This window comes from Solanum pennellii, chromosome 4, assembly GCF_001406875.1.
Source record: "Solanum pennellii chromosome 4, SPENNV200".
In the NCBI taxonomy this organism is placed as follows: Eukaryota; Viridiplantae; Streptophyta; class Magnoliopsida; order Solanales; family Solanaceae; genus Solanum; species Solanum pennellii.
The window spans coordinates 57,319,260-57,391,348 of NC_028640.1; the positions used below are offsets into that span (position 1 = coordinate 57,319,260).

A 72,089-nucleotide genomic window follows, 5' to 3' on the forward strand; every position below is an offset into this window, starting at 1 on the left:
ATGGGTGGGCATAAATTGGAAGAGAATGAACAAAAATCGACATAGCTGAAATTTTCAGTTTCACAGTTGATATTTTTATACTTAGGTTCTTCAGTTCGGTGTTCAGTTTCAAGGGTGCCGTTTCTCGATTAACCAAAGAACCAAAGTTTTTTAAAAAAGATTTTAAGCCACTCCGTCCCTCAGCCAGTAACCCATAGCATAGCCTTAGCACAACTAACTATCATTTTCCTCTCCTTACATTTTAGCTTATAGAATCATGCATTATTGTGTTATATAATTTTCCTCTGCTTACATATTAGCTTATACAACCATGAAAGTGGTTCCGTTCCAGTTACCAAAATCAACAAATAGAAAACCAAAAAGCTGAATGAGACTTCTACGAAACTAAACCAAGCCGACTGATGCCAACCCCTAATCAAAAGGTTGATCTAATGAGAAAAAAAAACATATTTTCCGATTACAAGAAAAAATGATTTTACCTGTAATGACAGCATAACATTTACAGCATCATACAGACGGTCTGCCTTCAATGGTTCACCAACAATTTCCAAAGGTAGATTAGAAAGTAAAAGACATGCCTGATAGACATGGCATAGAGAGATTAGATTACTACAAATGACAATGCCTCAACGAGTCATGAAGGTTTCACAAAAGTGGCTACTTTAAGTCCCTCCGCAGTACAATCTGAAATAGGCCAGCCATGATCTGCAGTAGAGAAAGGCCAGGCCCTTTTGAAATATGCCGATACCAGAAATCAAGATTGCCTGGGCAATCATCTAACACCTTTATGCAAAAGAAAGAATCTAGCAATTAAAACCAACGGCGGAGATGAAAATAAAGATAAATAAGGAAAAAGTTGCCACATATATGCTAAACAACAAAGGCATTACCTGTGAGTCTTTCATGAACTTATGTGCTTTTCGCAAAGTTGGACCATATTCTTCAACAAGGTTTATTGAAATGATTGCTTGAATAGCAAAAGAAGTATCCCATGATTGACTTCCATTATATCCCTGAAATTTGGCATTCGCATCATCTTTAGACTACTAGAAATAAGGCAAAAAATGTTAACACAATTAAAATCAGAGCGATTATAGTGGGAACTGAGGAAATTCTGACAATGCAGGACAGTACTACTTTCGGAGAACAACAAATTAGAAGTTAGAGACATGAATATTATGAAGTGAAGTTACTAGACCTGCATCTTCATTCCATCTTCAGCAATCCATAGATAATCATATAATCGTGGAAGATGCAACTTAAAAGCTTCCGAATCAGGATATTCAACCCAGCAACATAGCATATTTAAGACTTATACATGAGGGATATTCAATTTACGAAAAAAGGGAAGGGAAGCATATAAGATGTATACCTATCTCTTACTAAGAAGATAAGACTAGAGAAAAGTTATATATGATCAATTTTATGGATCTTCGCTGACCATGTTAGATCATATAAATTAATCTCAGACAAATATTATATAAAATAAAAGCAAAAGAAGAAGAAATTCTATATATTTTCTGAAAAGAAAAACAACACTTTGAAGGCGTAAGACGTGAAAAAAAAAGTGCTAACATGACTCCATCATGTGCTTTCTCTAACAAAAGATTAATACCTTGTTCATGGACCCTATGCATATATAATGAATATTTTCATCTTCATAATGTATGTGGTCCATTACAGTGCTGAGAGCTTTTCCCCAGGCCAATGCATAAACATAGGTTCGATGAGCTTGTCAAGAAATGCCCAAAGGATATCCTGTACTAGAGGATGAGGGTTATGGAGGTCTTCCTGTGGAAACATTATGTATAAGGGAGTAGAAACACAAACACGTGACGTAGAATTTCAATATTTACTGTTCAAACCAACCTTTGCACATTCATTGCGTGCTTTATTCCAGTTTATTTCATCATAAGGGACTGTGAAGAGCTCATTTCTCAAAGGCGAAACTGTTTGTGATTGGTCCAACAAACGTTTTACCGTATAAGTAGGACATTGGTAGATCAACCATCCGACAATGACTCCACATCCTTCCTAAAAGAGTGAACAAACTAAGTTACTTCATTTTCATGAAGAATATAGGAAGAAAATCAAACGTTGTATTTTATCTTTTGCCAGACACTTTAGATCCTCCTTATAAGTATATATACAATGGTCAAGTAATAAAACCACAGACTAACCTGGATGAAATGGAAGGAAATAAGGAAGAAGCCATATCTCGGGAAGAAGTGGATTGTTTCCAGACCAATGAAACACTCCAAGCACCTAATAAATCAGTAGAGAAAGAAAATTAATAATTATCAAGACTGCAAAGATGTAAAAGTTAAGCTTACTTAACTGAGAGCCACATTTTCCCCCATGAGGTTATTGAAGTGGCGCTACCATGGTCCAAAATCCATTTGCGCCCTGTTCCACCATTAGCTCCTTCACCAAGCAACCTCAGAGTAACATAGCTCAACAACTGAACCAAACATGGTACTGTGGCTTGTTGGGCTTTGTGGAGGCTTGTGAGCCGGCCCGACCCATTACTGAAACCCTAGGTTAACCATTTGGCTTTCCTATAAATATGATCCTTGTATTTGTAATTCTAGAGTAGCACAAGTGAAATAAAATCCTCCTGTTACAGTCGTGGAGTAGGGAAACCGAACCACGTTAAATTCTTGTGTGTCCCGTTTGTGTTCCGTTTCTCTTTTCTCTAGATTATTTGTGTGTGTTGTGTGTTTAATTCCCAACAATTGGTATCAGAGCGAGGTTTCAACAACATTGTAACACAAACTGTGAGAAATTGTCACCTAGGGTTCTTGTGTGAAGAACTGTGTGCAGGGAGGAGTAGCCGCCGTTACCGTGTGGGTAACCTCAAGCAGCAGCCGGCTAGGAGAACCGCGCAGGGTGCGAACAGCCGTCGTCCGTGTGCTGTCCGTCGCGCCGTTCCAGTGGCCGCCGCGTCGAGGAGCCTCAGATCCAGCCGCGAGCGTCCAGATCGTGAGCATCGTCCAAATCGCCGCCCGCTGTCTGTAGACGCCGTTAAGGGAATTGCCGAAGTCCTTTGAGATGGCAGAAGATGGGAAGTTCCGAATTGAGAAGTTCGATGGTACAGATTTCAGTTGGTGGAAGATGCAGATTGAAGATTTGCTGGTTCAGAAAGATTTGGACGTAGTGTTGGGTGACAAGCAAGGAAAATTGTCTGATGCAGAGTGGGCAGTTTTGGATCGGAAAGCTATGTCAGTTATCCGACTCTCGTTGACCAAGAATGTTGCGTTCAACATTCTTAAGGAGAAGACAGCGAAAGGCATCTTGGAAGCCTTGTCTAACATGTACGAGAAGCCATCTGCAGCAAACAAAATTTTTCTGATTAGAGAGTTGGTGAACACAAAGATGAAGGAAGGCAGTTCAGTTACCGAGCACATCAACTCATTGAATTCGATCTTAGCCAGACTTTTGTCAGTTGGCATTAAGTTCGATGATGAAGTTCAAGCTTTACTACTGTTATCATCATTGCCTGACAGTTGGTCCGGAACGGTTACAGCAGTTGCCAGTTCAGTGGGACCTAATGGATTCACCTTTGAGAAGATTCGTGATCTCGTTCTTGGCGAGGATGTCAGAAGAAGGAGTTCTGGAGAATCATCAGGTGATATGCTAAACGTCGTCAGAGGCAGAGGAAATAACAGAGGTAGTGGGAGCAGGAACCGAAGAAGGAGTCAGTCAAAGGCTCGGGATGGCTCAGGTGTAACATGTTGGAACTGCAAGGAGGTGGGGCATTTCAGGAATCAATGCCAGAAAGACAAACAAGTCAACATTGCAGAAGACAGCGTCAACGAGGATTTGTTTATCTGTTGCGCGGAGAGCAATGTGGATTCCTGGGTCATGGATTCTGGTGCTTCTTTTCACGCTACCCACAGCAGTGAAGCATTGCAGAATCTGGTTATTGGAGACTTTGGAAAGGTAAGGCTTGCAGACGATAGAGCTCTTGATGTTACGGGCATGGGTGACATGGTGCTGAAGACGCCAGTCGGTTTCTGGACCTTGAAGGATGTCAGAGTTGTTCCAAGCTTGACGAAAAGTTTGATTTCTGTTAGGCAGTTGGATGAACAGGGACATCATGTGAAGTTCGGAAATGGGCAGTGGAAGGTCGTGAGGGGCAATCTTGTCATGGCTCGTGGAACAAAAAGAGGATCGTTGTATATTGTCGGATTACCGTCTGAGGGAGTGACCGTCCCAGTTCAGAAGAAAAACAAAGTCCGGTTCACAGAATCTCGTGGGCAGAAGAAGGTTGTCTTTGCAAGAAAGAAACCCAGAGCCACAGGTCAGATTCAGGATGAACGAGCAAGGAAAGGTTCAGGAAGACCAGTCAGAGGCGTTCGTGGCAGTGGGAGCACCGGCCGTGCTTCAGCCAAGGCTCCTAGAAGACAGTGGGTCAAGAGAACCAGTATTCCAGCTGTTGATACGTCTCCAGAAAATTTCTTGCTGAGTATGGAGAGTGTTTGTTCTCAGGGAGTTCTAGGATCCGGCAGTTCGTGTCTCAAGTGGGAGCCGGTAGAGACCGAGGACGAGTCAAGGGCAGTTTCAGCCGTGACTGATGTGTTGAAGCTTCGGGGAGCTTCAACGGGCCTTTCAGTTGACTGATGAGAAGGCCGCTGTAGCAGGAGAGAGTTGAAAAAGATTACTAGACATACAAGTGTTCTAAGTGGATGACAGTTGAAATTCTTCAAGCCTCCAAGTGGGAGATTGTTGGGCTTTGTGGAGGCTTGTGAGCCGGCCCGACCCATTACTGAAACCCTAGGTTAACCATTTGGCTTTCCTATAAATATGATCCTTGTATTTGTAATTCTAGAGTAGCACAAGTGAAATAAAATCCTCCTGTTACAGTCGTGGAGTAGGGAAACCGAACCACGTTAAATTCTTGTGTGTCCCGTTTGTGTTCCGTTTCTCTTTTCTCTAAATTATTTGTGTGTGTTGTGTGTTTAATTCCCAACATGGCTTTCAATATGCAAACCCCACCCACCATCACAGTTCTGTCATTTTAATGTTTAAAATAAACGATAGAACACTTGTAATTTATAAGATGAAATGTACATGTACATGCCTGATGATTGTAGAGATAACTTACATATCTCTCGTTTATGCTCTTTGGATAGCACAGCATTCAGTGCCCCAGTAACAGATAAGACAATAACCTATACTATTAAAGGAATGAAGAAAGTGAAGACCTAATATCTTCTAAAGATTTTTAATTAGATGAACGAACCAACCGCAAGAAAAGAAATTACCAAACCAGGCACTAGAAACGTCATTGGTCCTCCATAATCTCCTGCCCAATGACCATCATTATTTGGATACCTTTTAGAGCCCAATTGTTAGAATTATTATTTGGGTTATTGACACATGTGAACTTCTACACCTTTGTTGAGCTTGTAGAAATCTTGTACTTCCGTGTTGTATGTGCTTGTAGTAATCAAAATTAGAGATGGGTTGAATTATTCATTGATTAATCTTAATGATAAAAAAGGGAATAATCAAAAAGGCAATGCGATAGTAATTGTTGTGTAGTATATTGTGAATGACATGAGTGGTAATATTGGCCCTTTGGTTAATTGGTCCTTTATTGATGAAATACTATGATTTTGTTGTGATCTGTGAATTGTTATGAGAATTGACATCTCCTCATTATTGTGTGAACATACCTATTTTCATTGATTTTGAGACACTTTGATGAGATCAATTGTGATGATGTCGATGGGAAATGATTTTGGCAATGCCGATGGAAATGACTTCGGCGATGTCGATAGAAAATGGTTTCATTGAGAGATAATTATGTCGATAGGAAATGGTTCTGACAGATAAATGGACCTTTTGCATAATGAATTTTGTTATGAGATTCATTGGATGTGTACCGTAGGACAAACTTTACTTGACATATCATTGCATTGAGCATCATGCCACTTGTGAAATTGCGATCATTTTTATGAGACTTTTTATTGATGTAATTGATACTTTACTATGAGTGGTATGTACTTGTTGAGATGTTACTATTGAACTATGTGTTTCGTGAATTGCGGACCATTAGGTTGGACTAATTTCTGTGCAAGTTGTAGTTTGTGGAAGTTCAGTTGGAAAAAAGGCGATCGCTTTCTTCTTTGTTTTATTTAGTGTTTAATGATTTACTTGTTGAGTAATGTGTTGTTGGTACTCACTCCATGATTCTACACTGTGTAGGTTACGAGTCCGAATATGCACGATTATCCTTCTTCTCCACTTCGACCGAGGCTTTTTCATGAAGACTTGAGATATAGTTGCTTGCCATCTCTGTGGCCCTCTTGTACCTCTATTATGTTCTTGTTCTACTCTAGAAATTGTGACACTTGAAACTTGTAGTTTTTTCAATTCAGATGTCATACATTATGAGTTTTTACACGTGACAATCAAGTTTTGAGGATATTTATGAGTTTTACCAAGTTATCCGCATTTATGTTATTAGTATTTTAATATCCACATTTATGTTTTTAGTATTTTAATATCCACATTTTTATCATTATTTTTTAATTTTAGGTTGACTTTTCTTGATGGGATAAGTGTTGAATCCATCCCATTTTTTGGTCAACTTTAGCTATTCAATTGGTACAAGCAATTGTTAAAAAGGAATAGTAATTGGAGTTGAAAATAAAAGATTTGGTAGTTGGCAAATTGGTAAGATTTGCAACCATTCTTGACTTTGCTATGTTTACATATGTCATTAGTGACATAGACATGGTTTTATCCTTCTATAAATAGAGCATTCTTGCTCATTTGTAGAACACACCAAGTTAGAGAGAAAAACCATTTTGAGAGCAAAGTGAGGTATTCCATAGACTATACAAGAAAATAGTCTGTGAAGAAAAATAGAGTGTGAGCGATATTTAAGTAAGACGGAAACCAAAAGAGTGTTGTTCCTTTTGAGTGTGTAGTAGTCACTTTGAGTATTGTATTCGTGACTACACAGTGTAAAATTCCTTACTATAGTAATATCAATTGCTCCTCTTAGTCCGTGGTTTTTTCCCTTATTCAGAAGGGTTTCCACGTAAAATTCTTGGTGTCGTTATTTTCCCATTTTATTTCCATTACTTTTACCATATATATTTTTGTGCTTGTCCGCGTTTTCCCAACAATAAGATGGTGTCATCATGTTATTTTGGATCGTGATAAAAAATGATATGATTAAAATAAAAAAAGAAGTAGGTTATCTCTAATCGAAAATATTAGATATCTGACCAATTGTACTTGAGGATATTGCATTTGCAATAGCGGTACTAATTAGTAGGTACAATTAATGTTGTGATATCAAATTAAATATACATTAAAATATTGTTCTTTTTTACAACATTTTTAAATTGTAGCTGCTTTCAGTAAATAAGTAACAATTTTTCACTAATTACATAACTTTTACAAAAAACATTGGGGCGTACTCCCCTTCAAAAAGACTCATGTTAAGAAAGAAGAATAATGAGTAGAATCCACGTGAATGAGGGGAAGAAAAGGCTGAACAAACTTATGTAAGTTTAATTTAAATATATATTTTGATGCTATCTTTTACTTTTAAAATGCAGAGAGAGTATGAAAGACACTTGAGATGAGTCGAATTGAATAATTCCTGAACAATCAGATTCATCTTAATCACTCAAATTTGAAATGAAAAAGTGCTAGGGGAACACGTAAGGGCAGAATCTATGGGATGAGCTCTTGGAAAAATGTAATATGCCTCCAATTAGATCGAGAAGGTATTGGATCATCACGCCAAGCAGAGACATTTGACGATGTTAAGATAGATGTTATGTTGCAGCAAATTACACAATATACATGTTGCAGCAAATTACACAATATACTTGTGCATTAACTGTAACACCTCCAAATTTTTTGAGCTAAAACTTGAGCCATTCTTCGTTGTGAGTAAGATTTTATCGAGGAATTTAAATTTTCCTAGGTGTCAAGGTCAGTAGATGTAGCACCTCGAGTTCCAAAAAGAACTAAAGAGAAATTCATTCAAGTCATTCGTAAATTCTTTTAAGTTTTGGGTAAACTTCAAATGACCATAGATTTTAGCACATAATGAATAAGGTGGCCCATGAGGTGTTAAATCGAAGATCTTTTAGTGTTATTTTCAACACCACCAAGTTTGCTAAAATTCGAGTTCGTATGAGAGAGATATAATCGTTTTAGTGCAGCCTCTCTAAGCCTTTCCCATACTAACTAAGAAGGGGTACTTTGGTCTTTTCCTTACCCCCACTTAGTCTAAGCATGAATTACACCCAGTTTAGGGTCTAAATTATTGATTCGAATCAGTTTCATTGTCCATGCGTGTTCCCAGGCCTGGCATGAGGCGCAACAGAGTGCCAGAAACCAGTCCCGGTAAGAGGAGGCCTGGTGCGGCGCGCCACCCCTGCGTCACAAAGTGTGACGCCACTTTTCTTCTTCATTTTGTCCTGCACTTGTTCCTTTAAGTTGAACTTTCATTCCTTTCTTAATTCTAACTATTTAAATCTTCATGAATCATCGAGAGATCCTATATATCTTATGTTGGGTTATGGGCCTTTTTCCCTTCCTATGTGGATAAATAAAAGCCCAATTTGGACCAACCCATTTTTGCCCATAGGCCCATTCTTATGAGGCAAATATAAGCCTATTTAGGTCTTATTTTCAGACACAGAGAGTTTTTCAGCAGCCAAAAAGAGAGAAAGAGAGCAGATTTTCGCAGTCAAAAATTCAGCCCTAACAGCCAACTTCAAATTGCGATTCCCGCTTCGTTTCTTGTCCGATTGAGCTGATTTTTGGACAGCATATTATATTCATCTCAATCTTTGATTAGGAACTGACAGAGTTGGATTTGGTGGCCTGCAGCTTTAGTTTTGCTGTCGTGAACAGTAGCTGCGAAATTGGTGATTTTGCTCCTTTAATTCTCTAGATTTGGTGCAATCTTATTTTGTTGTTGCTCGTTGTTTGGCACTTGTTTTGTGGCCAATTTTGGAGAACAATATTGTAACTCTTGGTGATTATAGTGGAGCTTTTGGTCCCGTGGTTTTTTACTCTTCACATCGAAGGGTTTTCCACGTAAATCTTGGTGTCTTGTGTGATTTGTTTATTATTGCCTTGTTATATTTGTTTGGTTGAATTACTTGCTGCCTTACTATCATATTGCTTGTGGTTGTTTGTCTTCTCTTGGTTCAAATCGAGAAGGGAAAGTATAGACTTGGGTATTCTTCCGCTGTTATCCTGTCAGGCATTCTTTGTTAGTGCCTTGTCTTTCCCAACAAAGTGGTATCAGAGCATTGGTTATTGTTGATTGTCGTTTTGAATGATGGAGGCAAATATGAGCAAAATGGTGTGTTTAACTGGTAGTAACTATCATATTTGGAAAGGCAAGATGAAAGATCTTCTATTTGTCAAGAAGATGCATTTACCTGTGTTTGCTTCTAATAAGCCTCAGTCTTTGAATGATGAAGAATGGGAATTTGAGCATCTGCAGGTTTGTGGCTATATTAGACAATGGGTTGAAGATAATGTTAGAAATCATATTGTGAATGAGACACATGCCAAAAGTTTGTGGGACAAGCTCGAGACACTTTATGCTTCGAAGACTGGCAACAACAAGTTGTTCCTATTGAAACAATTAATGAATATCAGGTATAAAGAGGGCACTCCTATTTCTGATCATATTAATGATTTTCAGGGTGTTCTTGACCAGCTGTCCGGAATGGGTGTAAAGTTTGATGATGAGATACAGGGACTTTGGCTTCTTAATACTCTGCCAGACTCTTGGGAAACTCTTCGAGTTTCTTTGACTAATTCTGCTCCCAGTGGTGTTGTAACCATGGAATATACTAAGAGTGGTGTCTTGAATGAAGAAATGAGAAGAAGATCTCAAGCCTCATCTTCTTCAGCTTCACACTCCGATGTTTTGGTTACTGAAGATAGGGGGAGAAACAAGTCCAGAGGTCAGAATGATAGAGGTAAAAGTAGAAGCAAGTCAAAGTCTAAATACAAGAATATTACATGTGACTATTGCCACAAGAATGGGCATATCATGAAATATTGTTACAAGCACAAGAGAGATATGAGACAACAAAAGAGAGAAGGCGATAATGAAAATCGTGTTGCTGTTGTTGCTAATGATGATCTTCTTGTTTCTTGTGATGCAAATGCCATTAATCTTGTTCGTGATGAGTCTAGCTGGTTTGTGGATTCTGGTGCTACTTCTCATGTCACGCCAAAGAAGGAATTATTTTCTTCTTATACTCCAGGTAATTTTGGAACGTTGAAAATGGGCAATAATCATGAAGTTGAAGTTATTGGTATTGGGACAGTTTGTTTGGAAAGTAACAATGGTTCCAAACTAGTTCTCAATAATGTCAAGCATGCTCCAGATGTTCGCTTGAATTTGATTTCTGTGGGATATCTTGATGATGAGGGTTATGTTAATACACTTGGTGTTGGCCAGTGGAAGCTTACTAGAGGTTTGATGGTTGTGGCCCGTGGTGACAAGTTGTCTAACTTGTATGTATTTCAGGGCTCCATGTCCAGAGACTCAGTAAATTTGGTGGAGAATGATACTTCATCAGAGTTATGGCATAGAAGGCTGAGTCATATGAGCGAGAAGGGGATTGATAGTTTGGCTAAGAAAAATTTGCTTTCTGGAGTGAAACAAGCAAAGTTGAAGAAATGTGTTCATTGCTTAGCCGGTAAACAGAAAAGAGTTTCTTTTCAGAGTCATCCGCCTTCAAGAAAGCTTGATTTGCTGGAGTTGGTACATTCTGATTTGTGTGGTCCTTTTAAGGTAAGATCTCATGGTGGTGCACTTTACTTTGTGACTTTTATTGATGATCATTCTCGCAAACTCTGGGTATTTCCTTTGAAGTCCAAGGATCAAGTACTTGATGTGTTCAAGAGTTTTCAGGCCTTGGTTGAAAGACAAACAGGGAAGACATTGAAATGCATCCGCTCAGATAATGGTGGTGAGTATATTGGTCCTTTTGATAGATATTGCAGAGAGCAGGGTATTAGGCATCAGAAAACTCCTCCAAAGACTCCTCAGTTAAATGGTTTAGCAGAGAGGATGAACAGAACTCTAGTTGAGAGGGTTAGATGTATGCTTTCAGATGCTAAGCTGTCAGATTCCTTTTGGGCAGAAGCACTTAATACTGCTGCTTATGTTATCAATTTATCTCCTGCTGTTGCTTTAGATGGTGATGTCCCTGACAGAGTTTGGACTGGTAAGAATGTTTCTTATGATCATCTTAGAGTCTTTGGGTGTAAAGCCTTTGTACATGTTCCTAAGGATGAAAGGTCAAAGTTGGATGTTAAAACTAGGCAGTGTATCTTCATTGGTTATGGTCAAGATGAATTTGGCTATCGTTTCTATGATCCTGTTGAGAAGAAACTTGTTAGAAGCCGTGATGTTGTGTTCTTTGAAGACCAAACAATTGAAGATTTTGACAAAGCTGACAAGGCTGATTTTCAGAGTAGTGAGAGCTTAGTTGATGTTGATCCAGTTCCTTTGACTATTGCACCGGAAGAAAATCTTCATAATGATGAAAATCAAGTTGATAATGAAGATGGTGATCATGTTCAGAATGACCGGCATGATGTTGTTGATGCTCCAGTGCAAGATGATGTGGTTGTCCAACAACCAATTATAGATGCTCCAGAGAGTTCTCTCAGACGATCTAGTAGAGAGAGAATTCCTTCATCTCGTTATTCTCCCAATGAGTATGTACTCTTGACTGACGGGGGAGAACCTGAGAGTCTTGATGAGGCCATGGAAAGTGAAGAAAAAGAAAGGTGGTTTGATGCTATGGAAGATGAGATTAAATCCTTGCATGATAATCATACCTTTGATTTGGTTAAGTTACCTAAAGACAGAAAAGCTTTGAAAAACAGGTGGGTTTTTCGGGTGAAACATGAAGATGGTAATCCAGTTCCACGGTACAAAGCTAGATTAGTTGTCAAGGGATTTAATCAGAAAAGGGGAGTTGATTTTGATGAGATATTCTCTCCAGTTGTGAAGATGTCATCCATTCGTGTGGTTCTAGGCTTGGCTGCAAGTCTAGATTTAGAGGTTGAGCAAATGGATGTTAAAACTGCTTTCCTCCATGGTGACTTAGATGAAGAAATTTATATGGAGCAACCGGAAGGTTTTGAAGTCAAGGGTAAAGAGAATTATGTTTGCAAATTGAAGAAGAGCTTGTATGGTTTGAAACAAGCTCCCAGGCAGTGGTACAGGAAGTTTGGTTCTTTTATGAGTCAGCAGGGCTTCAAGAAGACTTCTTCAGACCATTGTGTTTTTGTGCAAAAGTTCTCTGATGGTGACTTTATTATTGTGTTGCTTTATGTTGATGACATGCTTGTTGTTGGTCATAATACTTGCAGGATTCAGAAGTTGAAGCAAGAGTTGAGTAAGTCTTTTGCTATGAAAGACTTAGGACCAGCAAGGCAGATTCTTGGCATGCAGATTGTCCGTGATAGAAAGGCCAAGAAATTGGTATTATCACAAGAGAAGTACATTCAGAAAGTACTTCGCAGATTCAGCATGGACAAAGCTAAGGTTGTCAGTACACCTTTAGCTATGCACTTCAAATTGAGCACGAAACAGTGTCCTTCTAGTGATGATGAGAAGGAAGATATGAAGAAAGTTCCTTATGCTTCAGCTGTTGGTAGTTTGATGTATGCGATGGTTTGTACAAGACCGGATATTGCTCACGCTGTTGGAGTTGTTAGCCGTTTTCTTTCTAATCCGGGAAGAGAACATTGGAATGCTGTGAAGTGGGTTATGAGATATCTCTGTGGCACTTCTAGTCTGAGTTTGTGTTTTGGTACAGGGAAGCCTATTCTTTGTGGTTATACTGATTCAGACATGGCTGGTGATGTTGATACTCGCAAGTCTACTTCAGGGTACTTGGTTACTTTTGCAGGGGGAGCTGTGTCTTGGCAATCTAGGTTGCAAAAATGTGTTGCTCTATCTACTACAGAAGCTGAGCTTATTGCTGTCGTTGAAGCTTGTAAAGAATTGCTTTGGATGAAGAGATTCTTGGGGGAACTTGGTTGTGCTCAAGAGAGGTATGTGCTTTATTGTGACAGTCAAAGTGCTATACATCTTGGCAAGAATTCTACGTTCCATGGTCGGTCTAAACACATTGATGTGAGATACCATTGGATTCGAGATGTGTTGGATTCTAAGTTGCTTGAGCTTGAAAAGATTCATACAAATGACAATGGTTCCGATATGATGACTAAAGCTTTGCCAAGAGGGAAGTTTGAAGATTGTTGCATGGTCGCCGGGATGGCGGTCTCCTCCACATAGTCGTGAGGGGGAGAATTGTTGGGTTATGGGCCTTTTTCCCTTCCTATGTGGATAAATAAAAGCCCAATTTGGACCAACCCATTTTTGCCCATAGGCCCATTCTTATGAGGCAAATATAAGCCTATTTAGGTCTTATTTTCATATACACAGAGAGTTTTTTCAGCAGCCAAAAAGAGAGAAAGAGAGCAGTTTTCGCAGTCAAAATTCAGCCCTAACAGCCAACTTCAAATTGCGATTCCCGCTTCGTTTCTTGTCCGATTGAGCTGATTTTTGGACAGCATATTATATTCATCTCAATCTTTGATTAGGAACTGACAGAGTTGGATTTGGTGGCCTGCAGCTTCAGTTTTGCTGTCGTGAACAGTAGCTGCGAAATTGGTGATTTTGCTCCTTTAATTCTCTAGATTTGGTGCAATCTTATTTTGTTGTTGCTCGTTGTTTGGCACTTGTTTTGTGGCCAATTTTGGAGAACAATATTGTAACTCTTGGTGATTATAGTGGAGCTTTTGGTCCCGTGGTTTTTTACTCTTCACATCGAAGGGTTTTCCACGTAAATCTTGGTGTCTTGTGTGATTTGTTTATTATTGCCTTGTTATATTTGTTTGGTTGAATTACTTGCTGCCTTACTATCATATTGCTTGTGGTTTGTTTGTCTTCTCTTGGTTCAAAGCGAAAAGGGAAAGTATAGACTTGGGTATTCTTCCGCTGTTATCCTGTCAGGCATTTTTGTTAGTGCCTTGTCTTTCCCAACATCTTAATCATAACTTTTGAATTCACATTTCAAATTCAAGAAAAGATTAAGAGTCAAGTTTGAGAGAACCTTTCGAGTCATTTTGAGAAGTCTTTTACAAATTTTTAAAACTTGAGTATTTGAGTATGAGGATGAGGAAAGTTGAATTCATGTTTTAAAAATGAATATAAGGGAAAGTTTCCAAGAGTAAATGTTTTTACATTTAAAATGAGAATTTACTTTGATTTTCAAATGTGTTCATGACGAGTTTTTGAGAACTATCTCTTTTAAGAGAACCTTTAGAGTAATAATCTCAAAGTAAGAGGATGAGAAAATGTTTTAAAACATATGAGAATGATATATAAGTAGTATATTGAGCACCGATATGGGGAAGAGTTCAGACAACTCAATGTCCTCATAAATCACGTATGTCGACATGCGTAAAGAGACATGCTTTTTAGATGATTCCTTATTGATTTTAAGTATAGCTTAGTGGATCCACTTAGTTGATTATAACTTATACTCTGGCAAGGTATAGGACAGTTCTGGCAGCATGGGTGAGACGATGTATCATCACATAACTCATAGTGATGGTTGTCGATTAGAGAATCTCCCAAATAAGAGATATTACTGTATTCTTACATACAATTGAGTTATTGTATTTTACATATAATTGAGTATTATCTTTGTTTTAAAAGTTTTCCATTTATTGCATCTTTTATTGTTTATTTATCTTTGATTTTAGTTGAGTATCTTTTGATGAGTTGAATATCTTTGAGTTGAGTATCCTTGAGTTCAGTATCTTTAAGTTGAGAATCTTTGAGTTGAGTCGAATTGAATGATATGAGACGAGGTAAGTATGTTCCCTTTTTATCCGTTCAAGCTTATATATGTTTATGCTTTAGAATCCCCTTACATGCTCGTACATTCAATGTACTGGCGCCATTTGGTATGCTTCTTTTTATGATGCTGATAAAGGTATTTAGGGTCATTAAGAGACACTCCGTTGATACCACTTGTAATTCAGTTATCTTTGGTGAGCCTCCTTGTTTCTGGAAGGTTCCACTTTTACTTTCAGTTGTTAGGATGTTGAGGGTCTTGTCTCGATAATCCGTTTGTAATAGAAAAAAGCTTCATAGATAGTTTAAGTATCGAGGAGTCTATCATTATTTCTTTTGTTTCTATAATGTTTTGAGTTCATGAGACATTTAACTAATACTTGTTAAATTATTTTCAGATGATTATTGGAGTTGAGTTTAATTAAGTTTTCAAAGTTATTTTTGCATCATGAGCTTTCATTTTGCTAGAGTAAGTCTTCAGCTGATTAATGAGCTAGACCAAGGGTTCGCTTGGGAACCAACAATTATTTTTGAGTATCAATTACGTTCAGGGTGTAGGCTCGGGCGTGACATTTGACTGCTTCTGAGGCACAGTGAATTGCTGAAAGCATGAAAAAACATTCGAGGAAATCAAAGAAGAAGTGTTCCACCCCTCTTGTTGGCATAGTACTTCTTGTTCTTCAAGAGGATCCTCCGCTAGTGAGGACGACACCAAAAATGATAAAGAAGTTTGAATACATAGACTCCACCCTTTAGATCCCTTTAATGAACTTAGAAATTTTTTGTGACTAATTTTAAAGACTTTAGAAGTCCTTAAATTATTATTTAGTATTTATGAATGCTTAATGAAGTATGTTATTATATTATGTGTATTATGTTTATTGTTTGGTTGGTTATGAATGGGTTGAATTGAATATAGGAATAAACCATAAGTGTCCCTAAACTATGATTGAAAATATGGTGACACACATAAACTAAACTAGGTTCCTATTATCTTCCTAAAATATTTTAAAATGAAAAATACACACCTCAAATGTTGATGTGCCAGAAATAGTGTGCACACTTTCTTGAAAGCAAGTGAACACCAAAAAAATTGGACACATATTTTTTAATTAGTCTATTTACAGAAAAAAAAAAAGTCTATTTACAATTAGTTATGACACATAGTTATTAACATTAAAACGTATATATACTTAACTCTTTTCATTCTTTCTTTGTAAAATATTGATTTTGTTTCATCCTCACTTTTGACTTTCTAATTTTTTTACTCTTTCATTAATTTTTTATCATCTCACTTCTATTTACTTCTAAAGAAAATTATGTGTATCATTTTTAAAAAATAAAATAAATGTCCTTTAGTAAATGTCAAAAACACACCTAAATTATACCATTTTTTGTGTTTCATGCCTAAATTATTGAGAGTGTTAATTTCATATCTAAACTATCACTTTTTAGTTTGAGAAATACATCCCTCTCTTTTATATTACTATCATCATAATGTGTGTAATATATACTCTTTCTTTAATTTTAAAATTATCACATCACACTCCACATGGACAAAATATTCAACCTTGACTAAAAATATAAAAATTTATTAATGTTGGTTAAACTTAAAAATAAAAAATTATTATCCAAAAAAATAATATTTCTTTTATAAAATAAAATATAAAATATTTTTTTTATCCCACTCCATCACTTCCTCTAACCATCACCCCCGACCATTTTTTTTACTTTTTTTATTTAAATTTCTTTATAAAAATAATATCTAAATAAGGAATAGGTCTCGTCCTTGCATTGGTTACTTGATGGATATCCAGAGTTAAATCATAACCTCTATAAATTGGTCCTCCCTCCACCCATTAGGGTTAATCACATATTCTCTACAATAATTTCATCGCTGTCGGTTGTGATAACATAAAGTTAGGGCAAGGAGGTAGAAACCAATTCATTACTAACGCTTCCGTTTTCTCTGTGATGTTGTCTTCCTCATCAGGTATGTGCTCCTAAAATCTCTATGTAAGATTATTGTGTTCAAGATCCTGATATTATGTATTCAAGTATTTAATCTTACATGTGGAATCAGAGTCTGGATTGTTTGAACATATAATCTTCATAAATTATATAACTGCATCAGCCTTGGTAGGGTAATAAAGAGTAATTACCGCTCACCATTCCTAAATAAATAAATAATTATGTTTTGTTTTAGATTGCACAAATTCTAAAAATTTTAATCCTCCCATAATATAATAATTATGTTTTCTTTTAGATTGTGCAATAAATTAAAGTGGTCCTTATAATAAGTAATAAATAATATATGTGTACTTAGTGCAATATAGTTTGTTAGTCACTAAAGTGGACAAACTAGAAAATTAATGTTTACACGTATAATATTTATGTTCACTTGGCATATGTGATTAGTACAATTCATTATTTATTGGCATATTCAATATACCAAAAGAGATTGGACCTTATTTTTCAACATGATGCATGTATTATGTTTTTCTAGTTTGTTAGCCACCAAAGTGGCCAAACTAAAACGTTTAAAATTATTTACATGCACAAAAATTTATGATGTTATGTGTGTTTTTTTATTTATATAGTTTGTTCGTCACCAAAGCAGTCAAACTAGAGAAATTAACGTATACACATATAATGTTATGATCACTTGATTCATGTATATGTTTCTATAGTTTGTTAGTCACCAAAGTGGCCAAACTAAAATGTTTAAACTTATTCACATGCACAAAAATTTATGATGCTATGTGTGTTTTGTATTTATATAGTTTGTAGTCATCAAAGTGGCCAAACTAGAGAAATTAACGTTTACACATATCATATTTATGATCACTTATGCATGTATTATGTTTCTATAGTTTGTTAATCACCAAAGTGGCCAAACTAAAATGTTTAAAATTATTCACATGGATAAAATTTTATGAGATTATGTATGCATTTGTATTCATATAGCTTCTTAGTCACCAAAATGGTCAAACTAGTATGGTTAAGAAAAATATGCACTCATAAAATTGTCATTTATCTATGAAAGTTAATTAAATGCCTATATTAAAAAATAAATAGATAAATCACTATTGCTAGAACTTAAAGTTTTTACACAAAGGTGAATCTATCATTCTACGAATAGTGAAAAATTATGAGGTAAATTAATATTTTCAATTAAACATATATTGTATACCCAAAGATGTCGTATATGTTTGGTTAAAATTATTAATTGCCTATTAAAGATTCTTTTTTTTTTAAAAAAAAGGCATTTTAATTATGATAGTGTGTCGTAGTATCTACCCAAAGAAGAATTACGATGTACTTTATCGTTTTACTGAATTCACATTATTTTATATGTGAGCATGTCTCTATTTGCAGTTATTCATCTTCATTCGCATGTTTCGCCTGTTACAGTGTTCAATGGATTGAACTTCTCTAAGTGGCATGAACAAGTCCAGTTCCACTTAGGTGTGATGGATCTTGACTTGGCTCTGCAGAATGACAAACCTACTGCCATTACTAATAAGAGCAATGATAATGAGAAGTCTTTTCATAAATCATGGAAACGCTATAACAGATTGAGTCTTATGTTTATGCGAATGACTGTTGCTAACAACATTAAGAGTACTATTCCACAAATAGAAAGTGTCAGGGAATACCTGAAGTTTGTGGAAGATCGTTGTCGTTCTGCTGATAAGTCTCTCTGCTGGTACACTAATGGCTGAAGTCACGACCATGAAATTTGATGGGTCGCATAGACTAACATTGCATCAAGACTTTCGACCTTGGGATGAAAGTGGATGATACCTTCTTAGTTCAATTTATTCTGAACTCATTACCTCTTGGGTATGGACCATTCCGAATTAACTATAACACTATTAAAAATAAGTAAGATGTTAATGAATTGTCCAGTATGCTTAAGACTTATGAAACAAAGAGGTCATTCCATTAACCTCATGGGTCAAGGAGCTGATAAAGGACTTGAAGTGAAAGTCAACAAGTTTCAAGAAAATAAATAAATAAATAAAATAGGCATAATACATAAATATGCCCTTTAACTTGGCTTCGAATCACATTTATGCCTTTCAACTGTGGGTTTGCACAAGTAGACACTTAAACTTGTATAAAGTTTAACAAAAAGACACACATGTCCTACATGTCATCCTACATGTCATTTTTCGTCCTACGTGGTGGCCTACGTGTATTTTGCCTTGTAGGACTCATGTGTTTATTTATTTAAAAGTTGGATAGTTAAAGTGCCTGTTTGTGTATTATGAAAGTTGGAGGTCAAAGTTAAAATTTGAAGTCAAGTTTAGTGTCCAATATATGTATTATGCCAATAAAATAAAAAACATCTGCTAAAATTTCACAGGATGTTTATAAGGAACTCAAGGCTGATGTGTGTCGTTTCTGTAAAAGGAAAGGATACTATCAGAAAGATTGCTTGAAATGTAAAGCTTGTTTTGAAAAGAAAGGTACATTTAGTGCCTTTGTATGTTTCGAATCAAATTTAGTAGATGTTCCTAATAATACTTGGTGGCTTGATCTGGTGCAACTCCTCATGTATCCACTATGTTGCAGGGATTCATTATGATCCAAACTAAAATACAAAAAAAAATCTTGTTCATGAGAAATCCTTTAAGGCTAAGATTGAAGGCATAGGGACTTATCGTTTGATCTTGGAGACTGGACATCACCTTGATCTATTATAGACTCTTTATGTTCCTTTAGTTTCTAGAAATTTGATTTCTCTTTCAAAACTTGATGTTTTTAGATTTGATTTAAGCTTGGACATGGTTGTTTCAATTTATATAAGAATACTATTTTTTATGGTTCTGGTGTTCTTATTGATGGTTTATATAGATTGAAACTTGATTATAATTAGATGTAGTTCACTAAATGAAAGTGCTGCTTATTTGTGACATAAAGATTTGGGTCATGTATTCAAAGAAAGATTTAAAAAATTAGTAAAGAATGATATTTTTCCGAATCTAAATTTTAATGATCGTGATATATATTTGGTTGCATTAAAGGAAAGCAAACCAAACATACCAAGAAAGGTGCCACAATGAGCACTCAGCTTCCTGAAATAATACACATTGATATTTGCGGAACCTTTGATGTTCCATTTTTAGGTGGGGAAAAATATTTTATCACCTTTATCGATGATTTTTCACGTTATGGATTTATCTATTTGTTGAAAGAAAAATCTCAAGCAGCAGAACTCTCAAAGTGTACGTTAATGAGATTGAAGGACAATTAGATAGAAAAGTGAAAATCATTATATAGGCCAGATACAGGTGGTGAATATTATGAAAATTGTAATTAATCAGAACAATGTCTAGGTCTATTTGCAAAATTTCTGGAGAAATGGTGAAGTTGGTGGAAGTGTTGAACGATAAAGTGTGAAAATTAATGAGGTAAGGGTAAATATTTCATTGCCCATGAATGTATCTACTTCCGCACCAATCATGTTGTTGAAGAACACTTTAACAATGTTGAACAACATTTGGGTGAAACACTTCAAGAAGGAACTAACTTACAAGTATCACGCGCAAATGAACCACAAACAATGCCATAAAGAAAATTGGTCATTATGTGATTTAGTTGCAAGAGTTAGATTTTGACATTGGAATTAATAAAATTCGTTTTCACAAGTCAAAAAAAAAAGGGCATTGATTATGAAGAGACCTTTCACTGTCCCAAAGAAAGACTCATTAAGAATTATTTTTTCTTTGGTAGCTCATTATGATTTAGAGTAGGGGTGGCAGGGGGACCGGGATGTCCCGCCCCGGTCCGCGTCCCGACCCACCCCGTTTCGAACCCGTCTCGTCCCCTAGGGTTTAGGGGGTTTAAGGGGTGGGGGATGAGGGGACCGGTCAGGGGTCGGTTCACNCGTCCCGGTCGACCCGGCCCGGTTGAACCGGCCGGTTCGCGGGATCCCCTTTGTTTGTTTTTTTGTTTTTTTTTAATTTTAAAAATTTTTACCGTTTATATCCGTTGGGGAAACGGCTAGTGGGACCCCCAACGGATTTTTGCCCGTTTTTGTGTTCCCAAACACCCCCCTACCACCTCCCTACTTTTAAAACTTTATTTTAAACCCTCAAGTTATAATAATTACACTTTAACCCATTTTTAATATCATAAATACGCCTATCCCCTACTATTTCTTACAAAATCATCTATTCTCATTTCTCTCATCTATTTTCTATATCCTCTCAACTCTCAACTCTCAAGTGTCAATCTTAATTTCTATTCCATTTTAATTCTCATATTATTAGAATCCATATATTTCAATTTTCAATTCAAAATTTTCATATTATATCATTAAATATAATTATATTATCTCATATTTGTTATCAAGTATCGATTGGAGTTTCAAATTACAAGTTACAACAAATCATAAGCTTCAACAATCGGTTTAACGTCTGCTATTAACGCAGACGTTTGGTACATTCGTTTCATAATATTTATATTTTATTTTTCGTCTTTACTTTTGTGTTATTATTATTTTTATATTACACTTTATATATAATTAAGTATGAGTTCTAGCAAAAAAAAAATAGCGGTAAAGGAAAAGAGAAAGCACAAGATAACGAAGAAAGTAGACTTTTTAAATTATTTAATTTTGGTAAAAAAAATATTAAAGAAAAAAAGAGTAGTAAAAGTGGTGGTACTTCATCTAAATCAACGAGTAGAGTTAGATTTAACATAAATGATTCTACTTATGTTGATGATTCTCCTTATGATATTGATTCAAATGTTCAACTCGATCACGAAAGTTTAGAACGACGTTATGGTAATATTAATCCTAATGTTGATGAAAATTCAGGTGAAGAAGTAGAAGCTGATTTGGGAGAAGAGGAGTTAGAAGAAACACCTACTAGTTTGGTGACAGAAGTTCCAAATGAGACTATCAATTTACCGGAGCAAAATTTTGGACATCCACCCCTTATACCTCCCACAAGGGAGAAGGTGAAGTATCAACGACCTAAAACTTCTATTGTGTGGCAATTTATGACTTTCGATAAAGAAAATAGTGTTGCTATTTGTAATAAGTGTAAGCAACCTTTTAAACATAAACAAGGTGGGGGTCAAGGTGGAACGGGGGGATTAAATAGACATTTGTTATCTTGTGTACCGATTCAATATAAAGAAGCTAAAGCATTAGCCACTAGAAAAAAGGGAATTTCAATTAATGAATTAGATATTCCCAGTAATGCATCGATAGGGGCTTCTAACATGGTTCAAGGAACATTATATCCTTTTAACCCCGCTGGTCCAATAACACAACATAAATATAATAAGGAATTAGATCGGAAAAATTTAGCTAAAATGATTTCTGTTTGTGGGTTGCCTTATAGTTTTCCTTCAAATCCCGGTTTTATTGAATATATTCAACAAACTTATGATCCGGATTATAGAGGCTTTTCAAGAAATACTGTTAAATCTGATGTTTTTGAATTTCAAGATAAACATTGTCAATTTCTTCGTTGTATATTTAGCATATTAGATAGTAGAGTGTCTATAACTTCGGACATGGGCCGTAGTGTTAATGAAAATGATTATTTAACTATTATTGCACATTGGATTGATCATAATTTGAATTTGCAAAAAAGAAATATAAGTTATAAACTATGTATAGAGAAAAAAATTGATGCATATTTAGCTTCAAATATTTTAAGTGTTTTAGATTATTACATGATTATAGATAAAATAATGTTTGTCGCATTAGATAATGCATCTAATAATACAAACGCTGCTAAAATGTTAAAAGTTAGATTATGTCCAATTGACAATAATGTTTTTCATGTTAGATGTGTTGCACATATATTAAATTTAGTTGTACAAGATGGTATTTCATTATTTGATTGTGGTAGCGTAAAAGTTGAATATGCTGTTACCTGGATTTTTCATACAAACAATGCTGCTAGAATTAGGGAATTTAATAAGCGTTGTTTACTATGTGAATTGTCACCTAGAAAAATTCCAATACATATTAAAACAAGGTGGAATTCTCTTTACGAAATGCTTTCGGTTGCTTACAAATATAGAAGACCCATACAAATGGTTTTTAATGCTCATAATGCTGACCCATTAGATAGAATTTGTGATGAAGATTCGGAAGAAACTAAAGAACTATTACAATTTTTAAGATTTTTTTATGATGCTACTACCATGTTTTCGGAAATTTATTATCCTACTATTTCATCCGTATTAATAAATATTTGTGCTATTTTAATTCAATTTTGTAAATATAAAAAAATAGATAAATTTAGAGTTGCAATTGAAGGTATGATTGAAAAATTTAAAAAATATTTTTTTCCTATTCCTCAAGTTTTTTTAACGGCTACTTTACTTCATCTCGCTTATAATTACAAGGTGTGCAAGGCCTTGTTGACACTTTTTATGAAACTTTAGAAATTTTACCAGAAGAAATTCCAAATTGTCAAACGTGTAAGTCTAGCATAAAAGTAGAAGCAAAACTGTTGTATGAAAAATATAGAACTACGGAAAATTTTCAAGGAGAAGTTGGTCAAACTTCTAATGTTGAGATTGATTTGTCACTTCCAATTTCAACTTATATGCGAGATTTTCTTGGTCTTAATTCTACTAACCGTGATGATTTTGTAGAATATCTTAATCAATCTTTAGAAGTATTGGAAATCAAAGATGGCAATGAAGATTTATTAGGATGGTGGAGTAGGCGAAGCGATGCATTTCAAACTTTGAGCAAAATGGTTCGTGATGTTCTAGCTATTCAAGCTTCATCAGTTGCATCGGAGGCTGCTTTCAGTGCGGCAACATTTCAAATTGGTGATCATAGACATTCATTGGCGGAAGACATGTTGGAAACAACAGTTTTATTTAGTGACTGGTGCAATGCTGAAAGGAGGAATAACAATTTGCCAAAGTTAAGTAAAAAACAAGCAAGTTGGATCAAAACACAAATTGAATGCAGTGACGATGAATTAGAGGCTAAAGAATTTCTAGCAGGTTTGCCAACACCGGAGGATATCACCATCGATATGATGCGACAATTAGAATTAAATTTTAAAGGAGAAAACAGATATTTTTAGATTACATTCGAGTACTAATTGAAACAGAACCCTTCCTAAAAGGTGGCTGCGTAAAATTAGTTACTCATCTAATATCTGTAACAAATATTAGTTTTACGTATGAGAACTTATTGAAACAGAACCATTCCTAGAAGGTGGCTGCGTAGATTAGTTATTCCACTAATATTTGTTAATTGTAACTTTTAAGTTCTATTGAATAAATTTGAAGGTTTTAACTTTTGTTCAAGTTTTTTTATACAATTATTGTTTTGCATTTTAATTTTAATATACACAATTAAATATATACTAAAGTACTAAACTAATTTTAAAATACTTAATTTAAAGTTTACAATTTACATTACTTTAAAATATTCAAATTACAAATTTAAACTTCTCAAATTTGAAATTTAAAACTTTAAAGTTGAAACTTGAAACATGAATCTTGAAATTTGAAAATTGAAACTTTAAATTTGAAAATTTATTTTGATATTTGAAAATCAAAAATTAAATTTAAAATTTATTAGCTAAAGACGTATAATTTCAATACAAATATATAAGTATTTAAAAAAAATCCCCCGTCCCATCCCGTCCCGTCCCGTCCCGTCCTGTCCCCCCAAATCCCATCCCATCCCATATATATGGTGGGACGGGATGGGACCTATTTTTGTCCCCCCAATCCCGGTCCCGTATCAAATCCCCTCTCGCGGTCCCCCGTCCCGTCCCGTCCCCCTTCGTCCCGTCCCCCTGTCCCCTTGCCAACCCTAATTTAGAGTTACACCAAATTAATGTGAAAACTGTCTTTCTTAATGTAGACCTCGGGTGAGGATGTTTATATGGACTAACCAAAAGGTTTCAAAGTTAAAGGAAAAGATCAAATAGTGTGTAAACTAAAGAGTCAACATATGAACTCAAACAAGCCTCACAAAAATGGTATATAAAGTTTAATGATACCATAACACCTTTTGGATTTAAGGAAATTACCGTTGATCCGTGTGTATACCAAAAGATCAGTGGGAGTAAGTTTACATTTTTAGTGTTGTATGATGGCGACATTTTACTTGTTGCTAATGATATCGGTATAATTGCGTGAGACAAATGATTTTCTCTATTAATTTTGAAATGAAAGATATAAGTGAGACATTCTATGACACAGGGATAGAAATACTCCATGATAGTAGAGATAGAAATATTTCATGATAGATCACAAGAATTATTGGGACTGTCTTAAGATGAAATTATTATAGAGAATATGTGATTAGCCCTAATGGGTGGATGGAGGGTTAATTTATAGAGGTTATGATTTAATCTGGTACGTCCATCAAGTAACCAATGTAAGAACGAGATCTATTCCTTATTAAATACTAATTATGGTATTACTTGGATTACAAGTAAACTTGGGCCATAAGTAAGAAATACTTAATAATAAATAATAATAATTCTTACAGAACACTAATCCACTGTATATAAAAGAGAGTACACAATATTGAAAGAACTAACCTCACAAATTCACTCAGCATAACTAGAGGTTCACACAAATAATAATATATCACTTGTGTCTCACAAATTCTCCTACTAAACAAAACGTTCAAAGCCCCTATAATTACGTTGTGTTTAGAAGGAATATGCCTCTATTTATAATGTCATAAACATTTTCCAACCAAAAAAAAAAAGGACTAGCATTATTAGCAGTAGTGTATCAAAAGTCAAATTAACCCCACATGAATGACTCAACTAGATGAGCTTGCCAATCATGGCAAGTCTGCTTTGTTCTTTATTTGCAATTGGAATGGGATAAATGACCATACACACATGTCAGTGAATACTATTTGCATCATTTCTTTAATCTATAAGTAGGAATAGCCAGCAAAGGCTTTTCTCTACATATTACTATCCCAAACTGCTCATCAACGTCTAAATCACAAGGCTGATACCATTTGGAAGCTCCCACTCAAAGCAGTGCACCAATTGTGCCACCACAAGGCCGACGGCGGTAACTGCCAACTGCATCCCAGGGCAGCTTCTTCTCCCAGAGCCAAATGGTAGAAGTTGGAAGTCGCATCACGAAAATCTACACTGCTCCCAACAAATCTCTCGGGCAAAAACTTCTCAGGCTCGGGCCAAACATTTGGATCCATATGAATCGCGTAACAATTTACTATCTTCGGGATCCCTTTTGTAGGTGGAAACCATCCACTACACAATCTTCCATGGACTCATGGTGAAGTATTGGCGCTACAGGATGCAGCCTCAGGCCCTCTTTTACAACCATGTCTAAGTACTTTAAATTCTCCAGGTCGGATTCTTCCACCATTCTATCAAGGCCTACCACTTCTTGCAACTCCTTTTGGAGTTTCTTCGTCACATGGGGGTGCCTAAGAAGCTCGGTGAGTATCCATTCCGTTGATGATGTTGTAGTGCCCATTGCAGCTATAAGCATGTCCTGTATAGTAAACAGGAAACAGGGGAATTAATTAATATAAACCATTTCATTCTCAAGGCTTGTGGTATATAAGAATGAGATGAAAGTACATACAAAGAGGATAGCTTTTATGTGAGGACGGTCAAACTGAAATTTTGCTTCTCCAGATTGCATTATGTCCATCATGGTGTCCACAAAGTCCTTATTTTGCTTCTGTTCATGTTCATCAATAATCTTCTCAAGGAACTCATCAAACACCTTTGAAAGATCCTTGAGCTTGCGAGTGATACCCTGGAGATCAATAGCACCAAGGAAGGGGAAAAAATCACCAAGATTTGGCATACCTGCTAAATGCACAACATCTTGAACAATAGCTTTGAATCCCCTCTTGTCCAAGTCCTCATCCATGTACTTCTTTCCAAACACCATTAAGCAAGTCAAGTTAGCATTCAAAGACGTAACCTTTGCACTAAGATCAATAACTACGCCATCACGAGCTTCCTGTTTAAGTGACTCAATAAGAAGTTCAACCTCTTGTTTTCTCATGGATTGAAATGAATGGATCTTTTGATTGCTCAAAAGGTGCACTGTGCACAATTTTCGCATGTTGCACCAATAGACACCATACTTAGCAAATACTAAATTTTTTTGGCCATAAGACAAATGTTGAGATGCCTCTTCTTTCTTTTTGGTTGCTCAAATTGTGGCTCTACAATCTGAGGTAACATCATCTTGTCTTATTTGAGGATAGGCGTCACAGCCGTGACCTATTTTGAAGCAATTTTTGCAGAATTCGAGCTTCCAATCAAACCATACTTCCTGCACAAATTGTCTTCCATTAGGATTATGCACTATAATTACTTGTGGGAGAGGTCTGGTCACATTTTTCTTAATCAACATCCTTCCATATGATATTCTAGTTTGTTTGGTGTTACACTCATAGGTATATATAGGTTTTCCAATAGCACTAGCAATGCGGCTAGAGAGTTGCAACTCCAGCAATTCGTAGGCAAATTGGGAAAACTAACCCATAATGGTATTTCAGTAATTAGGAACTCTTTAATGAAATCAAAAGACATAATACATATATTGGACCCTAAACTTGACTTCAAATTTTAACTTTGACCTCCAACTTTTATAATGCACAAACAGACACTTTAACTGTCCAACTTTTAAATAAATAAACACATGAGTCCTACATGTCACAATACATGTAGGACACCATGTAGGACAAAAAATGACATGTAGGACATGTGTGTCTATTTGTTAAACTTTATAGAAGTTTAAGTGTATTTGTGCACATCCAAAGTTGAAGGGCATAAGTATGATTTGAAGTCAAGTTAAAGGGCATATTTATGTATTATGCCAAATCAAAATCAGCAGACCATTGTTTCAAAATAATTGGCCTATTATCAAAATCTGCATGTTCTCGACTCCTGTGGGCAGATGATTGGGTACTGTTCCATTGACTCTTGCACTTGTTTTGCTCTTTGCGCTAGTTTCCCGTCAACATCCCATTGTCTTTACTGGATCCAGTTTTGCAAAATCACTAGTTGCCGCTGCTTTTTTGCTTCCAATTGAGCTCCCAAACACTGCTAGCAGCTTCATCGGAGGATTACCCCGTCCTCGTCCCTTTCCCATGGAGATTTCACGTCGGTGCTAGTCACACTAACGTAAATACTATTACACACACAAAGAACTACTTATATTTTTTAAAAAGTATTCCTCCATTTTTGTCTATATGAATTCATAATGTTTTTATTTCATCAAACTCTTTTCCAAATTATTCTTTTTATTTCATATTTGAAATTGTGTTACTTAATTCTTCTTAATGTCTTTCTCGCATCACTGTTGAGACATAAGTTAAACTGTCAAAGAGGCATCTAAAAGTTTCTTATTTCAAAATTAAATTACATACATAGAACAAGAGTATTAAATACTACTAAAACTACACTACACCATATTTTTACTTTAGTTTGTTGGATTTTCATTACATGAGAAGTTCTTGTCTTTTATATATAAAAATTCAATTTCATTATATTATCTACTCTTCAATTTTATGATATTTACCTTCTCATAGTAAGTCAATTTTCGTTTTCAATTTGAGATATAGCTATAAAGTAAGTTATTTTTATCAAATTATCTTTAATATATATTGAAAAAGATATAATTCTTTGACCTAATTTAATTAAATAAGGATAAAATTGAAAAAAGAAACATCATTAAAGTTTTTTTATGATGTAAAATACAATTTATTTTGAAATAAAAAGAAAAATAACACAAAATTTTACTTTGAGATAAAGGGAATATGTAATGTAAAAAGGCGAAAAAAGTATATAAAAGTTTAAAGAGGTCTTTATTATTGTGAAGTGACCAAAAATATTGTAAGTGACATTCTTTATCATTCAAATGTTACCTTCATATCTATAAAAACTAGAATGACAAGGCCCGTGCTAGCACGGGCCTAATATCGACCTGTTCGTACAAATAATGAAATAATATCAATTTTAACCCCAAAAAATGACGATGGAGAACAAAATTATATGTACACTAAATTTTATATATGTAATAGTTATAGGTAACATTCTAAAAGGCTGGTCTGCAAATAGGTATGCGATAGTGCTTTTGTCTTCATATAATCGACATTGTAGATGAGAATCTTGAAGAACTGCAAAAAATGGAAATAGAATAAATGACTTGCAATGTCATCTTGAATCAAAATACAAATATGCATATGGTATGAGAAGCTAAGCGTACTAATTTTCCAATTTAATTAGATGTGTTGTAGCAAGAGATACTCAAACCAAAAATATTCAAGAACCTTACCAAATGGAATACAAGTCACTTTTAAAAGGAAAAAAGGAATTAAAAAAATTGGCGCATTTAGATTAACGGATAAACAATCTTAACTTAAACGATTCTCATGGTTTCTATTTCCTCACCAACCATAAAACATAAGAGTCAGAATTCTAGTTGCGCCTTTGCTACAATGAATCTTCTCAATGAATTTAGCAATTACAACTTTCACTTTCTTGCCGTTCTCTTCATTGAATATGCACAATGAAGGATTTTGAAAGAAATGTATAAAATTTGCAAAAGCAATATTCAATAACCCATTAGAATGTGGAACCTCAGCAACTCAAATCTCATCAAATTGAGTAGATAAACCAAGTAAAAGGTTTATTTAGCAACTAATATCACACTCAATGTGTGTTGCAACTCACACTGCAGTGATTTACTTTCTCTATTAAAGAATTAATACAGTAATAGAAAATCAATTTCAGCTTCTCATCCTAATTTCTTTAGTAAAGAAAACAAACACAAAGTTCACAAATCACAGTTATAAGGATTTTGCCAGTTTCCAGCATTATAATTCTACTACTACTGTTCATATATTCTTCATTTCTATTTGTTGTTGTATCTACAATTATTTCACATACCTTTGGAAACTTACCTGCGAATAGTATTGTGTTATCGTGTGAGACGCTCGTGCTTTAATTGACTCCTTGTAGATCATTTGTGCAGGGCACATCACCTTCGTCGATAGGCAGTCACCTCAGGCAACTTTATAGCCAGCAACGAAGTTGTCTTTGCCTGATGCTTAATCAAACTGGCCTCATCTCTTTTCCTATTAATACCACAATAGTTTTTTAGTTTCCACTTCTCCGCATCATGCACCTAAAAAAACAAAAAGAGAAACTTATGTTATCTTTAGAAAGTGGATAAATGTCAAACAACTATGAATCTAAAGATGCGCTTCAAAATTCACTGATAAGTTCCAAAATTTCATAGGAGTTGGTCGGACTTGGTGATTGGCATATAGATTATGGCTTGTAGAATCTGTTTGCAACAGCGCAATAACACCAATGCCTCCCTGATGCGAAAAGAACTTCAACTACTAACTTTACTGAAAAGGTAATATATATTTTAAATTTAAAAAGAAAAAAGACACAACAAAAGAAGGACAAAAGAAGTGTAAACAAAGAAGTGAGATTTATAATTACCAAGACCAGGTGGATGGAATAGATCAGAAGATGTAAATAAGTATTCATGGATAAAATAGGAAGTACAAATAGAAAATCCATTACAATACCTACCACATTTTGCTTAGAAAGAAGTACAATGACAATCAACAAATTATACGTATTCAACAAAATCTACAAATGAATCGAGCTTATACTCAATATATACACTTACACAATCTCTACAATGCCTCAAGTATTCTACTCATGTTAGCTTCTTTAACTTCAAGGATCTGTTACTGCGTGGAATGTGTTATTTTGGGATTGGGGGTTACAGATACTCATTAAGAACTGCTGGTAAACTGAGTCATGCACAAGTATGTTGCCTGTTTCCTTCATATTTCAATTGGTGCTTATGATGTTGGTCTATCAGAAACAATCACTTCGACTCCAAAGTAGGGAGTAAGGTTTGTGCATACACACTACCCTCCTCAGACCACACTTGTGGAATTACAACGGGTACGTTGTTACATATACTACTGGTCTTGTTAGTCTCAAGTTGAAATGAACTGCTGTACAGTTTATGATGAAGGCATGTATCACAGGGTGTTCAAGTAGTCCTTTTGCTACTTGTGATGCCATGGATGAGAGATGTCTACTGCAGTTGAACATTGTATTGTTTGCTAGGCAATCAACCGGTGCTATTTGGTACTTAGTGCTACTATTTTGTACAACTATGATGGGGAGGACTCCTATTTAAACAGGTAAGATTTATTTTGATAATGTGGTATCTGGATTATCTTATGCATACCTCGATTAATCCTATACAATATTTTACTATTTCTAGATTGTGTGTACCTCAATTAATTTCACATAACACCCTCACTTCCTCGACTAAGTTCACCTAGCACCCTTCTAAGTCAAAGATAGTTATCAGATAACTCTGTCAACTAAAACTTAAAAATATAAAATATATCACTTAATATATTTGCTTTCATTAGAATTTAAACTTAAAACCTCAAAATTCTCGACTCAAATCTTCAAATAACTCAACAGCAAATCGAGCAACTTATACCACAAATCTAATTAATATTTGAGGTTCCAAAGTCCAAAGTTCATTAAAATGAAGCAAACTTAGATACTGCATCAGCTTTTTACACTACACACTTATTTGCTTCTTCTAGCCTAATTGACCAAATTTATTCAATCTCAAATACCTATGGCTACAAAATCCGAATATACGCCTGCATCAGCTTTTTACACTACACACTTATTTGCTTCTTCTAGCCTAATTGACCTAATTTATTCAATCTCAAATACCTATAGCTACAAAATCCGAATGCGTATATTATCATTTCCATTTTCTCCTTGTTTTTGAGCTAATATCAACAATCAACACGAACATTAAACTAAAATTTTCCGGTGCTTTACTTTCAGAATCCTTTTTGAGTACATTTTCTCGTTAGACTTGCCACCGTTTGTCATACCAACGGTGAGTAGCCATTGTTGAAAAATTCTCATTTTGTTTAGTCTAAAATTTAGGGTTGACAAATGAAAATTTTGACACTTCTCACAACAGCATAAATGAATTAGGAAAAAAAAGGAAATAGTGAAACTTACAAAAGTGTAGTAACAGGAAAGCGTACAAACTTGAGAATAGTAGTCACAACAACACAGATGGAATAGAAATTAGCAGTTTAGTGTCAATAGTTGGAAAATATTTAACAGTTGAAAACTAAAGAATATGTAGTATCACTTCAATCAGACTCTTGATTGGTATAACATATTTTTGTTAAATGATTTTTTTTTCTGTTGATAAAACAAAATGACCTACAAACTTCTATCAGAATTTCAGCTATTAGCTCTGTTGGGTAAGGTTGTTCAACTCAATCAAATGTAAATACTAATAAAGAGAACACTAATTTGAGTCGGTTGGTAATGTAGAGGTTATTATAGCTCTCAGAAACTTACCAGACTTGTAAAGGGATTGAGTATTACTTGGCCTAATTATACTAGACCGGATCTTTATTCCTTTAATTTAGGACCACAAGATTCAAAAGTCTTATTTATTTTCTTAAATTTCATCTAAAGTCAAACTAGACAACTCTTTGTAAAACGAATGGATTAATATTTAAAGGAGGCTGCTTTTATAATGTTCTCATACTAAATGTTAATAATAGCTTAAATAATGATAAGAAATAATAATTTCTCATTTTACAAACTTTCCAAAATTAGCTTATATATTTCCGAAATGATAATTAAAAATAAATAATAGGTACATATGATTTGATACAATAATTACTATAAAAACTGCATTAGCTTATGACTTTATATGATTTTCTATAGCACTAATATAAGTTCAAAAATATTTTAAAGAGATAAAAATAATTTCACAAACAGTCTTTTTCACCATCCAATTAACTACACATACGGACAATATATGTTATTTATGTATATCATTTATTAAATTAATAAATTTATATTATCTTGAGCTCTTAGTTATAAAATTTTTGCATAAATTGAATATTTGTCAATTTCCTTCATATATCAGCTCATACTTTTCATTGATCTTCTTTTACTCAACATACTTCCTTATTCATGGTTAGGTAGATATATTCTTCTGATTTTTTTTCTTCTCTTCCTCTTTTTACAATTTTACATTTTTCATTCCAATTCAATGATATTATTTTTCCTAATTTTTTTCTTTCCTTTTTAATAGAAGTTATTGTGTGCAATCCGTATTAAACTGCAAAAAAAAGGAACATTGACTTTATAGTGTTTTAAAAAATATAGATATAATTGTCGTTATGCATTTCATGTTTTCTTTATATATACACGGTTGAATGTTGATGTATCGATGAAAGTTTCTCAATGAATTGCAGGAATTATTGTGAGGTATAATTGATGAAACTCATTCGAAATACATATTCTTATTATGCTTATAGTTTGAAATTTGAGGGTATCTATTTTGATTTATTATCTTATACATGCTTTCAATTTATATTACAATCACTTTTTTTTTATTTATACATAATTATAATTAAAGATATGTATTATGCAACCATATAATATGGAATATACGTGCGACACACATGTCTAGGTATTAGTTCTCTTATAAGAGGGAGTTTGAGATGCCAAACCAGGCAACGGTCAACATGCCTGTTTTAGTATTTATGAGCACTTTGGTCCTTTTTTTCTCTCTTTCTTATAATTTGTTTGTCAATTTTTTAATTTTTTTTATATATATGTTAAAATCATGTAAAATACTATAAATTATGATAATTAAAAAATTAATATATTTTAAAGACATATAAAAAATTTGATCAATTCTTTAAATTTTATCGGTTTCATATAAGTTGGTACATAAGAAGTAACATGTGTTATTTGAAACCACGTAAAATGTATTATAAATCTCAATAATTAATAACTTGAAATATTTTTTTTAAATTATATATTTAAAAATTAAATGACTCTTAAAATTCTATTCGTGCCACATAAATTAAGACAAACAAAATTATATAAGGAAAATGCACAAGTACCCCCTTAACGTATGCCCGAAATTCAGACACACTTATACTATACTAAGGTCGTCCTATTAACCCCCCCCCGAACTTATTTTATAAATAATTTTCTAACCCTTTTCGGCCTACGTGGCACTAGCTTGAAAAAAAAAGTCAACCAGTGTTACCCACAAGATAGTTCCACGAAGGTTGAAAAGAGGTAGAAAATTATTAATAAAATAAGTTCAGGGGGGTAATAGGACCTTAGTATAGTATAAGTGTCTCTGAGATTTCGGGCATAGATTGAGGGAGTACTTGTACATTATCCCAATTATATATATTATTTGAAATTACATAAAGGTACTATAGAGTATAATCTATAAATCACAATAATTAGCAACTTAAATTATCTATGAAAAAAATTAAAAGATCGACTAACTTTCAAAATCTTGTATAATTCGTATGATTTATTTAGTCAAAATCTTGTATAATTTATATGATTTATTTAGATAGACATATCTCTCAAATATATGGCATTCTCCCCACGTGCTCTTTTTTTTTTCACAAAAAAAAAAAGTCTTTTGTCAGCTTGCTGGAAATATCGTGATACAAGATTTGGCTCTTTCTCTATTTTTCTTGTCTCTATTTTCTCCAAGTCTCAGTCTTGATTAATGACATGTGACATAAATTAGATTTAATTAATTAAAATATATTTCTAACCATGATTTAGATAATAAATATATTATTATATCAATTAAAAATAGTCTTATTTCTCTCATTTTCTCCTTATTCTCTCCAAGTCCGATTGTTTCTCTCTTTTCTCCATATTCCCTCCAAAATTTTCTTTACTGTCATTTAATCAATTAATGTCGGGTATGTAGCAAGAATTAATGGGAAATGGAAGGAAGATAAAAAAAGAGGAACTTGAAAAGTTGGAAACTTGAAGAGTTGAGAACTTGAAAAGTTCTCTTATACTTTAATGAAAAAGTATTTGTCCCTCATCGGTGGTAGAAAGAAAAATAGGAGAGTCTAAATATAGAGTCACACCTATTAATTGTTAAAAGGATTGGAAAGAGGGACCCCCTCGCGCCGTCGCCATCGTGGAAAAATGATCGAGAGATTGTTTTTTGGACAAATTTTGTTTTAAGTATTTAATTATTTATTTATTTGATTAATTAAATTAAATTAAATGACCAAAACGTTTTCAATTAATTAGTTGATAACAGAAATGTTTTCAATTATTTAGTTGAGATTAATCGAAATGTTTTAACTTTTTAGTTGATTAATCCGACCCAACTCGGATCCGCGTGAACCGTTTTATTTAAAATCTTTCCCGATTTTATCTAAATTTCTCACCATTTGGAAATGACTGTTCTTAAAGGTTGCAACTTTCAGGAACAATAAGACCGTTTGAAAGGTTGCAAACTTTCATTAATCGTCGTGTGGATTCTGAAAGGGTTGCAACCTTTCGGGACCTGTTCCTCTTGCCTATACCATTCATTCTTCAGAATTTTTCTAATTTCTTCTTCTTCTTCTTCTACACAAAAGTTTCTTCGTGTACTTTACTGCTGTTGAGTGGCTCGCTGCCACTAGAGTTTTGAGAATCAATACGCTGGTGATGGAGATCATTCTATCCTGGAGGACATATTCCAAATCAAACCTCAGATACTAGAGGTGAATAATTTCCTTGAGGAGATATTGTGCAATCAGTGGGCTTGATCTTTTTCTGTTCTAAGTTTCCAGATTCTGGTACGTTTACATATTTTTGTTTTACTGAATTAATTTTTGTTCATCTTTCTTACTGGTTCAATAAACTTTGGTTACTTCGTGTTTCTACAAAGTTTTGTTGGAATCAATAATTCTATTTTTCAAACACAAATTGGCAACAATCTTAAGAAAATTATTATTTTAGATTAATTTGTGTTTGTAGTGGAGACAAAAACCTTCTTGGTTTTATACTCCTTTTAAGTTTGCAATTTTGAGTTATTGCTTACTAAGACTGTATTGATTTTTGTTTATCAAAAATGGAAAATAACAATGTTATAGTGGTTGTTGCTGCATCAACCCGAACTGTTGTACCACAAGTAGAGAAATCGGGAAAATTCTCTGGCGTAAATTTCAAAGGATGACAACAACGGGTATTTTTCTAACTTACCACTCTTGGTCTGCAGAAGTTTACCAGCGAAAAAATTTCACTGTCTGCTGCTGAAATGTCAGACGAGAAAAAATCATAATTGTTGAAGCATGGAAATAGGCTGACTTCCTATGTAAGGGCTACATTCTGAGTGCTTTAGAGAATGACTTATATAACGTGTATAGTGCAATGACAACTTCAAAAGAGTTGTCGAATCACTTGAGAAGAAATATAAAATAGAAGATGCATGCTTGAAAAAGTTTGTAGTCATAAAGTTTTTAGACTATAAAATGATAGATAGTAAAATTGTTGGATCACAAGTGCAGAAACTTTAACTTATTCTCCATGATATGATTGCTGAAGATATGGTAGTAAATGAAGCTTTTCAAGTGACTGGAATGATCAAGAAGTTGCCTCCTTCATGGAACGACTTCAAGAATTATCTAAAGCTCAAACACAAGGAAATGAAGCTTGAAGATCTTGTGATTCAGTTAGAAGTCCCGTAAGAGTTCAACAATCATTAGAGTTAATATTATTGAAGAAGCTCCTAACAAAGACAAAAAGAGAAAGAAGTCTAACGAACAGAAGTCAGAACAAGCCAAGAAGAAATTCAAAAGCAATTGTTACAATTGTGGTAAGGCTGTTCATAGGTCTTCTGACTGTCGTGCTCCAAGAAAAGACAAAGACAAAGACAAAAGTCCAGCAAACATCGTGGAAGAGATGGAAGATGAAGATGACTTGTGTGCAATGAATCGGAGCGTAACTTCATTGGAAATCTCAAGGAGTGGTTTCTCGACTCAGGTGTCACTCAACATATTTGCTCTGCGAAAGAAGCCTTTGCAACGTACAGTCCTGCTAAGTACGATGAAGATTTGTTCATGGGAAACACAACAACAACAAGGATTGCAGGAACTGGAAAAAAAATGACATCCGACAAGGTGTTGACTTTGAACAGTGTTCTGCATGTCCCTACTATTAGGAAGAATTTAGTTTCTGCTGCACTACTTGTTAAGAACGAGTTTAAGTGTGTCCTAGTAGTGATAAAGTTGTAATAAGTAAAAATTAGATGTTCATAGGAAAGGGCTACCTCAATTAGGGCCTTTTCAAGCTGAATGTGATGGTTATTGACAATATTAATAAGAATTTTGCTTCTGTTTACTTATTGGAGTCGAATGATATATGACATGCTCGTTTATGACATGTAAATTATAAAGCCTTGCGAAAATTGGTTACTCTAGAAATATTGTCTGATTTTAAATGTGACAAATTGAAATGTGAAATTTGTGTGGAAAGTAAGTTCGTTAAACATCCTTATAAGTCTGTTGAAAGAAATTTAAAATCTTCAAACTTAATTCACACAGTTATATGCGATATGAAGTCGACACCATCTCGTGTTGGGAAAAAGTATTTAATAACTTTTATTAACGAATGCACTCGATTTTGTTATGTATATTTTCTTAGTAGTAAGGATGAAACAATTGATGCATTTAAGTAATACAAAAATGAAGTGGAAAACCAATTGAATCTAAAGATAAAAATGATTCGAAGTGATAGGTGTGGAGAATACGAATCTTCTTTTCCAGAGATATGCTTGAAAAATGGTATTATTTATCAAACTACTGCACTCTATACACCACAGTCAAATGGGTTGGCGGAACGGAAGAACAAAACATTAAAGGAAATGATGAATGCCTTAATGATCAATTCTGGTTCACCCGAAACCTTTGGGGGAAAGCCATCTTTACGGCTAATAAGATACTCAATAGGGTACCCCATTGCAAAACACAATCAATTCTATATGAGTTCTAGAAAGAAAGGAAACTCAACTTGAAATATTTCAAAGTGTGGGGGTGTCTAGCCAAGGTAGAGGTCCTTTTACCCAAAAGGGTGAAAATCAGATAAAAAACGATAGATTGTGTATTTATTGGATATGCTGTGAACAAAGCCTGCTGGTTTTTGGTTCAAAAATCTGATAATCCTAAGATTCATGTTAATACAATAACTGAGTCAGATAACAGAGAGTTTTTTGAACACATTTATTCATATAAAACTGAATGTGAGTCGATAAGTGAAAGACCTAAATGACAATGGAAAGAATCAACGAAAAATACACTACCTAGTGAGGATCCTAGGCGTAGCACTCGCCAACGGAAATCCACTTTTTTACGACCAGATTTTGTGGCACTGTTGCTTGAAAATGAGCCTAAAAAATTTAAAGCAGTTATGTCTTCGTCTGAGTCAACTTATTGGAAAGAAGCTGTCAATAGTGAAATCGAATCAATTTTAAGTAATCATACTTGGGAATTGACTGATCTTCCTCCAGGAAATAAACCTTTAGGATCAAAGTGGATCTTTAAAAGAAAAATGAAAGTTGATGGAACTATTGACAAATATAAGGCTAGACTTGTAGTAAAAAAATACAGACAAAAAGAAGGTCTGGAATACTTTGACACATACTCTCCGGTAACAAGGATAACATCGATTAGGATGTTAATAACACTAGCGACAGTATATGATCTTAAAATCCACCAAATGGATGTAAAGACGGTCTTCTTAGTTGGAGGAAAAAATTAATATGGAACAAACTAAAGGGTTTGTAGTTCCTGGTAAAGAAGAGAAAGTGTGCAGACTTGTGAAGTCGCTTTATGGGCTCAAGAAAGAACCCAAACAATGGCATGCTAAATTTGACCAAACAATGTTGGCAAATGGATTCAAGATTAACGAATGTGATAATTGTATTTACATTAAAAACATTCTGAATCGTGAAGTCATTGTTTGTCTGTATGTTGATGACATGTTAATAATGAGTACAGATATTGACGATATAAATGTTACTAAGTGCATGTTGTCTAACAAGTTTGATATGATAGACTTAGGAGTAACTGATTTGATCTTAGGGACCAAGATTCTCAAAAAGTCCCCAGGGACTAGCATTATCTCAATCTTATTATATTGAAAGAGTATTGGATAAGTTCAAGTACTTGAATTTCAATGTTGTCAAAACTCCAATTGATTTAAGCTTTACATTTTCAAAAGAATGAAGGTGAAAGTGGCTCTCAATTAGAATATATCAGAGTATTGAAAAGTTTGATGTATATTATGAATTGTAAGCCACCAGATATAGCATGTGCTATTAGCAAACTGAGTCGGTTCATTATTAATTTGAATCGAACTCACTGGATGACAATGAAACGTGTGTGGGATATCTGAAACATATACAACATTATGTTTTGCATTATAATAAATATTTAGTTGTGATTGAAGGAATAGTGTTGCAAATTGGATCACCAAGTCAAATGAAGTAAAATCCACAAGTGGTTATGTGTTGACACTTGGTAGAGGTGCAGTCTCTTGAAAATCGTCCAAACAGACATGTATCACTCGCTCCACAATGGATTCTGAATTTATTGCTTTAGATAAGACTGGCGAAGAAGCTGAATGACTTTGGAATTTCCTAGAGGATATTCCTTTTTGACTCAAACCTATGTGGACAATTTGCATACATTGTGATAGTCAAGCAGCAATAGGTAGGGCAGGGAGCGTCATGTACAACAATAAGTTTCGTCATATACGGCAGAGACATAACAACGTAAGACAACTGCTCTCTAGTGAAATTATCACAATTGACTTTGTGAAGTCAAGCGATAATGTGTTAGATCCACTAACGAAAGGCCTAGTGAGAGAGGCAGTTGAAAGATCATCTAAGAGAATGGGTTTACGACTTAGGACAAGTCAACATGGCGGTAACTCTATCTAGCAAATTGGAGATCCCAAGAGCTAGATTCAAGGAGAAAAGCAAAGTTGTGACTGACCATTCGACATTGTTAATCAACTCAATTCACTCTCCTGTTGAAGAGAATATTCAGGAACAAGGTTAAGACTTTAAGACTTGTTAATGAGTTAATAAAGCTTAACATTTTTAATAATTTGCTATGTGAGTGTGAAGTGTAAGCCGCTACAAAGAAAATTTTATGTCAAAAGTCTATTATCTATACACTTATGAAATCAAGAGGTGTTCATGACTGAAACGAACATAACCGTAAGAACCATAAACTGTAAAGGGTTAATTGTGTGACATATCGCTGTCTAGGTATACATTAAATCTCAACTGTTCAAAGATATCACATCTACCGATTGACCGAGTATATCCAACATATGTTCACTACAGAAAGTCCAAGGGAAAACCTACTTATCCAGATGCAATTAATCCTTGCCTGTGAAGTACACATTTGTCCGTGCATCCCTATGTTATAACCATTCCCCATTAATGTGGGGAATTGTTGGGTATGTAGCAAGAATTAATGAGAAATGGAAGGAAGATAAAAAGAGAGAAACTTGAAAAGTTGGAAACTTGAAGAGTTGGGAACTTGAAAAGTCCTCTTATGCTTAAATGAAAAGGCATTTGTCCCTCATCGGTGGTGGAATGAAAAATAGGAGAGTTTAAATATAGAAACACTCCTATTAATTGTTAAAAGGGTTGGAAAAAGGGACCCCCCTTGCGCCGCCGTCGTCATCGCTCGCTTGGTTCGGCTATGGTTACGACTACAGCTACGACTTTGGCTTTGGCTTTGAAAAATGATCGATCGAGAGATTATTTTTTTAACAAAATTTGTTTTAATTATTTATGTAATTAATTAAATTAAATTAAATGGCCAAAACATTTTCAATTAGTTAGTTGATAACAGAATATTTTCAATTATTTAGTTGAGATTAACCAAAACGTTTCAATTTTTTAGTTGATTAACCCGATCCGACTCGGTTTGCGACCCATTTTATTAAAATCTTTTCCGGTTTTATCTAAATTTCCCACCATTTGAAAATAATTGTTCTGAAAGGTTGCAACTTTCAGGAATAGTCGTTTGAAAGGTTGCAAACTTTCATTAATGATCGTGTGAATTCTGAAAGTGTTGCAACCTTTTGGAACTTGTTCGTCTTGCCTATAATACCATTCATTTTTTTAGAATTTTTCTGATTTCTTCTTCTTTTTCTACACAAAAGTTTCTTCGTGTACTTTACTGCTGTTGAGTGGTTAGCTGGCAGCAGATTTTTGGGTATCAATACGCTGGTGATTGAGATCCTTCTATCCTGGGAGGACATATTCCAAATCAATCCTGGAATACTAAAGGGGAATAATTTCCTTAAGGGGACAATGTGCAATCAGTGGGCTTGATCTTCTTCTGTTCTAAGTTTCCAGATTCTGGTACGTTTACAGATTTTAGTTTTTCTGAATTAATTTATGTTCATCTTTCTTACTGGTTCAATAAACTTTAATTACTTCGTGTTTCTACAAAATTTTGTTTGAATCACTAATTCTGTTTTTCAAACACAGATTGACAACAACTAATTCAAGTTTTGTGATGGTATGATTCTTCATTTTTATGCTTCCCACCTATTAATTTCAAACCATTCTTCTTCCTCCTCCCACCTTCTTCGTCATCCTCCGATTGCACCCATTAATTTAGCATTGTTATAAGGACAATAATAGTTATTTCCACTGTCGTGGAAAGGAAGGGGGGGACGGGGTATGTGACAAGATCATTTCACTCATTTTGAGAAAATTATATTATCATCAGGTTAGATACATAATATACAAAAGAGAANTATATATATATATTATTTTGTGACTCAATTATCAAAATTAAATAACATTTGAGTACTCCAATTTAAAAGTTCTAAATTCTCATACGCAAAACACAAACTATTTAATGTCATTTTAGGTGATTCTAATTTTGTACGTCACATCCAAAGCATCATAGCTGGACATCAACCTCAAGTTGGAATTCTTTGTTCCATTAGGCCTAAACCAAGATAACAAACATATTAGTTTAGCCATGGTAAAAAGTAAAGCATACAATTCAAGAACTTCGAATTAGTAATCATCCAAGAGCATATGCATACTTCACAGAGCTTTTAAAAAATTTCGCAAGTGACCTTATCTAGGGGGGAATAAGGTGAAAAAGGGAGAAGTTATGACTATTTTTAATTAATATAATAATATATATATTATCTAAACCATAATTAAAGATATATTTTAATTAATAAAATCTTACGTATTTAATCTAATCTATGCCACATGTCATAAAAAAAATTGATAGTAAATTGTTGGTATTTTTCTTAAAAAGTATATTGAGTATTATTTTTCGAGAATATATTTTTTAGATGCATATAAAAGATTATTAGAAATTTAACAAATTTAAAATATTATGCCTCAAAAAATTAACTATGATAAATTTCATTAAAAATAAAATAATTTTTGAAATTTTAATCAAATTTAATTTTAGGTCACTGATATATTTTAGCGTTCGTACTATTATGGTGCATGCCTGGCAGCCCTATGAGTAAAATATGATGGGAGAATTGTATGAAATAGCACACAATTAATTCAAATTAAATGTATAACTATAGTTTATTTTAATTGTAATCGGTAGCAAATATCTCTTTTTTTGTCATCTGATTCGGTATATAATTAGCATTTTTGATATACAATTAGTCATTTTATACAATTCGGTATAAAATATGTTTGTATTTCTGTTTGTATAAAATGAGAGAAAAGTGTATATACAAATACAAAGACATATATTTTCGTGTTATACACTTATAATTATATAAATACAGATCTTATTATACAAATTACAATATATAAATGAATTTATACAAAACTAAATAATTTTTATAAAACTGGATGTTTGTAGCGAATAATACAAATCGAAAGCTCCATAGCAAACATAAAATTTGTTATGGACCGCAATTATGCAAACTATAATTATAACTTATAAATCTGATTTTTATGTTTGCTTTAGGTGAAAGTTACACATATATGATTGCTCATAAATATCTAATTTCATTGAAAATGTCATTAAAGAGTTAATATCTCATACGATCGCTCAACTAATATCCCTTTTCATGGAAAATCACTTAACTCACTTATTATCTCAAAGTTACTTAATTTTCATTTATAACCTCAAAATCATTTAACTGTGTTCTTTTTTATATATAGAAAGTCACTCAACTAACATTTCTTTCAAAAAAATCACTCAGCTACTGAATATTTCATTTAGAAGTCACCCAATCAATTTAAATATTTTTTTCATCAGATTTTGTTGAAATACAATTTTGTAAACAAAATAATAAGACGCCCAATTTAATTACTTTATTAAATTTTACTGAAACAACTTTTTTTAAAACTAATTTCTTAAAAAATAATAAGACTCTCATTTTCACAATTTTATTAAATTTATTGAAACACTGATTTTGTTTTAAACTAATTCTTAACAAATAGTAAAATACTCATTTTAATATATTATTTCATTTTGTTGAAAGATAAATTTATTAAAAACGATTTTCTTTATTAAAAAAAAAGGTATGTTGCGAGGCACCAACACTAGTATCGGTGGATGCAATGCAATACATCATTTTCGATTTAAATATATCCTACTGCGTAAACGTCTATATCATGCGTGACGGAAAAAGAATGAGAAATCCTATCCGAACGTTAACCTAGGTAAGAGTAGTAGTCACGTACAGATTTATTATTTATTTATTAAGTTATATAAATATGAGTACTAGTTGTTCACATTTTATTATGTGTAAAATAATATTAGATACCTCATAACTTATACATGTATTAGTTATATGAGTTTTTGAATTTGTCAACCAAATACTATATTAATTCTTACATAATTAGATTATTTTATATTTATTTATCAAGTATCATATAAATTATACAAAAATTAATACTTAAAATAATTTATTTTTTATCCAACTACCAAACCACATCTGTCAAATGTCTCACATTCACAAATTTGGAAAATCATCTTCTACAAGTAGCAAAAAAAAAAAACCAATAGCTTATGGTGCACTGATAAAGTGCTTCGTCCTTAATCAGAGGTCTTGAATTCGAGCTTTATGTATGGAGAAAATCATGTTAGGAATGAGATAGACAAGATGAATTGGGCAAACTCATTGAGATGTACAAATTGGAGCAGGACTAATGAAGAAAGATGTATTCTTATCTATACTTGCACATAACTAGTGATACTGGATCTTAGTTTGAGGTTGTTAAAACAATGTCACTATATTATTGACATTTTCTTTATGCCATTTATCACTTATTGGGTTATAATTCACTTGATGCAGAACTAATTAGGTGTCATCCGATTTAGGAAAATTAGGTCTTAACTGTTACAGTTCTCAGTTTAGATCTTTTATCGCTTCTCTTATAACTAGTTAAAACATATTCAAACGGAAACAAGAAAGAAGAGATCAATGAGGTAAATTGTAGATTAGCACACAACAATCACAAAATCATATACTACAAACTTCCAATGTTGATTGTAACAAAATGTAAAGTTGAGAAATACTAGTTGATCTTTTACTATATGCATTGTATCTGCATCATTTCTTTAGCCTATAAGCAGGAATAGCCAGCAAAGGTTTTTGTCTACATGTTACTATCCCAAACTTCTCATCAATATCTAAATCACAAGACTCAATACCATTTGGAAGCTCCCACTCAAAGCAATGAACCAATTGTGCCACCACAAGGCGGACGACCATAACTGCCAACTGCATTCCAGGGCAGCTTCTTCTCCCAGAGCCAAATGGTACAAGTTGGAAGTCACGTCCACGAAAATCTACACTGCTCCCAACAAATCTCTCAGGCAAAAACTTCTCAGGATCAGGCCAAACATTTGGATCCATATGAATCGCGTAACAATTTATTATGATTCTGGTTCCCTTTTGTATGTGGAAACCATCGACTACACAATCTTCTATGGACTCGTGATAAAATAGTGGCGCTACAGGATGCAGCCTCAGGCCCTCTTTTACAACCATGTCTAAGTACTTTAAATTCTCCAGGTCGGATTCTTCCACCATTCTATTGAGGCCTACCACTTCTTGCAACTCCTTTTGGAGTTTCTTCATCACTTGGGGGTGCCTAAGAAGTTCGGTGAGTATCCATTCTGTTGATGATGCTGTAGTGTCCATTGCAGCTATAAGCATGTCCTGTAAAGTAAATAGGAAACAGGGGAATCAATTAATATAAACCATTTCATTCTCAAGGCTTGTGGTGTATATAAGAATGAGATGAAAGTACATACAAAAAGGATAGCTTTTATGTGATGACGGTCAAACTGAAATTTTGCATCTCCAGATTGCATTATGTCCATCATGGTGTCCACAAAGTCCTTGTTTTGCTTATGTTCATGAGCGTAAACGTGTTCATCAATAATCTTCTCAAGGAATTCATCAAACACCTTTGAAAGATCCTTGAGCTTGCGAGTGATACCCTGGAGATCAATAGCACCAAGGAAGGGGAAAAAATCACCAAGATTTGGCATACCTGCTAAATGCACAACATCTTGAACAATAGCTTTGAATCCCCTCTTGTCCAAGTCCTCATCCATGTACTTCTTTCCAAACACCATTAAGCAAGTCAAGTCAGCATTCAAGGACGTAACCTTTGCACTAAGATCAATAGCTACGCGATCACGAGCTTCCTTTTTAAGCGACTCAATAAGAAGTTCAACCTCTAGTTTTCTCATGGATTGAAATGAATGGATCTTTTGATTGCTCAAAAGGTGCACTGTGCACAATTTTCTTATGTTGCGCCAATACACATCATACTTTGCAAAAACCAAATTCTTTTGTCCATAAGCCAAATGTTGAGATGCCTCATGATGAGGCCTACTAGCAAAGATGTGATCAAATGTCTTGAGGACCTTCTCGGCTGCATCAGCAGATGAGGCAATGATTGTAGGTACTAGCCCTAGTCTCATATACATAATAGGACCATGTTTTTTGGCTAGATTTTGTAAATCTTTGTGTGGATTTTTGCCTAACAAATGAAGATGTCCTAAAATGGGAAGCCCTGTTGGACCTGGAGGATACCTTTTTCTCTTGTGAATGTTTAGCAGCTCATACAAGGCATATACAGATAGACCAACCACTAGAATTGCCCATATCAAAGTCATTGAATAAGAAGAGAAAATACTTTCAATATTAAACCAAACACGTCTGGTAAGATTAGAGGGGTGTGATGTATAACATGTCCTCTATATTAAACCAAACACGTCTGTTAAGCAAGATAGGATTAGAATAAAATTTATACCCAACCACTCCTAAATATCTTAGCATGTACCCACAAACATGTCAATGTCAAAGTAGTCTTTAAAGTCCACGCCCACTTGCTTCATTCATTCATTTCAATCATATGACCCCAGTTCCGAAAGCTATTTGACCAAGATATTATTATGAGTTGTGATACAGTGGTGGGATTGGTTCATTATTAATTAATTTGGGTTTCAATCTTAGTTATTTATAAAATCTCTCCGAATGGGTCCTGTAATGCGAAATTTGGATTAAGTCGAAAATTCAATGTGAACTTTAACACCGAGTGAAAAATTGATTATTATTTTACATTTTTTGGATACCGATCGAGTTTTTAATGTGGGCTTAGACAACCCTTTAAAGAATCATTCACTACAACAAAAACAACTTTTAGCAGTATTAAATATTGACATTAATAAAGTGTGCTAAAATCTTTAACGGCATTAGTTAAGTGTTATTAGAACCAATTTTGCTAAAGACTTTAAGGACATATACAAAGAGTGACAATTGCCGCTAAAAATACATATTTAGTGATAATTAAGAACTAATTGCCGCTAATGATCATTTTTGTTGTAGTGACTTACCCCTAAAAAGTAAGAATTATTTTCACAAAACTATCCTTAATCAAATAGTATCAATTTTAATATGGATTTTTGGTTTATGTAAAAATTGTAATAAAATAAGAAGATAATCAGTAATAATATAAAGAAGAAATGTAGAGATAAGAGAGCTGACTCATTGCTAGCTGTCTCATTAAATCTTGTAAAAAAAATATAGTTGGATAAAATATCAACCAAGGGGGAAAATACTATGTGTTTTACACCCTTCCTTAAGACATCATTTGATTCTTGTAGATTTTACCTACCATCTTTCCAAAACAATTGATATTGGCAATACTTTCTTTGTTATCATAGCATATGTCTTTAATATATTAAATCCATAAGCTCAACCAAAAACTTTCTTGACTTCTTTGTTCATGATTTTATTGTCATTCGACTTGTTTATAGTAAAAATGATAACAAAAATTGTATGTCTGGTAGAATAACATGCTTTTGGCAATATTCTTAAACACCAACAAGTAACTTTCTTAAGATCAAATTTCATATAAATCAGATATGAGACTAAAAATTCTTGTAAAATTAATATTCCACACACATTTAAGAGTATAAATATCAAGTTGTAATCATACACTTTAAAATAAACTACTTATAGCATATTATTATCATCTTATAGCACATCAATTAATAATATATTAATTAAAAAATATTTAAAAATAAACTATTTATAGCATATTATTATCAAGTTATAGCATATTAACTAATAATATGTTAATAAAAAAATTTATGTTATTATTTAATTAATAATTATTATGTTTAAATAATTAGTTTCATTTATTCACTTACCTTTTATCAACAAAACCTTTTAAATTATTACTGCTTAATCAATTACCTTTTAAAGTTTTTATATAAATAATAAATTATTAAATATTAATCGATTAACTTTTAATGTTTTTAATATAAACAATAAATTATTATTTATTAAATATTAATTAAACTTCATATTATGTAGTTACCTTTTAAAAAATAAAATCTATAAAATTAGGGATTTGATTTTAATTAATTTCATATTATATGGTTACCCAATAACTACCCACCACATATCAACAAATACTCTTTTATCTTCCCCCAATACACTCAACCTCTCCCCACGCGTGAAGTTATTTCATATTCCCCGAAAATCGTGTCTCAATCATCACTTCAAACAAAAAACGCAGCCACTTTGTCATCTTTCTCAAATTCGCATCTTCCCAAAATCTCTCATATCAGTTCATTCTAAAACACAAACTAAAATCTCAGATCTGTTCCCCATTAATTTTATAGACAATGTCGAAGCAAGGTAGTGAAATTTCAAGACAAAGTAAAAGATTAGTCGATGAGGAAGACGACTTTCATGCTCCTTCATTCGATATATTGTCACAATCTCAAACTCAGTAATCGAAGGGAAAAAAATCAAAGAGGCAAAGGAAAGAGGCAAGAAGAGAAAAGGAAAAGAAATTGTAATATCATCAGAATCCAATTCTGACTTTGTTGATGTAGTAAAAAAATACAAAATCAAAAAAATCAAAAGGTGTTGAAATTGACCGTTCAACAACGAAGTCTTCAAAAAAAGATGTAGAGATTCAAGAAAAAATAAAACAAAAAAAAGTTGATAAGGTTAGTAAAAATTTTATTTCAAAATTGAATTTACAGTGTGTTGTTTTAGTGTTTTTATTTTTTTATATTATTTGTCAATAGTGTACTACATGAATTTTGTATGATTTATATATCAATTGAGTATTATTTTATTTTTTCAGAAGTCACAGATATTTTTTTTAAATCGAATATGCATTTTATTATTATATGAATTGTATATGAGTTGTGGCATATAGTTGTATAAATTAGAATTAAACTGTGGCATTTAGTTGTATGAATTGTGTATGAACTATAGCGTATAGATGTATGAATTGTGTATGAAATTTTGATATAAAGTTGTATGCATTGTGGTATTAATATTGTATTTTTTTGTTTGAATACTGTATGAAGTTTTTGTATGATTAATGTATGAAATAATTTGTGGTATATAGTTGCATGATTTTTTATATATAGTTTTATAGTATATAAAAAGTAATAATTCATTTTTACAAATTTTATAGGAGAGAAGGTTCACACATTTATCTTCATGTATCAACATGAATGTATTTGCTGATTTGTTGACCTTCCTCGATCAAGATAAGTTGCAACAATTTTTACAAGAAACTCCATTTCGATATTTTCATGATTTACATTACATAAAAATTCAATGTCAATTGTTGCGCCATATTTTTCTTCTTGAATATGAAAATGGCAAGGATGACATGTTCATTATCAATGTAGGTACAAAGTTACATTTTGGCTTAAAAGAGTTTGTCGTTGTAACCGGTCTAAAATCTGATTCAATTTCTGAATTTGTTTCTGATCCATCTGTTCCAAATAGATTGATTGCAGAAAATTTCAGAGACATGGACAAAGTCCCAAAGTCAAATTTTTACAACAAGTTTAAATTGGAAAACTTTTGGGAAGAACATGACCGTTTAAAAATCAGAATTCTGTACTTTCATTTCGTCATTCCTTACTGCATCAGACCCTTCAAAAGCAACCATTCCCAAGTTATATTTTGATTTTGTAGAGTCTGGCCAGTATGCAACATTTCCATGGGCAAATGAGTGTTTTAATTTAACACTTAAAGCGTGCAGTCAAAAATTTAAAAAAAAATCTTCATCATTCAAGTTTAGCCAGTTTCATATAGCATTGCATGTATGGTTTTATGAGTGTTGTAATCCATATGACAACACAATTGCTTTCCATGCTTCAGATCGCACACCGCGTATCTTGAACTTGAATACAATAAATTACGTTATCTTTTTTGAATGATATGAAGAAAGCGATTTTCAGAACACATGACAATCAGGTAAATATTTATTGAATGTAATTATTAATTATAAATAATTGCACATTCTGATATTTTTATTTTATATAACATAAATTTCGAAATATGATTTTTACTGAAGAAGAGTTAAATGTCATGGATGAGACCATTTTGAATCAGTCTCCCGCTAACCAAGATTCTGAAGAGGAAGGAACATCGGTAAAGCAGGGCGTTGAAGTTGAAGGAAAATACGTTGAGTTAAAAGCTGAAATTGCAGAGGTACAAATGAAAATTTACGATTAAATTTTTTTAAAGATTTTAAATTATACATATTAAACTTACTACTATGTTATGAACAGGTTAAGGCGGAATTGAAAGAGCTCAAAGCTAATGTTAGTTAAAATCACATTTAAATTTAATTCTATAATTATTATATGTTTTATTTTTATTATGCTAATATTGTATTCTTCATACATATAAAAGCTTGACAAGCACATGGTTGAAATAAAGAATTACGTTGATAATTCGAGTAAGCTGAAATTGAAGAAATTAGATTGTCAAGAGGTCAACAACGGGTATGTAATAAAGTTTGTAATGTGTATGTATGAAAAGTGTATACTTATTGGATGATTAATCTAATATTTTTAATAGTAAATATAATGTTTTTACAGTTTTAAGTTATTTTTTATTTAAATTAATTCGGATGATGCCACTCCGAATGCTGCACAGTCCAAAGAGATTAGATTGTAAATAGGTTAACCAACATCGGATGCACAACAATGGGTATGTATCAAACTGTGTAAAGTTATGTATGAAAACTGTATAATTGTTGTATGAGTTTATATATTAGCTTTATTAAAAAAAAAATAGTTTTTACAGTTTTAACTGAGTTTTAATTTAGGATGATGCCACTCCAAATGTTGCACAGTCTGAACATATTAGAATATCAAGAGGTCAACCAACTTCGGATGCACAACAACGGGTATGTATCAATGTGTATTAATTTATGTATAAAAATTGTATAATTATTGTATGAATTCATATATTAGCTTTATAATAAAGAATCTGTTTTTACCTTTTTAACTGATTTTTAATTTAGGATTATGTCACTCCAAATGTTGGTCTGATAAACTTTCGACTGAACAACCTTCGATTTAATGGGTGAATATGTTCACATTTCAAACAAAGATGGTATGTTATATACAATTTTATGACACTTACCGCTTTTTTTTACAAATTTGTTTTTAGCTAACGAGTTTTTTCTTTTCCAGATGAAGGTCAAAAGTCAACTGCTGAATTTTTGAATGCCGACTTACCTGGATCATCGACTTCAAAACCACCTACTTTGGATGATTACCCTGATTTTACCATGACACAAATTATTGCACTTGATCTGATTTTAAACGCTATCACAACACCAGATGTGCAAACAAGACACAGAAATCCCGACAAATATGAATCTTCTCCTTATATTTGACTGTCGAAAGCCGAAAGAAGTTCAAAGAAAGTTCCAATTTTTTTCAGAATAAAGCATCCATTCTCAAGTCACAATGGATTCGATGTTCCAGCTGATACGATTGACCAGTTCAACAAATGGCTTATGAAAGACGTTTCGAAAAGGTGTGGCATGTATGGATATATACAAATCATATTATTTTATTTTTTTAACAATATCAAATTTAATACAATATTTATTGCAATATTCACAGGAAATCAGCAACACACAAAGGTGAAAAATACCTTTCAACCTCAAATGGACTTAAACGTTGTCAAAATTGCAGAATTTTTTTTTCTACATAATGACTCAACCGGGCAGACCTTAGGAGGATGGGGTAAGACAACTAATGTATTATTAATGTATGAATTATGAATGACATAAATTTGAATTTACAATAAGTTTGTATGAAATGTATATGAAAAATGTATATACGGTTGAATTGTGTATATACTGAATGCATTTACTAATATTTACTATATAAACATCTGAAAAAAGCATGTGTTTAATTTTTTTTATTTGTAACAGCATATTAATACAATAATGTATTATCTCCGAAAGAAGATAAAATACTCTCAAACACCTGTTTCGTACAACACTATTGACTGTTGGTTTGTGGTGTGGATTGATAACATTGAGAAATAGTGGAGACTGTCAAATTATAACATGAGATCAATTGCCCTCGATCACGATGTTGATCAATGCATTAGAGGATTTAAGCTGCTTGCTAACATTGCTTGGGACAGAGTTGTTGAAGTCATTATTCCTGTCAATGTTTCCAAGAGATGCCATTGGTTTCTTGTTGTATTCCTTATCAAGCGTAGATGTCTACATGTTTATAATTCGATGAGTGGAGGAGCTGTTCACAACAAATTAGTGAAAGAAGCTGTTGATAAACTTGCAACAAAGATACCATTGTTTCTGGCAATTACAAAATTTTATGACAAACGACTTGATTTGTATGCAAATAATATCCCTGAATGTCAAAACAAGTCTCAATCAGAACCTCTCGAAATCAAATATGAGATAGATTTTTCTCAACAGGAAGAAAGTTCCAAGTATGTAATATCTATATTATATCTAATTCTTATATTTAGTTAATATAAAATTTTTCTAATTTAATTTTTGTTACAGTAATTGTGGTCTGTACACCTCTCTTTTTGATGAATATATCAGCAATGATATTTTTGATTTGTCTGATATTGAAGTAGATGCAACATACCATCGTCAGAGGTATGCAACTTTACTTTGGCACTATGCAAAAGCAAAGAATGAAGAGGGAGCAATAAGTGACTAAGAAGTTACGGGTACAGTTGCAAGCAAGTATGGTGGACCTCGCACGCAAAAAGAACAAGTTATGGACACTATCAATTATCCCATTCTAAGAACACGGAATAAGAAATGAAAAAAGTTAAATGCACGTTTTGGATTCTTATTAAATATTTGTTATTTTAACAATATAACAATTTCTGTTTTTTTTATTCTTATTAAAAATTTATTATTTTAACAATATAACAATTTCTGTTTTTCTTAATGATTTTTTATAATTATTAATTTCTGTTTTTTTCAATGTTTTTAACATTATAACAATTTATGTTATTTTTAATGTTTTTTACAATATAACAAGTTATGAATTTCAATTTTGCTTATATAATGTATCAATGTTACCATTATGAATTTTGTTTGAAATAGATTACAACTTTATATGAACAATAAATGCATGTATCATAATAGTTTATGATTGGCAGTATAGTTCAATGTATTATTTTAATATATNATATATATATATATATATAAACATTGTATGAAAAAACATATAGAACACTTTATGAATGACAGGACAATACAATTTATATTTATAATGTATAAACATTGTATGAATCATGAATAACATATTGAACTTTGACATATGCAAAATAAACATATGATATATATGAACATTGTATGAATACTGTATGAACATTTTATAAATACAACCTGAAGATTATTTGAATGACAGTATAGTTCAATGTATATTTATTATGTATAAACATTGTATAAATTATGAATTTCATATTGAACTTTGATGTATGCAAAAGAAATAAATGATATATATGAACATTGTATGAATACTGTATGAACATTGTACGAATACAACTTGAAGATTATATGATTGGCAGTATAGTTCAATTTATATTTATTATGTATAAATATTGTATGAATTATGAATGTCATATTGTACTTTGACATATGTAACAGAAACAAATGATATATATATATATATATATATATATATATATATATATATGAAAATTGTATGAAAACTGTATCAAACATTATAAGAATACCATAAATGTCAGTGATAACTACTACACTCACTAAAACAAAACGTGTTTCTAACATTCAAAATAACATAACAACAAATTTAACATTATGAAATCATTGTTTTTGCACAGGATAATTTGAACATGTGTCTGTGTCCAACCTGACAGCATCTATTGCAAGTCATTTTCGTCCTTTTGAATTTCACGTCAGCAAACTCCTTCCATCTTTCAAGTTTTGGTCTATCCGCTGTTCTCTTTGGAGCTGGTGACAACATTTTAGGCTCTGAATCATAACTTGGTATATCCCATGTACTCTCGCATGGGATAGGCTCGACAGGAATGACATAAACATCTCTGAAATTCTTCAGGCTATAAAAAGGAGAACAGAAATCCGATTCATGCAATTTTCTGTATTTTAGAACTGTAATTACATGAACACATGGTATCTCATAATGTTGAAATCTCCCGCAACTACACATCCTTGTGTTAAATTTTACAATGTACTTCTTTGCTCCTTCAGCTACAGCTGTAGATCAACTGTTGAAGGTATTACCTAATTAAAAGTTAAAATGTGGTATTGTTAATATACAATCAATTAAATATTGGTAAGTAAATTACAATTATTTGTTATTCAATACAGTAAAATACATACCCTCATATTGCAAGACAAAACAATACTTTTCTGTAGATAATGATCATATTTTTTGTTAGATCATATATTGTCTTATCAGCCTCCTCATTGTGCTTGTGAATCCACCTCTAAATTGTTACCCTCATAAATTCAAGAAGTGAAATTACAGGTAACCTCCTTGCTAACTTGTTAACATTATTCAATGACTTGGCCATGTTTGAAGTCATGGACAATTCGAGTAAGCTCTTGACCATTTGCTATAACCAATATCAAACAAGTATGGTCGTATGCGCGTATCTATCTGGTTTATTCTTCCCATAATTTTCTCAAACTGTTTTTTTGTATAAGCTTTTGCCAATTTAAAAAACAAAATCTTTAAATCTTCAGTATTTCTATTGAAACTCTTCACTACATTTACTGACAGATGTCATATGCATGCATAATATTCAAATTCGGGGTATACAGTAGCAATCCCTTTTCATATGCTTTCATTTCTATCCGACATAAAATACATATTTTGTCTAACTCCATACGCTTCCTTAAACTGTTCAAAACACCAAGACCATGAAACGTCGTTTTCATAATTCACTATCGCATACGCCAATGGAAGTATATTACCTGATCAATTTTTTTTTAAAAATAACACACAAATCAAATACAATTTATAAAATAATTTATTATATTACTTAATCGGAAAATTAAATAGGATAAAAAAATACCTCCCGAATCCATTGTGCTTGCTGTTAAGATTGTACCACCATATGAACATTTTAATCACGCCCCATCAACAACTACAATTGACCTACAATACTCCCAACCTCTAATACAAGCTTCTAAAACAACAAATGCATATAAGAATTTATCACCTTCTTTCCTTTCTATTTTCAATACGGATCCTGGATATGTTTGCTCCAAAATGTACAGATAACCTGAAATTTCTACAGTTAAAATTTAATGGATACAAAACGAACTATTAATTATTACCAAAAGGATACATATTTTATTTATATTTTAAGGATACATACAAAAAGTATACAATTTTCATACATGAATAATACAAGAAACAGAATATTCCAGATCATTAATATAATATAATATACTGTCTTTTTTCCATTTAAACAAATTAAAAAAACTTCTAGTGAAGTATACAAATTTCAAATATAAAGTATACAAGAAACAAAAAAGTTCATTTCATTTGGATAGCATACTATATGGACATTTATTTCATTTAAACAACATAAAAAGCTTTGAGAAAATATATAAATTTTATACGTAAAGAATACACAAATCAGAACATACTATATGGTAATTTTTAATTTAGACATTTAAAAAACTTTTAAATTCATTCTTTATATGCAAAATACCTGGTACTCTGGCATATGACTCTGCTGGATCTCCGCGCATCAATATTATTGCTTTTTCTCTAGCGCTCCATGCCTGTATGTACGTCAACGAAATGCTATGCAATTTCAACATATCAAAAGATATATCCTTTGGAGTGTATACTGTAGACGGATCAATATATTTCTCCATTATCAAGACTGCTACAATGTCAATTATCCCCTGACGTCTTACATACACTCAATCTCTAACAGAACAAGTGTGCTGAGCATTATACTTTCTAACTTTGAATAAATTTAATTTATTCAAACTAGATGCCCTCATCATCTAAGAACATGTATCAGAAATACACTTCAGGTGATAACTGTTTCAGAATCAAGAAAATGTAAAATTAAATATCATACAACAAAAAAATTCAAAATAAAAAAAAACTTAAAATAGTAATGTAAACTTACTTTGATGCATTACAACGCTCAACATGAAAACTGAACTTTTCAACAAGTCCAACATGCCTCATAACCTCCTTCAGTGTTATCCTATTGTTGTAAACTTGATCCTCAGCAACAAATAGGTTTGAATGGTCACTTATTATATCATCAATACCTTCATTATTCTCCTTCTAAATTCATTTCGATTAGACGAATAGAATTATTGGAGTATAGATCAACGTTATTATTTGTCAATCTAACATCACAATTTATTATATCAGTATTAATAACACTATGACCTTCATTATGCATCTCATGATCTACCAAAGAGATGCACAAAGGATATTTTGAAAAGAAATTCAAATTAACCTTTTTTTAGATCTAGAAAAACCTTTATCCCAACATCATTATGAATAGTAATAAGGGGACACATATCGTTAACAATATATTTTGTCTCAATAGAATTTATATTTTCTTCTATATTAAGTTGAGTTATTATTGCATTAACTAAACCAATATAGAGAGTAGACGCATCATATATGATGTCCTCCATCTGAAAATCGACGTATTTTCCTGTTTCACAATATTAAAATAATATTTTAGTAAAATATAATGTATAATTGCTATATAATTCATACACACTTCATATGCATTTACTATATGATTCAATTAGCTACACACTAATCAGTTCATATAATTCATACACATTTAATTATATCATTCACTAACTTACACAATACTCCAATTAAAGATGCACAATACATTTTAAAAACAAAATTTTAAATAACATATATTATAATTTAAGTAGATACAAAATATTGTACTATTAAAAAAAATTCATACACAAAAGATACATGTTTCATATACATTTTATTCACTAAAAAAATAAACTTCAGACTTCATGTACGCTATACAGAACATACTGTTCCTTTCAAAAAAAATTTACAAACTGTATTACAGATAATACAGTTAACAAAAAAATTTAACACTGTTATAAATGTAAAAAACAACAAATCTAAATAATACCAACAATTCATAATTAAAAGAAACAAATCATAACTAAAAACTAACCCGAAGAATTCCACTTTCACCATGTTTAATTAAAATTGACACAAAGTTATCCATCAGAAGTGAAATATGCAGCTATGAAAATAATCTTATATTCTTGGGGGAAAAGATGAATTATATGTTGAAAGAAATTTGAAAATAATAGAGAAATTTTGGAATGAAGAATAATTGTAATGCTAATCATTTATCTACCTTTAATTTAACTCAATAAAAAGTTAAACTCTTCAAATTCTCAGGCGTGCAACATTGAATAAATGCAGTAATTATCACTGACAAAAGACACTTAATTTATGTTGTCAGAATTCTTAATCATTAAAATTAATTACTCATTATCACTTTATCCACTTAATTTTTAATAACAACTCTTTTTAATAAATTATAATTAACAATATAATTACTAATGAAATGTTATAGAGTGAGATATTAAATGCTACTACATGAAATTGAAACTCTAACGCCATAACTTGATAATAATACTACATATAATGCTTTATACAAAATTCACACAAATATCTTGAGTAGCACCTACACTTAACCTCATAGGTGGGGAAACCAACAAATTCATTGACTAATGAGTAATTTCTGAACAAAAAACCTTAATGATACCAATATATATATATATACACACACACACACTAATTTTGTGTCAATTAAGCGAAAATATAAGCCTTAATGAATGAGGGGTATGAGATGTAACTTTCTTATTGAGAGAATAAGTTTTTTTTTGGAAATGGTTCTTTCATCATGTATTATTCAAATCGAATGAGTACATTGATAATGAGAGATGGAGGGTTAGTATCCCACTCCATCGAACTAGACATAAAAATAGATGCTCTAGCAAGACAATGAACAACCTGATTAGCTGATTTCTTAGTAACCGACAAAGAAAGAAAAAGCAACTCTTTGATAAGAGTTTTACAATCAAAAACTAAAGAATCAAAGTAAGAGTAATTCACCAAGTTTTCTTCCAAAGCTTGGTTCACACGTAGATTATCAGTTACCACAACCAACGACTTTCTACTGAACCATTCAGTTAGCCAACTAAGATCCTCACGCACTCCTATGATCTTGGTCAACAACGGGCTAGCCACTCGATCAAGAAATAAAGTTTTCTCAGCAATAAATTGATCCAAGTGATCACGTAGTAGCATGCCTATCACTGTCAAACCGATATTGATATCATAAGAGGCATCGACGTTACATTTAATTGTAAAGTAGAGGTCGCTCCCATTTAGCAATCATTTTTGTAGCAACAACAGTTTCTTGGCTCCCGAATTGGCACTTCTGCATTCCTACAGCTCCGTCTTCGAACGGTACAAAGTGGAAGTAGACACACTTTAATTAGTTCATTATTCCAACATAAATTATTTCTGGCTTCCCATAAGCTCCACAAAATCATACTGCTTCCTCAACTATTTTTTCTGCATTGCTCTTCAAACCACGCCAAAAAATCTCCTACTACATCCTGCCAACCAAAATTTGATTGAATCCAACATTGTTTTGCAAATTGACAATCTACTAAGCAATGTTTCACAGTTTCCCACGCTTGCAAACATAAAGGGAAAATTGAACTAGTTACACATTTTTTCTTGGAAAGGCTCTCACATGTAGGTAAAATATTTCTCAAAGCTCTCCAGATGAAGTTAACCACCTTAGAGGGCAATGATATACTCTAGATGAATTCCAAAGTTGTTGGTCCTGCGAGTTGGGTGTTATATTTTGATTATAAAGGAGGTGATACCCACTTTTCACTGAGTATAATCCTTTGTTGTCCTATTTCCACATCCAAGTATCTCTTCGGGGCCTAATATTCAATAGAATATTTTTAGCAACCTCCATATCAACTTTATTAAAGAAAGCACGTAACAAATCCAAGTCCCATCCTTCCACACTTTGCTCATTAGATATGCCACAAGAAAAATCTCACTTCCAAGAAAACTAAAGCTTTCAACGTAACTTAAATTCTCTTTTAGGATCCATGGATCAACATAAACTCTTGTTGTCTTTACATTCCCAATACGTCGGAGATATCCTTGTTTCAGAATACGCTTCTCTGCACATAAACCTCGCCATACAAAGCTAGGATTTGGGCCTAGTTTCACATGTAGAAATCAGATTTATGATAATATTGAGCTTGAAAAAGCTTACTCACAAGAGCCTCAGGCCTGATTAACATATTCCACCCTGTTTTTGCGAGCACGACAATATTAAAATGGTGGAGCTCTCGAAAGCCCGAACCCCTATCCTCCTGTCGCACAAAACCTTTTTGCCAAGACATCTACATTATCCCTGAATTTTCCCTCGTTACCGATTTCCACAAAAATCCATTCATGGCTCGCTCAACAGGTTCACATATATTACTGGGAAGTAAGAACATATTCATCACATAAGTTGGAATTGATTGAACCACTATTTTGAGCAATACTTCTCGCCTTGCTCGCGAGAGACTAGTATACTTCCAACTATTTATCTTTGCAATACCCTGTCATGAATATAACCAAAGACTGATTTTTTGTTTCTTCCTAATACTGTTGGCAAGCCAAGATACATTCCAGTATCATTCACCTTCTTGACATGAAGGATATCCACAATCTCTTATCTCACACTTTCATTTTGTATGATGACTGAAAAAATTGAATTTTTGAAAATTTACCCGTTGACGAGAGGCTGCTTGATAAATCTCCAAACATATAGCCTAATAGTTTCTGCCTCGTCCTTTGTTGCTTTAAAAAATATACATCATCCACAAATAATAGGTGCGAAATAGATGTTGTTTAAGTGCAAATTTTGACACCATGAATTCGGCTCTGAATAGACATTCGCTTCAACAACGGTGATAAACCCTCCGCAACTATCAAAAGTAGATAAGGTATGTGGGATCCCCTTGCCTCAAGCCTCTTCTTGGAGAAATATTTCTGAATTTGCTTGACACCATGACTAAATTTATAAATAACTGTCATTACCATCAACATATATTTATCATCGACTCAAAACAAAATCCCATCTTAATCATCATTGCTCGAAGAATACCCCATTCAACGGGATCATAAGCTGTACTCATGTCCGTTTTAAGTGCTGCATAACCCACTTTGCCTTTTGTTTTCCTCTATAGATAATGCATAGTGTTATGAATTCAAATAGTGAGGTGGACGTCAATGTAACGACCTGTTTAGTCGTTTTGAGCAGCAGATTTTATTTCTGGAAAAACTGTGTGAGTCGACGGAACCCACGACGGACCGTCATGGGCACGACGGGCCGTCGAGGGGGTCTCGTTCCAAAACACTTAGAATTCTGAAATTTGGGTACTGAAATCGACTCTCTGAACTTCGTAACGGAATGGCAGGACGGACCGTCGTGGGCACGACGGACCGTCACAGACCCTTTAGTGGAATTGAGTCTCTGAACTCTGTGACGGAGCAGCAGGACGGACCGTCGCAGGCGCGACGGGCCGTCACAGGCTGCGTAATCCCAGGCTGGGTCGGATTTCTGTTTAGTAATTTAAGGGGCGTTTTGGACTATTCCTGCTTTAATTATAAAGTTAGTGGGTTAATGTTAATAAGTCTAATTACTTGGGGGTTAAAAGAGGTAACCTTGAGTTAATTAGTGGGATATTATTGCCATCTTTATACTTAATTATATGCTAATTAGGGTAAAAGAAAGAGGGTTTGAATAAGAAAAACAAAAAGAACAGAGAGAGGGAGAATAACGCACGATTGAGAGAGAGAGAGACGAACGAAGAGGAAAAACAAAGCTTTGGGGAATTTGCTTGCTTGATCACGAATCTTCGGTGGAGGTAGGTTATGGTTTATGCTATTCGTAGTAAACTCTTAATAGCGAATGATATGTATTGGGTAGTATTGTAAACCCTTCTATATGCTTAATTGTATGCTTGTATGAATGTGATTATATAATTGTGATAAAATAAGCATGATGAAGCTATTGAATCCCAAATCTTGAAAAACCCTAATCTACTTTGTTAATGAGATTGATGATGCCTTAGTATAAAAGAAGGCTTGATGAACTAAAGTAATGGGGTTGATGATGCCTTGGTATAAAAGAAGGATTGATGAATTAATAGAATGAGATTAGGGGAGCGGGTGTCACGAACCGACACGTAGAATTAGGGGACCGGGTGTCACGAACCGACACGTAGAATTAGGGGATCGGGTGTCACGAACCGACACGTAGAATTAGGGGGACCGGGTGTCACGAACCGACACGTAGAATTAGGGGACCGGGTGTCACGAACCGACACGTAGAATTAGGGGATCGGGTGTCACGAACCGACACGTAGAATTAGGGGATCGGGTGTCACGAACCGACACGTAGAATTAGGGGATCGGGTGTCACGAACCGACACGTAGAATTAGGGGATCGGGTGTCACGAACCGACACGTAGAATTAGGGGACCGGGTGTCACGAACCGACACGTAGAATTAGGGGATCGGGTGTCACGAACCGACACGTAGAATTAGGGGACCGGGTGTCACGAACCGACACGTAGAATTAGGGGATCGGGTGTCACGAACCGACACGTAGAATTAGGGGACCGGGTGTCACGAACCGACACGTAGAATTAGGGGATCGGGTGTCACGAACCGACACGTAGAATTAGGGGGACCGGGTGTCACGAACCGACACGTAGAATTAGGGGATCGGGTGTCACGAACCGACACGTAGAATTAGGGGGACCGGGTGTCACGAACCGACACGTAGAATTAGGGGATCGGGTGTCACGAACCGACACGTAGAATTAGGGGATCGGGTGTCACGAACCGACACGTAGAATTAGGGGATCGGAGTGTCACGTACCGACACATAGTAGTAGGGGAGCGGAGTGTCACGTACCGACACAAGAGGAATAAAGATAAAGAATCTTGAAAGATGTTAATATACTCAATCTAATGAACCTAATTCCCAAAAGAGTATGGTATTGAGGCTTGAGTCCTCATGTGTGAACTTGGCGGTGCTTATTAATGATTATAGAACTTGTTGTTGCTACACGTTGAGTATTGTAGTTGATTTATGATATTATCTGATATATACTGTTTTCTATTTTGAGTTGGCCGATGATATCTACTCAGTACCCGTGTTTTGTACTGACCCCTACTTGTATTTGTTTTCTTTGTTATTTGTGGAGTGCAGCAAACGTACCGTCGTCTTCAACTCAACCGCAACTCTAGCCAGTCTTCATTACACCGGATTTCAGGGTGAGCTAATGCTTCTAGCTTGGACTGGATCTTCTTCCTCATGTCTTGATGCCTTGAAGTTCCGGCATGGACTAGCTTTTGGTTATTTTAGCTTCTTAGAATACTCTTAGTTTAGTAATTTGATCATAGATGTTCTTGTGGTGATGACTTCCAGATTTTGGGGAATAATAGATGTTGAATTTTAGAAGTTATTGAATTGGTTTTTATTAATGAGTTTAAGTCTTCCGCATTACTTTCTGTTGATATTAAATTGAAATGTTAAGGTTTAGATTGGTTGGTTCGCTCACATAGGAGGGTAAGTGTGGGTGCCAGTCGCGGCTCGGTTTTGGGTCGTGACAAACTTGGTATCAGAGCATTAGGTTCGTTGGTCTCATCACACAAGAACGAGTCTAGTAGAGTCTTAAGGAACGGTAGGGGGACGCCTTTACTTTTCTTTGAGAGGCTATAGGACTTTAGGAAAATTCCATTCTTTCTTTCTTTCGTGCTATTACTTGAATCCAATTGGTATCTAGGTGATACAAATTGGTATCTGACCATCTTCACTCTATTTCGCAGATGGTTAGAACTAGAGCAACGACTACGCCAACACCAGCACCGGCGGAACAGGGTGCGTCTGAGCCAGCCGCTGGGGCTGTAGCTCGAGGAAGAGCAACGGCAAGAGGCCGTGGTAGAGGTCGTGGGAGGACGTCCTCTAGGGGAAGAGGACAAGCACCTGCCCCATCTGGTACTAGGGCGGTGACTCCTCCACCGACTGAGGAAGTAGTAATAGAGGGTGAGGAAGGGGAGAATGAACAAGTACAGAATGAGGGATTGCCACCCCAACCTACCCCAGAGATGATCAATCAGGTTCTGGCTTATCTTAGTGGGTTATCTGATCAAGGCCAGACACCTCCAGTGGTTTCTGCACCAACACCTCAGGTTCCGGAAGTACAACAGGCAACTGCTGCGGCTCCCCGCATGGATGCTCCATTGGAAATAGGCACGTTTCCTCGTTTGACTACAGGGCCTATAATGACAAGCGATCAGCATGAACTTTTCAGTAAGTTCTTGAAATTGAAACCTCCAGTCTTTAAGGGTGCTGAATCTGAGGATGCCTACGACTTTCTGGTTGATTGTCATGAGTTACTACATAAGATGGGTATAGTAGAACGGTTTGGTGTGGAGTTTGTGACTTATCTGTTTCAAGGGAACGCCAAAATGTGGTGGCGGTCACATGTTGAGTGTCAACCAACAGAGGCACCACCCATGACTTGGGCGTCATTCTCTAGCTTATTTATGGAGAAGTATATCCCCCGGACCTTGAGGGATAGGAGGAGAGATGAGTTCTTGAGCCTAGAGCAAGGCAGAATGACGGTCACTGCGTATGAGGCTAAGTTTCGTGCATTATCTAGGTATGCCACTCAGCTTTGCTTCAGTTCACAAGAGCGGATTCGCCGTTTTGTGAAAGGGTTGAGGTCAGATTTGCGGATTTCAGCCTTACAGGTAGCGGCTACAGCGAAATCCTTCCAAGAAGTGGTAGATTTCGTGATAGAGGTGGAGGGAGTGAAGCCAGACGACTTCACCATGGCATCGACATCTAAAAGGTTTCGAAAGGGAGGTGAGTTTAATGGTTCTTACTCTAGAGGACAGGGTTCAGGAGGTTACTCAGTCCGACCAATTCAGTCTTCACTACAGACTGTAGTTGAGGGTCCACCTCAGACCGGTCAACATTTCTCTGAGGTTGGAGGTTATTCCCAGACCTCGTCATTCTCACAGAGACCTATGCTAGACTCCAGAGAATGTTATGGATGTGGGGAGACTGGACATATTAGGAGGAATTGTCCAAAACAGAGTTATAGACCCCCAATAGCTAGAGGTAGAGGTGGTCATGGTAGAGGCCGTTATTCTGGAGGACGTGGTGGCCGAGGTAATGGTGGTCACCAAAACGGCCGGGGTGACGGACAAACTGGAGCTACTACAACACCACATGGTAGGGGCAACGGGCAGACAGGTGATAGGGCCCATTGTTACGCTTTCCCTGGGCGGTCTGAAGCGGAGACATCAGATGCTGTTATCACAGGTAATCTTTTGGTTTGTGATTGCATGGCTTCTGTATTATTTGATCCTGGCTCCACATTTTCATATGTATCTTCCTCATTTGCTACTGGTCTTAATTTACATTGTGAATTGCTTGACATGCCTATTCGTGTTTCTACTCCGGTGGGTGAGTCTGTGATAGTTGAAAAGGTATATAGGTCTTGTCTGGTGACTTTTGTGGGGAGCAATACTCATGTAGACTTGGTTATCTTAGAAATGGTTGATTTCGATGTAATTCTGGGTATGACTTGGCTTTCTCCAAATTTTGCAATCTTAGATTGTAATGCTAAAACTGTAACGTTGGCCAAGCCTGGGACAGATCCGTTAGTGTGGGAGGGTGACTACACTTCCACTCCAGTTCGTATCATCTCCTTTCTTCGTGCTAAGAAAATGGTTAGTAAAGGGTGTTTAGCGTTCTTGGCACACCTCAGGGATGATACTACCCAAGTACCTTCAATTGAGTCGGTTTCGGTAGTCCGTGAGTTTCTAGATGTGTTCCCTGCAGACCTTCCTGGTATGCCACCGGATAGGGATATCGACTTTTGCATTGATCTGGAGCCGGGTACTCGTCCCATTTCCATACCCCCTTATAGAATGGCTCCAGCAGAGTTAAGGGAGTTAAAGGCCCAACTTCAAGAATTGTTAGGGAAAGGCTTTATTAGACCGAGTGCATCCCCTTGGGGTGCTCCTGTTTTGTTTGTGAAGAAGAAAGATGGGAGTCTTCGGATGTGCATAGATTACCGGCAACTAAATAAAGTAACTGTTAAGAACAGGTATCCTCTTCCTCGCATTGATGATTTGTTCGATCAGTTACAAGGTGCTTGTGTCTTCTCTAAGATTGACTTGAGGTCTGGTTATCATCAATTGAAAATACGGGCAGCAGATGTGCCAAAGACTGCTTTTCGAACCAGGTATGGGCATTATGAATTCTTGGTAATGTCCTTTGGACTAACGAATGCCCCTGCTGCTTTCATGAGCTTGATGAACGGGATTTTTAAGCCATATCTGGATCTCTTTGTGATCGTATTTATTGATGATATACTGATATACTCCAAGAGTAAGAAGGAACATGAGGAGCATTTGAGAATTGTGTTGGAAATGTTGAGGGAGAAAAAGCTTTATGCCAAATTCTCCAAGTGTGAGTTTTGGCTAGATTCAGTGTCCTTCTTGGGGCACGTGGTTTCTAAGGATGGGGTGATGGTGGATCCTTCTAAGATCGAAGTAGTGAAGAATTGGGTAAGACCTACTAATGTGTCAGAAATAAGAAGCTTTGTTGGTTTAGCCAGCTACTACCGTCGATTTGTCAAGGGATTCTCTTCTATTGCTTCCCAATTGACGAACTTGACTAAGCAGAATGTTCCATTTGTATGGTCGGATGAATGTGAGGAAAGCTTTCAGAAACTCAAGACCTTGTTGACTACCGCACCTATCCTTACCTTGCCAGTAGAGGGTAAGAACTTCATTGTGTATTGTGATGCATCCTATTCTGGTTTGGGTGCAGTGCTAATGCAAGAGAAGAACGTAATTGCGTATGCTTCGAGGCAATTAAAGGTGCATGAACGTAATTATCCGACCCACGATTTGGAGTTGGCTGCGGTAGTGTTTGCATTAAAGCAATGGAGACACTATCTATATGGGGTTAAGTGTGAAGTCTATACGGATCATCGTAGCCTACAGTATGTCTTTACTCAGAAAGATTTGAATTTGAGACAGAGGAGATGGATGGAACTACTGAAGGATTATGATGTTACCATCTTGTATCACCCAGGAAAGGCTAATGTTGTGGCAGACGCCTTAAGTAGAAAAGCAGGGAGCATGGGTAGTTTAGCTCACTTACAAGCTTCTAGGCGCCCATTGGCTAGAGAGGTTCAGACTCTGGCTAATAACCTTATGAGATTGGAAGTAAATGAGAAGGGAGGATTTTTGGCCAGTGTGGAGGCGAGATCTTCTTTTCTTGACAAGATCAAGGGAAAACAGTTTAATGATGAGAAATTGATCCGGATCCGAGATAAAGTGTTGCGAGGAGAGGCTAAAGAAGCAACAATCGATGAGGAAGGTGTTTTGAGAATCAAGGGAAGGGTATGTGTACCCCGTGTTGATGATTTGATCAACACTATTCTGACAGAGGCTCATAGTTCAAGGTATTCTATACACCCTGGTGCAACCAAGATGTATCGTGACCTAAAGCAACACTTTTGGTGGAGTAGAATGAAGCGCGACATTGTTGATTTTGTTGCCAAATGTCCAAATTGTCAACAAGTAAAGTATGAACACCAGAGGCCCGGAGGAACACTTCAGAGAATGCCCATTCCCGAGTGGAAGTGGGAAAGGATTGCAATGGACTTCGTGGTTGGTCTTCCAAAGACATTGGGTAAGTTTGATTCCATTTGGGTAATTGTGGATAGGTTAACTAAGTCTGCTCACTTCATTCCGGTCAAGGTGACTTACAATGCAGAGAAGTTAGCCAAACTTTACATCTCAGAGATTGTTCGGTTGCATGGAGTTCCACTCTCCATCATATCAGATAGAGGTACGCAGTTTACTTCTAAGTTTTGGAGAACATTGCATGCTGAATTAGGTACTAGGTTGGACCTTAGTACTGCATTTCACCCTCAGACCGATGGACAGTCTGAGCGAACGATTCAAGTGTTGGAGGATATGCTTCGTGCATGTGTGATAGAATTTGGTGGTCATTGGGATAGCTTCTTACCCTTAGCGGAGTTTTCATACAATAATAGCTATCACTCAAGTATTGATATGGCTCCTTTCGAAGCATTGTATGGGAGGAGATGTAGGTCTCCCATTGGTTGGTTTGATGCATTTGAGGTTAGACCTTGGGGTACTGACCTCTTGAGGGATTCATTAGAGAAGGTGAAATCTATTCAAGAAAAGCTTTTAGCGGCGCAAAGTAGGCAAAAGGAATATGCAGATCGAAAGGTTAGAGACTTGGAGTTTATGGAGGGTGAGCAAGTCTTGCTGAAGGTTTCGCCCATGAAAGGGGTGATGCGGTTTGGTAAAAGGGGTAAACTAAGCCCAAGGTATATTGGTCCCTTTGAAGTACTTAAGCGAGTAGGAGAGGTGGCTTATGAGTTAGCCTTGCCTCCAGGGCTGTCCGGAGTGCATCCGGTATTTCATGTGTCTATGTTGAAAAGATACCATGGGGATGGAAACTACATCATTCGTTGGGATTCAGTTCTGCTTGATGAGAATTTGTCTTATGAGGAGGAGCCTGTTGCCATTCTAGATAGAGAAATTCGCAAGTTGAGATCAAGGGAGATTGCATCCATCAAAGTCCAATGGAAGAATCGACCAGTTGAAGAGGCCACTTGGGAGAAGGAGGCTGATATGCAAGAAAGATACCCACACCTGTTTACAGATTCAGGTACTCCCTTTTCGCCCTTGTTTTCTTCTCGTGATCGTTCGGGGACGAACGATGGGTAAATTGGTATTTAGTGTAACGACCTGTTTAGTCGTTTTGAGCAGCAGATTTTATTTCTGGAAAAACTGTGTGAGTCGACGGAACCCACGACGGACCGTCATGGACACGACGGGCCGTCGAGGGTGTCTCGTTCCAAAAGACTTAGACTTCTGAAATTTGGGTACTGAAATCGACTCTCTGAACTTGGCGACGGACCTGCAGGACGAACCGTCGTGGGCACGACGGACCGTCGCAGGTGTCTCGTTCCAAAACACTTAGACTTCTGAAATTTGGGTACTGAAATCGACTCTCTGAACTTTGTAACGGAATGGCAGGACGGACCGTCACAGGCGTGACGGGCCGTCACAGACTCTTGGTAAAAATCTAGTCTCTGAACTCTGTGACGGAGCAGCAGGACGGACCGTCGCAGGCACGACGGCCCGTCACAGGCTGCGTAATCCCAGGCTGGGTCGGATTTCTGTTAAGTAATTTAAGGGGCGTTTTGGACTATTCCTGCTTTAATTATAAAGTTAGAGGGTTAATGTTAATAAGTCTAATTACTTGGGGGTTAAAAGAGGTAACCTTGAGTTAATTAGTGGGATATTATTACCATCTTTATACTTAATTATATGCTAATTAGGGTAAAAGAAAGAGGGTTTGAATAAGAAAAAGAAAAAGAACAGAAAGAGAGGGAGAACGAGTAGAGAGAGAGAGAAACGAAGAGGACAACAAGACTTTGGGGAATTTGCTTGCTTGATCACGAATCTTCGGTGGAGGTAGGTTATGGTTTATGCTATTCGTAGTAAACTCTTAATAGCGAATGATATGTATTGGGTAGTATTGTAAACCCTTCTATATGCTTAATTGTGTGCATGCATGATGTGATTTTGTATATAATTGTGATAAAATAAGCATGATGAAGCTATTGAATCCCAAATCTTGAAAAACCCTAATCTACTTTGTTAATGAGATTGATGATGCCTTGGTATAAAAGAAGGCTTGATGAACTAAAGTAATGGGGTTGATGATGCCTTGGTATAAAGAAGGATTGATGAATTAATAGAATGAAATTAGGGGAGCGGGTGTCACGAACCGACACGTAGAATTAGGGGACCGGGTGTCACGAACCGACACGTAGAATTAGGGGATCGGGTGTCACGAACCGACACGTAGAATTAGGGGGACCGGGTGTCACGAACCGACACGTAGAATTAGGGGACCGGGTGTCACGAACCGACACGTAGAATTAGGGGATCGGGTGTCACGAACCGACACGTAGAATTAGGGGATCGGGTGTCACGAACCGACACGTAGATTTAGGGGACCGGGTGTCACGAACCGACACGTAGAATTAGGGGATCGGGTGTCACGAACCGACACGTAGAATTAGGGGGACCGGGTGTCACGAACCGACACGTAGAATTAGGGGATCGGGTGTCACGAACCGACACGTAGAATTAGGGGATCGGGTGTCACGAACCGACACGTAGAATTAGGGGATCGGGTGTCACGAACCGACACGTAGAATTAGGGGATCGGGTGTCACGAACCGACACGTAGAATTAGGGGATCGGGTGTCACGAACCGACACGTAGAATTAGGGGATCGGGTGTCACGAACCGACACGTAGAATTAGGGGATCGGGTGTCACGAACCGACACGTAGAATTAGGGGATCGGGTGTCACGAACCGACACGTAGAATAGGGGGATCGGGTGTCACGAACCGACACGTAGAATTAGGGGATCGGAGTGTCACGTACCGACACATAGTAGTAGGGGAGCGGAGTGTCACGTACCGACACAAGAGGAATAAAGATAAAGAATCTTGAAAGATGTTAATATACTCAATCTAATGAACCTAATTCCCAAAAGAGTATGGTATTGAGGCTTGAGTCCTCATGTGTGAACTTGGCGGTGTTTATTAATGATTATAGAACTTGTTGTTGCTACACGTTGAGTATTGTAGTTGATTTATGATATTATCTGATATATACTGTTTTCTATTTTGAGTTGGCCGATGATATCTACTCAGTACCCGTGTTTTGTACTGACCCCTACTTGTATTTGTTTTCTTTGTTATTTGTGGAGTGCAGCAAACGTACCGTCGTCTTCAACTCAACCGCAACTCTAGCCAGTCTTCATTACACCGGATTTCAGGGTGAGCTAATGCTTCTAGCTTGGACTGGATCTTCTTCCTCATGTCTTGATGCCTTGAAGTTCCGGCATGGACTAGCTTTTGTTTATTTTAGCTTCTTAGAATACTCTTAGTTTAGTAATTTGTTCATAGATGTTCTTGTGGTGATGACTTCCAGATTTTGGGGAATAATAGATGTTGAATTTTAGAAGTTGTTGAATTGTCTTTTTATTAATGAGTTTAAGTCTTCCGCATCGTATTTTGTTCATTAAGGTTAAAATGTAAAGTTTAGATTGGTTGGTTCGCTCACATAGGAGGGTAAGTGTGGGTGCCAGTTGCGGCTCGGTTTTGGGTCGTGACAGTCAACGTGGTTGAACCAATCGTGCAAGCTATAGTTATGAATGAAAACAGCGAGGTGGACGCCGACGTGGCTGAATCAATCGTGCCAGCTAGGCACAACACACGAGTTAAGAGGAGGCTAAAAATATTAACTGATTTTGAATAAAAGGTGGGGTAAAACATGTGAAGGAATCTGTGAGCACGTGGGTGTTATGTGTCAATTATAAAACAAGTGATAGCAGGAGAAGAAAGTAGGGTTTTATTGTTATGGTGATTTTTTGAGTCTCTCATCCCCAATTCTTAGAATTTTAAGCGTCTCATCCCCCTTCTTCTTTATCTTATATTTTGGTCTTTTGTTGTTGCTTTCAGTCGTTACATTCTCTACTTTAAGTTCCATTGTAATTCAGTTCTAGTTCAAAATAATAAACACAATACTTGAGACTTTGTTACTATTATATTGGTGCTTCCGTTCTTGCGTGTCTAATGGCGGACCAACACTTGAAGGGTACCGACGACATATGTGTTGCCCGGGAAATTACAGATCTGCGCTCCTCTATACAACAATTGGTAGCTTCCATAGCTACCTTAGTACAACCAACTTGTGTCCATGCAGTGGATCCAGGTCGTTATCGTGACCCGACGCCGTGGGTGAACCACCCATAACCACCGCCAGCCCCTCCAAGTCTTCGCCACAATCCAGCACCAGTGGACCTGGGTCGTTTCTATGGCATTAATCCAGAGGCTTGGATCTTCCAAGAAAAATGATATTTTGATTTTTATTGCATTGTTGATGACCATAAATTGTCCCTGGCTTCATTCTATCTCGATGGCGATGCTCTTGAATAGTACCGCTAGTTGTATCGCAATAAGCAGTTGATTGATTGGGACCACTTTGCTGAGAAATTGGTTCATCAATTTCGAAAATGGGAGTTAGAAGCACCAGAGGGTAATTTGGCTAAGATACAACATATTACAACAGTGACAGAATATCGAAGTAGATTCGAAGCTCTCACCAATGAGACTATTCCCATTGGTGAGCACTGGTTGGTACATTTTTGGATTTCTGGGCTCCGACCTGAAATTAAATCAGCAGTGGTGTCTCATGAGCCTACAAACTGGATTGAGCTATGTATCTGACTCTTTTGCATGAACAACGATTAAGATCTGAGAATGGGTCAAACCGATCTGCCTTTGCTAGAACAAATCCGATTCTACCAAATCCTACTCTGATACACCACTCGTCCAAACCTTCCTCATCGACGTTAGTCCCTACTGCACCACCACGTGTACCCCCGAATCACATACCCTATAAAAGTCTATCTCCTATTGAATTACAGAGTCACCGTGAGAGAGGCTTATGCTACAATTGTGAAAAGAAATTCTCTCCTTCTCACAAATTTAAGGCACTACCCCAATTACTATTGCTTACTGAAGATTCGGAGTCACTTGCGGAGTGGCCTGAATCATATGGAGTTTTGGCTGAAGACTCGCAACTCTTGGAGGTACAAGATCATTCTTCTATTTTTTATCAAGCTTTGTCTAGTGGAGATTTACTGACTACTATACATTTTACTGGCGTTGTTAATGGTTCTCCAACTAAAATCCTTGTGGATGGGGGTAGTACACATAATTTTATACAAGCAAGAGCAGCCAAATATTTGCAGATAGTGGTTGAATCCATTCCTAGTTTTTCTGTGGTAGTTGGGAGTGGTCAACGTCTTTGTTGTGACGAGGTTGTGCGTGGAGTTCCTTTGCACATTCAGGGGTATGATTTGCCTATGGATATGTATGTTTTATCTCTTCATGGAGCAGATGTAGTTTTGGATGTCTCGTGGTTAGCAACCTTGGGACCCATTATCACTAACTATGCAACGTGCATCTTCGAATTCTCTTTGAATGGTTCTCTTGTTCGTTGGGTGGGAAACTCTCCTACTAAGATGCAACCAGTACAACTCCACAGTTTGCGACATTGGGCAACCACAGATTCCATTGCTTCTTGTTATTGCTTGACGGTAACTAATACTGAGAACAAAACCCTCATTGATGAACCTTATCTATTAACGCCTCTATTCGACACCTTTGGTGATGTTTTTCAGAAGCCCCGTGGCTTACCACCTGTGAGGT

At 35.0% G+C, this 72,089-nt stretch overlaps 2 protein-coding genes, 1 long non-coding RNA gene and 3 pseudogenes across 4 annotated transcripts; 2 read left to right on the plus strand and 4 right to left on the minus strand.

Moving 5' to 3' along the window:
- The window catches only part of LOC107016812, a 9,000-nt pseudogene extending 3,693 nt beyond the window's left edge, over positions 1 to 5,307 (minus strand).
- A 12,948-nt stretch (positions 5,308 to 18,255) lies between these two features.
- On the plus strand, positions 18,256 to 18,618 carry LOC114076896. The gene has a single exon (XM_027916596.1). It carries the CDS (start codon positions 18,256 to 18,258, stop codon positions 18,616 to 18,618), a length of 363 nt encoding a protein of 120 aa, XP_027772397.1.
- A 7,150-nt stretch (positions 18,619 to 25,768) lies between these two features.
- On the minus strand, positions 25,769 to 26,995 carry LOC107016813 (annotated as a pseudogene).
- Positions 26,996 to 44,223: 17,228 nt separating this feature from the next.
- LOC107015595 (cytochrome P450 CYP736A12-like) lies at positions 44,224 to 46,066 on the minus strand. Its single transcript, XM_015215912.2, has 2 exons — positions 45,069 to 46,066; positions 44,224 to 44,973 (listed from the first exon to the last, which is right to left on the minus strand). Exons 1-2 carry the CDS (start codon positions 45,939 to 45,941, stop codon positions 44,362 to 44,364), a joined length of 1,485 nt encoding a protein of 494 aa, XP_015071398.1. The 5' UTR covers positions 45,942 to 46,066; the 3' UTR covers positions 44,224 to 44,361.
- Positions 46,067 to 48,778: 2,712 nt separating this feature from the next.
- Positions 48,779 to 51,486, plus strand: LOC114076987. 2 transcript variants are annotated; one of them, XR_003578079.1, is made up of 8 exons: positions 48,779 to 49,563; positions 49,664 to 49,800; positions 49,881 to 49,913; positions 50,005 to 50,096; positions 50,423 to 50,503; positions 50,621 to 50,712; positions 50,793 to 51,141; positions 51,231 to 51,486. It is a non-coding gene; the product is annotated as an uncharacterized LOC114076987 (long non-coding RNA). The 2 variants fall into 2 exon arrangements; XR_003578080.1 differs by having other exon boundaries at positions 49,667 to 49,800.
- Positions 51,487 to 57,536: 6,050 nt separating this feature from the next.
- On the minus strand, positions 57,537 to 58,343 carry LOC114076897 (annotated as a pseudogene).
- Between the last annotated feature and the right edge of the window lie 13,746 nt (positions 58,344 to 72,089).

Excerpts from the sequence above, each read along its gene's own strand:
- LOC114076896 (XM_027916596.1), top strand. The coding sequence starts at position 18,256 with ATGTCTCTATTTGCAGTTATTCATCTTCATTCGCATGTTTCGCCTGTT.
- LOC107015595 (XM_015215912.2), bottom strand. The coding sequence starts at position 45,941 with ATGACTTTGATATGGGCAATTCTAGTGGTTGGTCTATCTGTATATGCC. Across the intron at positions 44,974-45,068 it reads ACATAAAAGCTATCCTTTTT|GACATGCTTATAGCTGCAAT; the intron begins GTATGTACTTTC and ends TTTACTTTACAG.